Source organism: Pleurodeles waltl, chromosome 2_2 (assembly GCF_031143425.1).
Source record: "Pleurodeles waltl isolate 20211129_DDA chromosome 2_2, aPleWal1.hap1.20221129, whole genome shotgun sequence".
In the NCBI taxonomy this organism is placed as follows: domain Eukaryota; kingdom Metazoa; phylum Chordata; class Amphibia; order Caudata; family Salamandridae; genus Pleurodeles; species Pleurodeles waltl.
Genome location: NC_090439.1, coordinates 646740392 through 646812480, shown reverse-complemented (window position 1 = coordinate 646812480; position 72089 = coordinate 646740392). Strand labels below are relative to the sequence as shown.

Genomic DNA, 72089 nt, shown 5'->3' with positions numbered 1-72089 from the left:
AGAGGGCGGCTGCCATCTTGACACCCCGAACAACGCTCCCATTAGTACAATTTTAACGCCTGCATACAGCAATCATCAACTGAAAGGTGACTAGTTATGCTTTCCAAGGTGTTTGCCACTATATGGATTCACGAGTGGTGGGTTTTAGTAACTTTTGATCCACTGAAGCCTGAAACAGCAGACTGTTTTTGTCAGTGGATTCCACCAACAATGGAATAGGAGTTGTAATATTGCAACTTTTTTGTGTGATTGGTTCTGCCGGGGTTCAACGTGATTATCAGGTGATTTTAATACAAAGACGTGCACCAGTATTAACTTTGTGTCCTTTTCTAAACCAGAGAAATGGTCCATCACGTTCAAAAAGCAGACTGTAGAGGGGTTACATTATATAACAATTCATTAAACTTTGGATTGTGTAATTATGTGGAAATTGTGGGGGACATTTCCAGCCAAATTGCAACCTTTATTGGATGGGGCCAAAGGATCAATCATTGACTGTATTTTTATCCCTAGGGATTTCAGCATCTTGGTTCAAATAGGGAGCACAACTACCAACAGTGAAAACAATCATAACCCTAATAAGCTCACACCTGGGCTGCCAATTGGTATTAATAGTGTACCAAAAAAGAAGTATGCATCATAGCCCTAGCCCGCCATGGCATACCATAGGCAGAGGAGTAAGATGGCGGGCTGCCATATCCCATCCCCGAAAGCTTCCAACACTTGAGCTAATTTTGATCAGATTACAGGAACCTGTTAATGTTTCATTAACTAACAGCTTTGACCGTTGATGCTTCTGCCAGGCTTAACCACTGTATTAGAATTATCCTACTATGGGAGCCGGAAAGCAAAAGGAACCCGCAACCTAGCTGGTTTAATAAAGATTGCAGGAAGGCGGACCACTGTCTGTGCTCCGCTCTTAACCGTTTACCTAGAGAGTAGCCAGAATGAGAACAGTGTACACGTTGACAAATAAGAGGAAGGCAGTCATCAAGGAGGAAACCTGGGACAGCTTGGAAAGAGCCTGTAAAGGCAATGACACTGGCAGCTTTTGGAAAATAGTAAATTCCAATAAACACAGCTCCAAATACTCCAATGGGCTGAGAAAGAAAATATACACGTTAACTGAGTAAAACATTTCAAAATTATGTATTCAGTTGGTTCTGATTGCGAGGCTTTTCCATTAAGCATAAGATTTGAGCTCCAGTAGGTTATTTCTGCTAGATCCACCCATAAGGACCCTGCCCTAGATAGGGTTCCCATTTTTGAATAAGGAAGCATTGATCTGTGGGCCCTAATAATGAAGTGTTGACTGCTGCAGCTACTTTTCAGGATACTAACCCCATGGCTGACAGCATTGATCATACCTGTATACAAAAGGGAAACAGGCAAGACCTCCGCTGCTACAAGTCTAGATCACTGCTAGACTTCGTAGTTGAAGGAGTGGGCTGTATGATCCTGCATAGGATAGAGAACTGGTTTAGAGCGGAGCTTGGCACACAAAAGCAATGTCTGAACCTACATTTATTGATTAATAAATATACGACTGCTAAGAAACGGGCAATATATCTTTCAGTTTTGGGCCTCAGCATTACCTTTCATCAGGTTTACTGACCAAAGCTATGGCATATCCCCCTTCAGACAGGCCTTCTGAAGGCCTTAATAGATTGTTTGTGGGCACTGCACTGTGCGGTTACAGCGTCAGTTAAGTATGGGACTGAGGAACAATGTACTGAGCCTTTTGGTCTAGCCTGTGGGGTTCATCAAGGCTGTGTCCTGGCCCTGATTCTGTTTATTTTATATAGTCACAATTTGAATAAATGTTTAATCTCAAATGGTAAAGACCTGCTTAAGATTGGAGCACTCCAGTTCAAGTCTTTCTCTGAGCATATAATGCATTTTTGTTCTCACAAATGGCCTTAGATGGTTAATTGATAATTTTGTCATTTTCTTGGATAACCTGGATTTGACCAATATCTCGAAAACCCATTATATATTTCTTCCTATTCTTAAGGCACATGAGTTTTAGAAGTATAAACCGGCACTGCATTGCTTGAGAAAGCTGTGTAATCCAATGGTTTGCTATGCGGTTGGGCACTTTTTAAACAACACTGTACAACAACTCAACTCATTAAGGCCCATATTTATACTTTTTGACGCACAACTGCGCCAACGCAGTTGTGCGTCAAACATTTTACCACCGGCTAACGCCATTCCAACGCACCATGCGGGCGCCTTATTAATGGAATGACGTTAGCCAGCGCTGCCGACTGGTGTGCGTAAAAAAAAATGACTTACACCAGGCAGCACCGGCGTATGGGAAAATGGGGGTTGTGCTTCAAAAAACGGTGCAAGTCAGGTCTGAGGCAAAATTCAGGCCTCAAACCGGATTTGCGCAATTATTTTTGACGCCCAACCTCCATTGACATGACTCCTGTCATAGCAAAGACAGGAGTCATGCCCCCTTGCCCAATGGCCATGCCCAGGGGACTTTTGTCCCCTGGGCATGGCCATTGGGCATAGTGGCATGTAGGGGGGCCCAAATCTGGCCCCCCCTATGACACTTAAAAAAAACGAAAAAAAAAGACTTACCCCAACTTACCTCAACTTCCCTGGGATGGGTCCCTCCATCCTTGGGTGTCCTCCTGGGGTGGGCAAGGGTGGCAGGGGGTGTCCCTGGGGGCAGGGGAGGGCACCTCTGGGCTCCTTCCGAGCCCACAGGTCCCTTAACGCCTGCCCTGACCCAGGCGTTAAAAAACGGCGCCCATCAGGCTGTGCGCCATTTTTTAAGGCCTGCCCCCTCCTGTGCGTCAAAATGACGTCAGAGTATAAATAAGGGGCACAGGCCTTAAAGTCATTTTTTGGAAGGGAACGCCTACCTTGCATATAATTAACACAAGGCTGGTTCCCCCTTCCAAAAAATTACACACATGGTGGAATTTTGACGCCCGCGGGGTCGGACGTCAAGGTATAAATATGGGGCAGGGTTTGCGCCAATTGTGCGTCCAAAATTTGGACGCACATTCGGCACAAACAGAGTATAAATATGCCCCTAAGTTTTTATATTTTCCATTTATCACTACACGTTAAACTAGAATAGATGTATTTTTTGTATTCTTTACTTCTATGTTTTAACTGTTTTTGCATGCGATTTTATGATTATTTGCTAATAATCAAATAGTGTTTTGATTGATTGTTGTCCCCAGTACAGCAAATACATACATAATTAGTAATTTTGCATTGGCTGTTAGTGTATTAGCATACCAATAACAAGCAAACTTTACCAGAACCAAGTGGGCTGGCTTTAAATAAAGCAGTTTTTTGTTTAAATGCGTCCCATTTTCCTTAAAAGGAAAACAAGATGCATTTCAAAAACAAAAATGAAAAGTTTTCTTTTCAAATTTTCAGAGCCGGCAGTGTCCGTGGGACCACTGCCTGCTTTGAAAAAGTATTTTTGCTTCCATTCCATGGTACGTACATGTGCCCCCTATTTCCAGGATGTTATTGGAAGTCTTTTTCTTCACAGCACTGCAGAATTTGGTCTGTGTTTATCTGAAAAGTAACTAGAAAAGAAGGAAGTATTTCTTTTAAGCTTGAAAAGGAAGTCTGAGATCATCAGTATACCGTGCTGTATTCCATCTTTTGTTGACTGAAACCACTTTTATTGTGGTAACTTGTTATTTTAATCTATAAGAAGTGGAGTACTGGATATAGCTGTAGTTGACAGAAGTGAGTATTTTTATTATATTCACTTCTTTTCTTTCTTTTCAGACTAAGTGAGAAAAAGTAGATATATTGTTTGTTTATGATAACTGTGATTCCCGATTCCCATCGGATCAGTAATGGCTTCACCAGTGTTCTTGCACACTGTTGTGGTAAGATTGGAAAGAAGCCTTTGAAACCATCTGGAAGCTACTGTGGGGAGATCTGTATGTTCAAAAAGAAAATTAGCCTTGTTGAAACTCAATGTAGGTTTGAATGATAAAAAGGGTTTAAATAATTTACCTACATCATGTAGGGTTGAGGATGATGATGTGGACTGAGAACACATTGATAATTATGAAAGGGCATTGAAAACTTTGCAAGAAAAAACTATGGGACCAAATTAAGGGGGTGATTCTGACCCCGGCGGTCACGGACCGCCGGGGCCAGGGTCGGCAGGAGCACCGCCAACATGCTGGCGGTGCCCCGCAGGGCATTCTGACCGCGGCGGTTTGGCCGCGGTCAGATGCGGAAAACCAGCGGTCTCCCGCCGGTTTTCCGCTGCCCTTAAGAATCCTCCATGGCGGCGCAGCTCGCTGCGCCGCCATGGGGATTCTGACAGCCCATACCGCCATCCTGTTCCTGGCGGTTCTCCCGCCAGGAACAGGATGGCGGTATGGGTTGTCGTGGGGCCCCTGGGGGCCCCTGCAGTGCCCATGCCAATGGCATGGGCACTGCAGGGGCCCCCGTAAGAGGGCCCCACTTTGTATTTCAGTGTCTGCATTGCAGACACTGAAATACGCGACGGGTGCCACTGCACCCGTCGCACCTTCCCACTCCGCCGGCTCAATTCTGAGCCAGCGTCCTCGTGGGAAGGGTCTTTTGCACTGGGCTGGCGGGCGGCCTTTCGACCGCGGAGCGGTATTTTGGAGGGGGGAAGTCTGACGGGCGGCCTCCGCCGCCCGCCAGACTCAGAATGACCCCCTAAATGTTGTGCTGGAAAGACATACTTTTTATTCTAGAACCCAACGACTTGGCGAGAGTGTTGAGCAATATGTGGGCTGTTTGCGGATTCTAACTGCCACTTGCAGATTTAAAGATTTACTGGATGAGATTGCGAGAGACAAATTGAATAATCACACCACTAAAACGAGGATCCAAGAGAAACTTTTTAGCATGGTGGAACCAACTTAAGAAGAAGCAGCATCCCTTGAGAAAAGGAATTAAAGTATTTCTTCCTTTTTAAAGTTGTCTCATCCCAAGTCGTGTGAGGTGAAGCATGATGTGAATGCCTGTGTGGAGTTTCCTAACTATGTGAATATAGTGGGACAGGGTGTGAATGTTTGTATTATTACGCTTTCCTTTGGTCGGTATGTAGTTCCCTGTTGTAACTAGAAGAACCACAGAGACTTGACTGGTGGAGTTTGAATGTTTTTTTGCCACTAGATATTCTCCTATATTTATAATGTGACAGGTATCTTTCTCTTCCTGTGGCGTCCTCTGGTTATTTGATCATTCTTTCTTGTGTCCTTCTTTCTGTGTTGTAGGTGGAGTGTTTCTTCAGGGACAGGTCTCCAGTTCGCCTCAGAAGAAAGAAGGCAAAACAGCAGCTAAGTGATATGAACCAGCCTCATACCATTAGAGGGGTGTGGGAAAAGAAGGGAAGGAAGAAAGGGAGGGTTGAAGGGGCACGGTGTAGGGAGGGCCTCAACCGTGCCTCTGTGCACTCACTTCCAGTAATGTGGCGCCCGACAATGTAAACTCCCCAGTGTCTGTGGTAACTCGTGGCCTCGTGGTTGATTCATACCAATTACCCCCTGAGCTTCTAGCACCATGCGGTCCCCTCCCCTTCCTTATCCTTGTCTCTCCTCCATCTCAAAAAACACCCTCTGTGATTCCTATATATGGCTTGATAGCTTGTACAGCAACGCCCCTCCTGAGAGCTGGCAGGAGGGTGTGCTCTTCTCAGTCCCTTCCACTTATCTGTAGTGTGTCTCCTGGTCGGTCCTGGGAACCGCTTCCACTGCTTTTCCTGTGCCACTCTTCTCCTTGTTTCCTCCTGTTCATGCCTTTGCCGTCTGTCTATCTCTGTCACTCTCCTCCTCAATTTGCACCTTTCGGGCTTGCTGCCCCGCTTCTTTAGTCCCTCCTGTCTTCATCCCCGGCTCCAGCCAATCAGCACTGAAGACATTGCGTTTTGGAATGACTAGACTTCTAACCTCTTGTCCTGTCGTACCCCATGGATCTCTTCCCTTGTTTACACTGCACCCCTCTCCGGGCGATGATTTGGACCTCCCAGTTGAGCCTGTAACAGTGGCCCATCCCTGGTATGGCTGTTCAGGCCATAAGGTCGAGGGTGACTGGGAGAGGAAATCCGCAGCGACTTGCTAAGGACCAGACAGGTGCCGCGTCTGGAAGGAAAAAGGTTGGAGAGATAGGAACCATCTGAGGATTCTATGGTTGGTGTCTTTATTACGTGCTAGCCATGTGAGAGGGTACAGGTCTGTCAGGAAGGTAAATGTACGACCCAGCAAATAATATTGTAGGGCTTCCACTGCTCACTTGGTGGCTAAGCATTCCTTTTTTAGTATTAGGTAATGTCTCTCCCTGGGTAATAACTTAGGGCTGATAAATACCACAGGATGGAGGTGACCCTCATCATCTGGCTAAGAAAGCACTGCTCCTACTCCCTGTGTAGAAGCGTCAGTTTGTAATGTGTGTCTTATGAAAATCTGGGCATCGTAACACTGGGGCAGAGCAAAGGAAGTTTCTCAATGAGTCAAAACTGTCCTTTTGGGCCTGATACAGGCTTTAGAATTTCTTCTTGTACACTTTGGTGAGAAGGTCAGTCATTGGGGCTGCCCAGGTCACGAAATGTGGAATGAACCTCCTATAATAGCCTACCAACCCTAAGAAGGCCCTCACCTCCCGTTTGGTTTGAGGATACAGGAGTCCCTGGATGGCTTCGACTTTATCCACATGTGGTCATATGGTACCATTCTCAATGACATACCCAGATATCATATCGTGGATCTGGCCAATTGACATTTCATGGGATTTGCAGTAACTCTGGTCTCGCGTAGAGTGTATAGTCCTACCTCCAAATGTTTCAAGTGCTGTTCGCATGTCGAGCTGTAAATGACTAGGGTGGTCGTCACAACCCTGGCGGACGGTGTTAAAGCGGCGGTAAGACCGCCAACAGGCCGGCGGTAAAAAAATTGGAATTACGACCGTGGCGGAAACCGCCAACAAAGACAGACACTTTAACACTCCGACCGCCACGGCGGTACAAACACACAGCTTAGCGGTCACCGCCAACAGACAGGCGGAGGACAAAGTACCGCCCACAGTATCACAACCTACCAATCCGCCACCTTTTCCGGGGCGGATTCACCGCAAACAAAAACACGGCGGAAACAGGACCTCGAAGGGAAAACGCTCACCTCTACATACCCAACGAGGAACCAGGACGCCATGGAGCCAGAGCTGCAGATCCTGCCAGCCCTTATCTTCTTGCTCCTCTACCAGGAGCACGAATGCCGTCGGCGAAGACCACAGTGAGTACTGCATCTACGACACAGGGGAGGGGGGAGGGAAAAACAGGGACACACACACGCAACACGCAAAGACCAAAGAAAATGAGTGTAACCATTGTAATATATTAAAATCAAGTACGCAAAAATATATATATATATACACTATAAACAAAATATACACCAAGAATAGTAGTCCAGGTAGTGCTCCATTGAAGTCCGTGGAACACTGGGCCCACAGGGTATGGGCGAGGCCCACACAAGATCCCCGACCGTGACGGAGAGAACACTGCAGGGGCATCAGATAGCAATAAAACAGGCACCTCAGGGGGATCGAAAGGGGGGGCACCTCAGCCGGTTGAGTGCACAACACCAAATCCACGAGGGGCACACATGCCCACTGTTCAATCCTGGGGAGTGCAAAGCCACAGTCTCTCAAGTCTCAACAGTGGGTGATTTGCCCACTGTTCAATCCTGGGGAGTGCAAAGCCACAGTCTCTCAAGTCTCTACAGTGGGTGGGTTGCCCACTGTTCAATCCTGGGGAGTGCAAAGCCACAGTCTCTCAAGTCTCTACAGCGGGTGGTTTGCCCACTGTTCAATCCTGGGGACTGCAAGGCCAGAGTCTCACAAGTCTCTACAGTGGGTGGTTTGCCCACTGTTCAATCCTGGGGAGTGCAAAGCCACAGTCTCAAAAGTCTCTACAGTGGGTGTTTGCCCACTGTTTGTTCAATCCTGGGTAGTGCAAAGCCACAGTCTCTCAAGTCTCTACAGTGGGTGGGTTGCCCACTGCTGCATCCTGGGGAGTGCAAAGCCACAGTCTCTCAAGTGGATGACAGTCTCCACTGGTTCTGGAGGGGGCCTTGTGCCCAGAGTGCTTCATCCTGCCAAGGACTGGGCTAGTGGATAGATCTCTCCACTGGTTCTGGAGGGGGCTTGGTGCCCAGAGTACTTTATCCTGCCAAGGACCGAGGTAGTGGATGGATCTCTCCACTGGTTCTGGAGGGGGCTTGGTGACCAGAGTGCGTCATCCTGCCAAGGACTGAGGTAGTGGATGCCTTTCTCCACTGGTTCTGGAGGGGGCTTGGTGCCCAGAGTGCGTCATCCTGCCAAGGACTGAGATAGTGGATGGATCTCTCCACTGGTTCTGGAGGGGGCTTGGTGCCCAGAGTGCCTCATCCTGCTCGTGACGGACTCAGTAGCGTCAGTGCCCTTGGCGCTCGTGGGCCAGCGGTGCTTGTGGCGGCGGTGCCCTGTTCAGCGGTGCTTGTGGCGGCGGTATCCTTTGCAGTGGCTCAGCTGCTGGCGGTCCTTCATGGCCCAGTGGGGCTGGTGCTGGCGGTCCTCTCTGGCCCAGCGGGGCTGGTGCTGGCGGTCCTGTCTGGCCCAGCCGGGCTGGTGGTCCTGTCTGGCCCAGCGGGGCTGGTGCTGGCGGTCCTCTCTGGCCCAGCGGGGCTGGTGCTGGCGGTCCTCTCTGGCCCAGCGGGGCTGGTGCTGGCGGTCCTTCTGGCCCAGTGCTGGGGGTCCTCTCTGGCCCAGCGGGGCTGGTGCTGGCGGTCCTGTCTGGCCCAGCGGGGCTGGTGCTGGCGGTCCTCTCTGGCCCAGCGGGGCTGGTGCTGGCGGTCCTGTCTGGCCCAGTGGGGCTGGTGTTGGCGGTCCTGTCTGGCCCAGCGGGGCTGGTGCTGGTGGTGGCCTCTTGGGCAGCAGGGCAGGTGCTGCCGGTGGCCTCTTGGGTAGCGGGGATGATGGCGGTGGGCTCCTGGGCAGCGGGTTTGGTGGCAGTCTTCTCCGCCGTGCTGCTCTTCCCAGACCTGCTGACTTTCTTATGGCCCTTCCCCACCTTGGAGGGTGTCGCAGCTGACTCCACACTCCCACGTGTACCCCTGGGAGCGGCTTTGGTGGCTGGAGTCTTCCCCCCTCTCCCACCAGGCACTGGCCAACTTTTGATGCTTCACAGGTGAGGGACTGTCCCTGCTGTGGCTCCGTGCCACACTGGCTGCCCTGGTGGCCGGTGCACTCCAGATTCCGGTGACTACAGGCACCACTGGTCCCAGAGATGTTGTGGCTGAGGTGCTAGGTTGGGACCTGGAGAGTCGGGCCCTAGGAGACGGACGGGGTGGGGGAGGTGTGGGAAAGAGGTCAAGGTTGGACAGGAAATGTTTTTGGGAAACACTGGGACGGGTAGCTGTAGGGGGTTTGGGAGTGGAGGAAGAGGTTGTGGTTGTAGGAGGTGTTCGTTTGGTGACTTTGGGTGAAGGTGCATGCGCTGGAGGCTGTCGTGAGGTGGATGGCTGTTGGGTGGGTGTGTGCCTGCGTTTGTGTATTTGGGAGGTGGCGTCACAGGCACACTGGGAGAGGACGTGTGAATGGCAGTGGGGGTGGTGACAGCACGTGAGCGGGGTGTGGTGGTGTGTGTGCTGGTGATGGCACTAGTGGCTGTAGATGTAGTGCATGCAGGTGTGAGTGGAGACAAGACTGGGAGGGAGGAGGGAGACGAGGAGGAGGGGAACACAGTGGAAGCAGTGGATGTTGGTGTGTCTGCATGTGTGTGATGCTTGCGTGAGTGCCTGTGGGATGTGTGGTGCTTATGTTTGCCTGAGCTTCCCTTGTGTGTTGACGTGTGTGCATGCTGGTCTGAAGGTGTGCTTGGGATAGGCTGAGGTAGAGGTGATTGGGTCTGGGTGGAGGAAGTTGGAGGGGGGAGGCTAGAGACAGGGACAATGGCTGCCATCGGGACAATGGCTGCCATCAGTGCTGAGGCCAGAGTCTGAAAAGCTTACTGAAGGGCTGCCTGACTAGAATGAATGCCCTCCAGGAATGCATTTGTTTGTTGCAACTGCCTTTCTACACCCTGGATGGCATTCAAAATGGCAGACTGCCCAACAGGTCAATGGCCTCCTCACTGAGGGCAGCAGGTGTGACTGGGGCAGGGCCTGAGGTGCCTGGGGCAAAGGTGGTGCCCACCCTCCTGGGTGAGCGGGCACGGGGCAAAGGCTGAGGGGCTGCTGGGAGGGCGGTGCTGGTAGGGGGGGGTGGCGGCTGTACCTGTAGATGCGGGGGCACAGATGTTGCCGCAACCACAAGGGAGCTCCCATCAGAGGACGAGTCCGTGTCACTGGTGTCGGCTCCTGTCCCCGCTGTGGAGCTCCCCTTGCACTCCATCCCACTGGTGAACTCCGAGTCCGTTGTCTCGCCCTCCAGGGCCATGTAGGATGCTGCTCCCTCCTGCTCCATTGCCACTGCTCCTCCGCCTGATGATGCTAATGCACACAAGAACAGGGAGACCACAAAAAGGGGGGACGGACGACAGAAGAAAGACATGTTGAGTGCATGCATTACCACTACCGTTGGTGGACACGACAGACACAGAAGCCCCCTGCACTACACCGCGCACTTGGCCTCCACTGTTCAATCCCTGGGACATGGCTTACAAGGCTATGGACGACATCTGCGCACATGGATAACACAGGAGCCTGACTAGGTGTACTTGGCACTGTACACAGGTGGGGTGCGGCACCACAGGCTCTGCCAGAACAAGGGGACCTTGCCTCCTAAACTCGCCCTGGCCTAGGGAAACCCACAGCCCACCTCCCCCACCCAGACACCTCCACTGCGCACAAAATCAGCAGAATGAGAGTGTACTCAGCCCCTTGTGGCTGCTGTGATGCCCCCAAGCGCCCATCCAACTCCGGGTACGCCACCACCAGGATCCTGAACATCAGGGGGGTCATGGTGCAACAGGCACCCCTCACATGTTGGGAGGCCATCCCCAGCTGGGCATTCCACCGTCTTCTTGCTCCAACGGCGAATGTCCTCCCATCTTTTCCGGCAGTGGGTGCTCTGTCTGTGGTAGACCCCCAGGGTCCGGACGTCCTTGGCAATGGCATGCCAAATATCTTTTTTCTGGTGGGTGCTGACCTACATGAATTGTACAGGGGGAAAAGAAAAGTTATTACCAAATGCACCGTCACAGTCATTGGCCCCATCCCTACCCTTGCCATGATGCACATGTACTCACCGTCGTTTCATGCATGCCTCATTCTCCCCCCCCCCATCTTTCATCCACTCCACTCCACACAGGCATAGCCCATACAGCATGCTATCAGTGTATTTACCTGTTTGTCTGGAGGACCGTAGAGTAGCGTGTACTGGGGGAGGACCCCATCCACGAGTTTCTCCAACTCCTCCGATGTGAAGGCAAGGGTCCTGTCCCCAGTCGCACGAGCCATTGTCTCTTGCAGACCGAGGTCACAGCAGCACTTGCAGTGTAGGTCCTCTCCTGTCGAAGATCAGGTATCGAGTGATTGAACAGATAGAAAATGGCGGTCACGTCTGCGGCGGTGCGTACCGTCACCGCCGGCGTACATCGTCATTGGCTTCTGGGACCCATAGGGTCCAATGTTAACCAATGCAGCATTGTGCCGTGGTCTTCAACCGCCTACTGCGACGGTGTACAACGCCAGCGCAGTTGCCTCTCATCCCATTGTCCCACTTTACAGGTCAGGCAGCCGCCATTTCAGGGGCCCACATGGCTTAATTTTTAACTGCGTCACACATACCTCGGCCTAGCGTCAACACACATACAGGCCAATTTTCGGATTATGATTTGTGTTCTGTGTAAGCTGTGGGTACGTACCTCTGAGTTGTTTGACTATATGCTCGCTGTTGTCCTTCATAGGCACCGTCCGCTGGGACATGTGAGGAGATGGTGGCATCCTCCGGTGTACAGACCGCTGGTGGACCTGTCGACAATGGAGGAAAGACATGTGATCATCACCTACAGGCTTCACCGTGACACAATCCAGGAACTGTGTGCCCAGCTGGAGCCAGACCTGATGTCAGCTATCTGCCATCCCACAGGAATCCCCCCTCAAGTGCAGAGGCAACGTGTTGTCCTGAGTGTTGTCTGCCCTGCTGAAACACATGCAGAGCTACATCGTTTTCCCTCAGGTTGAGGATTTGCCTACAGTGAAAGGTGACTTCTATGCCCTGGGACATATCCCCAACATCATTGGTGCCATTGATGGGACACATGTGGCCTTGGTCCCCCCCGCAGGAGTGAACAGGTGTACAGAAACCGGAAGAGTTACCATTTGATGAATGTGAAGGTGGTGTGTTTGGCCGACCAGTACATCTCCCATGTGAATGCCAAGTTCCCTGGCTCAGTGCATGACGCCTACATCCTACAGAATAGCAGCATCCCTTATGTGATGGGTCAACTCCAGAAGCACTGTGTGTAGCTAGTAGGTGAGCACCTGGAAGCAAGTCAGTGGGAATGGTTGTCTGGGTCTGGGGATATCCCTCCAGGTTAGTTTGTGTCTAAATGTTGTCCCTCGCCATTTGCAGGTGACTCTGGTTACCCCAACCTGTCATGGCTACTGACCCCAGTGAGGAATCCCAGGACAAGGGCCGAGGAACGCTACAATGAGGCCCATGGGTGAACTCTGCGGATAATAAAGCGGACCATCGGCCTCCTGAAGGCCAGGTTCAGGGGCCTCCATATGACAGGTGGATCCCTATTCTACTCACCAAAGAAGGTGTGCCAGATCATTGTGGCGTGCTGTATGCTTCACAACTTAGCTTTGCGACAACAGGTGCCTTTTCTGCAGGAGAATGGTCCAGATGACGGTGTTGTTGCAGCTGTGGAGCCTGTGGACAGTGAAGACGAGGAAGCAGAAGAAGGGGACATGGACAACAGGAACTCAGTGATCCTGCAATATTTCCAGTGAGACACAGGTAAGAATACAAACCTGCCAACTACATGTACTTTAACACTACTACCTCTCTACTGTCTGTCGTTTTCACCCAGTGTATGGTCACTGAGTTGTCACTTTTCCTTACGATTTCACAGATGTGTGTCCCACAGTGTGACATCTGCTTTGTTTCCTCATGGACTAGAGCTGTGTGGCATAGGTATGTTGACATTACAATTGAAAGAGCATTTTGCCACAGTAATTGCTAATACACTATTCCAAAATCACATACTGACTCCAGATTGTTGTGTGCTTCAAGGGTGTTTATTTAAGTGCTCAATATTGGAGGGGGTTGTAAAATGGTGAGGGGTGATGGTGGAGGAATGTCCATGGCAGAGTCCAGTCTATTAGTCTCACAGGTGCATTGCCCATATGGGCATAGGAAGTGGAGCTGGGGCAGTTTGAGGATGGACAGGGTGACAAAGTGGGACAGAAGGATGACATTCAGGGTGGTCTCATTTCTTGGCGGGGGTCTTGGCATCGTTCTCTGTCTTTGTCCGGGATCTCAGGGACCATTTGCGGGGTGGTTCTCCCTCTGCAGGGAGTGGGATGCTGGTGTGGTGGTACTGTGGCGCTGCCTCCTGTCCACTAGCGCCGGCGGAGGTGGTGGGCAGTTCATCGTCCATGCTAGTGTCAGGGGCCCCTTGTTGTGCCACAGTGTCCCTCCTGGTGTTGAGTACTTCCTTCAGCACCCCTACGATGGTGCCCAAGGTGGAATTGATGGCTCTGAGTTCCTCCCTGAAGCCCAAATACTGTTCCTCCTGCAGGCGCTGGGTTTCCTGAAACTTGGCCAGTACTGTTGCCATCGTCTCCTGGGAGTGGTGGTAGGCTCCCATGATGGAGGAGAGGGCCTCGTGGAGAGTGGGTTCCCTTGGCCTGTCCTCCCCCTGTCGCACAGCAGCCCTCCCAGTTCCCCTGTGTTCCTGGGTCTCCGTCCCCTGGACCGTGTGCCCACTACCACTGGCTCCAGGTCCCTGTTGTTGTTGGGGTGGTGGGTTAGCCTGGGTTCCCTGTAGTGGTGGACACACTGCTGATTGACGTGTCCTGGGGACAGAGGTATGGGCCCGCTGGGCGGGTGCTGTGCTGGTGTTTCCAGAGGGGGGGAAGGTCTGTAGTGGCCTGTGACTGTGTGAGGGGAACCGACTGTCCCGAGGTCCCCGATGGGCCGGGCTGGTCATCTAGATCCAGTTGGACAGAGCTGCTGTCATCATTGTGGGCCTCTTCTGTTGGTGGTGTGGACATGTGTGGACCCTCCTGTCCGGTGACGTTGGGTTTGGGTCCTGCAGGGGTATAAAAGGATGTTTATTACATCTGTGTGTGCCATGGTGTGCAATGGGTGGGTGTCCGTGTACCCCAGTGCTTGCATTCCTGTGTAGGACCTTGTGTGATGATGGTTTAGAGGGGTGTATGGGTATGTGCAGTGGGCATGCTATGGTGATGGGTGTCCATGCTTTGTTGTTGCATGCAGGGCTTGGTGTTGGGATGGGCGGGTTGTGATAGTGGGACATTTGTGAGGAGTAGGAGTGATGGGGGTGAGGGTGGGGGTATGTGATGGCATGCAGGTAGGGTGGGGGATGTAATAGTTAAGGTTTGACTTACCAGAGTCCATTCCTCCATCTACTCCTGCGAGGCCCTCAGGATGCAGAATCACCAAGACCTGCTCCTCCCATGTTGATAGTTGTGGGGGAGGAGGTCGGGGTCAGCCGCCAGTCCGCTGAACCGCAAGGTGGTGTCTTGAGACCAAGGAACGCACCTTCCCCGTAGGTTGTTCCACCTCTTCCTGATGTCATCCATATTTCTTGGGTGCTGTACCAATGCGTTGACCCTGTCCACTACTCTGCGCCATAGCTCCATCTTCCTAACTATGGAGGTGTGCTGCACCTGTGATCCGAATAGCTGTGGCTCTACCCGGACGATTTCCTCCACCATGACCCTGAGCTCCTCCTCAGAGAACCTGGGGTGTCTTTGCTGTGCCATGGGGTAGTGTGGGTGATGTGTGGGGTGGTGTGTGTAGTGATAAGTGAGGTGATATTTAGTGGTGTGTTGTGTGAGGTGCGTGGAAGTTCTGTGGGTGATGGTATTGTGTGCCTGTGGATGCTTGGTAGTTGTTTGTGGTGTCTCTATGTGGCCTTCCTTCAGGATTTTGGTCGTAGGGGTTTGTGGGTGATGTGGGGGTGTGTTTCATATTGTATTGGGTGTGTGGGTGTGGTGTGTGTATGTGTATCAGGTGTGTGTGTTTCGAATTGTCCAATGTGGCTGTGTTTTGTAAATGTGTGTGTATTTTGAGCGTGGCGATGTGTACCGCCAATGGAATACCGCAGTTGAAAGACCGCCGCGTGGATTAGTGTGTCGTGATAGTGTGGGCGTATTTCTGTTGGCGTGACGGTGGAGGTTTTGTTTTCGCCAGTTTATCACTGACCTTTGGTGTGGCCGACTTGTGTGGGTGTCTGAATTTTGGCGGATTCCGTGCTGTGGGTCATAATAGCTGTGGCGGAATTCCGCAGCCGTGGCGGTGTGTTGGTGGTCTTCTGCACGGCGGTAAGCGGCTTTTATTGACAAAGTTGTAATGAGGGCCTATGTCATCTGAGTATGCCGGCCCGTATGCCTGATGGGATCTTAACATTATGTCCATCAACCTTTGGAAAGTGGCAGGTGCCCTATGAAGACCAAACGGTAACACTTTGTACTGATGTATCTCAGAGGGGTGGAAAAATATGTTTTCTCATGGGCTCATGGAGAGAGGGGAATCTGAAAATACCTCTTTCTTAAATCCAGGGAGAAAGATATCAGGCTTGGCCTAATTTTCAATTAGTTCATCCACCTGTGGCATCAGATAAGTGTCAGAGTGGGAGATGGCGTTTAGTTGGCGAAAGTAAATGAAGAACCTGACAGCGCCATTCAGCTTTGTTACTAATACTACAGACGAGCACCAGGGGCTATTCGATGGCTCAATGATTTGCACTCCAACATTAGTTTGACTTCCTGTTCTGCTATTTGTCTCTGGACCTCTGGTATGCAGTAAGGCCTGAGGCGGATGACCTTTCATTTTTCTGTATATATATCATGTACCACTAAATTCATTTTCCCAGGATTGGCAGAGAAGACATCTTGATTGTTTTTGATCAGGGCCTTAATCTGAGTCTGTTGGATTTGTATCAAGGTGTCCCCTATTTCCAGTTCTACCGGGTTTTGTTCTAAATTGATGGGTGGTAGATCAATGTTGATTTGCTAGTTGTAATAAGTAAGGCGGAATGAGAGGGGCAGGTATGGTCCTCCCCCTCTTCCTAGGCTTTCAAGAAATATATATGATAAATCTGTCCAGGATATGAGGGATATCTAAATGATAAGTAACAGGGTTTACTTGTTCCACTATCGTCTAGGGCCCTTGCCATTTTGCCAAGAGTTTATTCTCTGTAGTGGGTAGGAGAATCAACACCTTGTTCTCCACTGCCAAGGTCCGTATTTTACCATTCTTATTATATCCCTCTGCCTGTTTTCTCTTTACCTGGTCCATGTTTTCCCTGACCTCTTCCCACAAGGTATGTATGTGCTCCTTTAGGTGACGGGAGTTTTCTATGTCTCTCCCCTCATTTTCTTCTTACTCCCACTGCTCGGCAGCCATATCTAATAAAGATCAGGGCTGGCATTCAAATACCAATTCAAAAGGGCTGTACCATGTTGACGACTGAGAATGGGTCCTAATCACATAAAAAACAAGGGGTAACTTTTTATCCCAGTCCCTCCCAGATTCAGAAATTGTTTTCTTCAATACAGATTTGAGGGTTCAGTTGTAGCGTTCTACAAGCCTGTCAGTCTGGGGATAATAGACCAAAGTACCTGATTCCAAGGATCTGACATATCTGAGACATAAGTTTAGATATGAAGGGGGTTCCTTGGTCATTGAGAAGCTCTCGGGGAAAACCTAAGCGGGAGAATAATTCTATCATCGCCTGAGCCACCGTTTTGGTTGTCATGCTGGTCAGGGGAATGACTTCCAGATATCGGGTCGCATAATCGACCAGAACAAGTATATACTGGTAACCTCGGGAAGAGGGCGTAAGGGGCCCCACAAGATCCATCTCTACTCTTTAAAATAGCATATCAATAATTGGTAGAGGTCGTAGGGGTGCTTTCGGTAATTGAGGGGTACTCACTAACTGGCAGTGTGGGCAGGTAGAACAGAACCGTCTCAGTTCAGAAAAAACCCTGGGCCAATAAAACCGTCTCAACAGGTATTCCTCTGTCTTTTCCCTCCCATTTTGCACCCCCCATTTGACTATGGGCCAGATGGAGTACTTGAGGACGGTAGGGAGTAGGAACTAGTAGTTGTTTGATCAGGTCCTCCCTTTTTTTTTACTTTCTCTATATAGTAACCCTTTCTGTACCAAAAAAATATATTCCTACCTGTTCTGTTTCCTCCTTTACAACTGTAGGCCAAGCATGTTGTAGGGAGGGATGATCTTTGACATGCCCAGAAATTTCCTAGAATGGAAAACACAGGGGCTGCTATGGAGAGAAGAACAGTATTATCATAAAGGGGAGAACCGTATCTCTTTTTATTCTCTTGTTTTTCCCTTCTGGTTAAGGGTTTCTTCTCCTCAGCCCCTTCTATTCATTCCTCTTAAAAAGAGGCCTCTTTCAGCCAACTACAGTCCTTGTTGTTGCTGTGGACACTATCTAATAAGGCTGGAAAATGAATACAGTTGTTTCCAATAATCAAACCCTCCATTAAGTGGGGTATGCCACCCACCTTTAATGTCTCTTCATAGCCTTGCCAGTTGATTCAGATTTCTGCCACTGCATACAACTTGCAATCCTCACGGATGCACGTAATAAGGACTGTCTCCTATTCGTTTCATAGCTGTGGCTGACTCATAGTAGCCCTAATCACTGATTGTTACCACCCGGAGTCCACTAAAGCTTGGGCATGGTTATAGTTCACATCTATGCATTTTTTGAATCTATGTTACTTTCCCTTTGTACATAGAACTCTGCCTTTGGCAAACATGAGCTCCATGGGCCCAGGACAGGGTTTTTTGTGGGGAATTTCTAGCTATATGCCCCTATACTCTGCAGTGATAACATTAGGATCTCTGACCAAAGTCTTTCTAAGTAGTTTGAATGATAGGATGTGACTCTTAACCAGGTTTAACAAACTATGTTTGGCTAGGACTCATTTTCCAGTTTGATGGCGGGTTAACGATGGTCTTTATATGAGGGACTTTTATATCAGAGGTAAGGTGAAATGCACAGGCCAGATCAATGGCTTCATATGTTGTGACATCTGGATGTTGCCTTATCCAATTAGAGGCCGGAAGGGCTTCCAGATATTGTTCTAGCATGATATTGTCAAAAATGTCCTCTTTGGTGGAGGTGGCAGGTTTCAGCCATCATAGTGCCATGTCCTGTACCCTATTAAAAATGGGCCATAGGATTCTCTTTAGCTTCCTGAATTTCAAACAGTAATGTTCATTATCATGTCCCAAGCTCACCAAGGTTGCCTTTCTCACCTTACCTCCACGTATGGTGTTGTTACTGCAGGATTTACGGCCTGATAGGCCCCCTTCTCACATGGTGAGAAGGGGAGCCACGTATGGTCCCCAGCGTTCTTAGGGCCACATTACCGAAGTAGCAACACATTCAAAGTTTGCAAAAAAATCGCTCCGGGTCCTCTCCCATTTGATATTTCTGTAATACCGTACTCAATACATTAGGATGGACTTTGTTGTGGGCTATGGTTTCTGTGAGGCGCTGTATTGCTGTCTCATGGACAAGCTGATTATTCGCCATTACGGTTGACTGACACTTCAAGGCGCTCTGCAGTGTCTCTCGATCCTGCTGAGCTTCTTTAGCCTGGTTTACCACTACCAGCTGCAAGTGTTGTTGTCCTTCTGCATGTTGGGTTATCATATCCTCTAAAGTAAGTTTTGGTTCCATTGCCCCTGCTGTTTCCTCACTCATCCCACTTCTGACACCACTGTAGCGGGGACAGGGTGTGAATGTTTGTATTATTACGCTTTCTTTTGGTCAGTATGTAATTCCCTGTTCTAACTAGAAGAACTACGGAGACTTGACTGGTGGAGTTTGAATGTTTTATTGTCACTAGATATTCTCCTATATTTATAAGGTGATAGTTATCTGTCTCTTCCTGTGGCATCCTCTGGTTAGTTAATATCACTTTCTCTTGTCCTTCATTTTGTGTTGTAGGTGGAGCGTTTCTTTGGGGACTGGTCTCCAGTTCACCTCAGAAGAAAGAAGGCAAAACAGCCAGTAAGTGATATGGGACCAGCCTCATACCATTAAAGCTGTGTGGGAAAAGAGGAGAAGGAAGAAAGGGAGGGATGAAGGGTTATGGTGTAGGGAGGGCCTCACCCGTGCCTCTGTGCATTCACTTCCAGTAATGTGCCACCCAACACTGTAAACTCACCAGCATCTGTGCCCATGGTCACTCATGGTTGATTCATACCCATTACCCCATGAGCCTATAGCACCCTGTGGTCCCTCCCCTTTCCTACCTTATCCTTGGCTTACCATCATCCCAAAAAAAACCTTCTGTGATCCTGTATACGGTTCTGTACCTTGTATAGCCACCTCTGTTCTGCGACATGGCAGGAGGGTGCCCTCTTCCCAGCCTCTTCCACTTGTCTGTAGTTCGTCTCCTGGTCGGTCCCGGGGCCCGCTTTCACTGCTTTTCCTGTGCTACTCTTCTCCTCACTTCCTCCTGTTCATGCCTTCACCATCTGTCCGCCTCCGTTGCTCTCCTCATCCTCAACTCGTGTCTTTCGGGCTTGACACCCCACCTCTTTAGTCCCTCCTGCCTTCATCCCCAGCTCCAGCCAATCAGGACTGAAAACATCGCATTTTGGAATGACTGGATTGCTAATCTCTAGTCCTGTAGTACCACAGGGGTCTCTTCCATTGTGTACACTGGACCCCTCTCCGGGCGAAGATTCGTGCCTCTCCATCAAGCCTGTTACAGTGAATTTAAAAGAAAATCATCCAAAGGTTTGGTACTTCAGGTGACAATAATGCACAGAATTAAGTGCAGAAATAAAGCATGTACCATCAATAAGCAGTTTTCCAGCACTGAGTGTTAGACGTTACTGATGTAAGAGAGTAGGGCATATTTCACATGTATGCAAAAATCCTGAGTCTGATGGTAATGCGAACAAGAGTGTGTGTTTAGTGGGAAATAATACTGGGATGCCATGAAAATGGTTCCAACTTGTGGTTGTTTGGATGAATGCATTGCTAGTGTGCAACACTCTACACCTCCTAATTGCAAAGTTTCGATCATAGGTATGGAAATAAAGTTACTTACCTTCGGTAACGCCTTTTCTGGTGGATACACTAGCTACCTGTGGATTCCTCACTTAATGAATTCTCCCAATGTGCCAGCATTCAACAGAAATTTTCTTCCCAGCTCTGCATGTCGACGAGGAGGTCACAATTGCCCGACTCCCACACAACGCCGTCTGATGTCATCGAGGCAATAAGAGGCCCTCGCCGGCATGCTGACATCAGTTTTCACCAATTTTTACATGCCTTCAAGGCGAACAGGTGACTACCCACAATACATACTTGACATGAATACATCAATCAAATATAAAACATAACATTTAATGAAATATAAATATATATATATATATATATATATATATATAATCACATATATGTACATGTATATATATATACATATACCATCTAACATATATACACATCCTTATATACATATACACCCTAGGATATCTTGGTAAGACCAACCAGGCAACGGGAAGGCGGGTGGGACCGTGAGGAATCCGCAGGTAGCTAGTGTTTCCACCAGAAAAGGTGTTACTGAAGGTAAGTAACTGAGGGTAAGTAACTTGTTCTTCTGATGGATACAACTACACCTGTGGATTCCTCACCTGAATAGAGTCCCAAAGCAGTACCGCACTCGGTGGCGAGTGCCTGAATGGTCACACCAAGAAATCCTGCAGGACGGACCGTGCAAAATGGCCATCCCTCCTAACCTCTGAGTCCAAGCAATAATGCTTTGCAAAAGTGTGGAGGGAAGCCCAAGTTGCGGCCTTACAATCGTCAGCCACAGGAACACCTCTAGCCAAAGCCGAAGAGGTCAACTTAGCTCTGGTGGAATGAGCTCTTATTCCAACAGGAGGAACCTTCTTTGCCAAGGCATAACATACTTTTATGCAAAGAATGACCCACCTGGATAGTGTCCTTTTGTGGACAGCCTGGCCTTTCCTCTTCCCCACGTAGCCGATGAAGAGCTGATTTTCCACTCTGAACTCTCTCGTTCTCTCAATGTAGATGCTTAAAGCTCTTTTTGGGTCAAGCTGATGCAGTCTCTCCTCCTCTTTTGATGGATGGGGAGGAGGGTAGAAGGATGAGAGCGTTATAGATGGCCCTAAATGGAAGGGTGTAACAACCTTCGGTAGGAAAGCCACCCTGGTCCTCAGCACCACCTTGTCCGCATGAAAAGAAGTGAAAGGGGGCTTAACGCTAAGCGCTTGAAGTTCACTCACTCGCCTAGCTGATGTGATGGCTATGAGAGAAACAGTTTTTAACACCAAAAACCTTAATGGACATGAATGTAAAGGTTCAAACGGCGAACCCATCAGGAATGTGAGAACTAAATTCAAATCACATTGAGGCATAATAAAAGGAGAGGGAGGACACCTATTAGTAAGACCCTTATAACTATAGGGGAGTTAAGCAAAGAGGGTTGATCAGGAAGGCACAGAAAGGCCGACAGTGCCGACAAATAGCCCTTAACAGTTGCAACTGCACAACCCCTCCACACCAAGAATAACGCAAACAATAAAATGTCCAACAAATGGGCATGTAAGGGATCAATTTGGTTCTCTCCACACCAAGCCACAAATTTTGCCCATCTGCCAGCATAGAATGATTTGGTGGAGTGTCGCCTGGCTGCTAAAATAACGTCCACCACTTCTGGTGGGAGAGAAAAGGAACTCAGATTGCCCCGTTCAATCTCCAGGCATGAAGGTGCAGGCTCTGGAGGTGGGGGTGCAGAACCTGCCCCTGCGAATGCGAGAGGTCTGCCCTGTGAAAGAGACAGAGCGGAGGACACAGTGAGAGTTGGAGAAGGTCTGAATACCACACCCTTCTTGGCCAATCCGGAGCTATTAAGATGACTTGGGCCCGGTCTTGGTGAATCTTCCTCAGAACCCGAGGAATCAAAGGTATGGGAGGAAACGTGTAAAGCAACTGGCCGTACCAGGACATCTGAAACACATCCCCCAACGTTCCTTGCACCGGATACTGGAGGCTGCAGAACGATGGACAATGCGAGTTCTCCCAAGTGGCAAAGAGGTATACCTGAGGAAATCCCCACATCCGGAAGATGTAAAGGATCAGGTCTGGATGGAGACGCCACTCGTGATCGGCTGAGACTGTCCGCACGTACGTTTAGAACCCTGGCCAGATGGTTTGCTACTAAGCAAACCCGATGGTCCCGTGCCCAGGACCAGAGCCGCAGAGCCTCTCTGCAGAGAAGGTACGACCCTACTCCTCCCTGCTTGTTGATGTACCACATCGCGGTAGTGTTGTCCATCAGAACTTGGACCGACTGACCGCAAAGGGAGGGAAGGAAGGCCTTGAGAGCCAAACGTATCGCCCGCAATTCCAACAGATTGATATGAAACATCTGTTCCACTGGAGACCAACGACCTTTGTTGAAACCACTGCCTGCGGAGGCACCACTGAAGAGCCCTCATGTTCCAGTGTGTATGAGTGACCAACAGAATGCATGAAGCGAACAGACCGAGCAGACGAAGGACCTTGAGGTCTGGAACGACTGCTTCACTTTGAAACATTGGAATAAACACCTGAATGTCCTGAATCCGCTGAGGTGGAGGAAAGGCCCTATTCAATGTTGTGTCCAGTACTGCCCCTATGAACAGGAGGTGTTGAGAGGGCTCCAGGTGAGATTTGGGCACGTTTACCGAAAAGCCCAGGTCGAACAACAACTGGATTGTCATCTGCCGGTGAGGCAGCACGAGCTCTGGAGACTTGGCTTTGATCAACCAATCGTCCAGGTAAGGGAATACCGCTATCCCCTTCCTCCTGAGATTTGCTGCAACCACCGCCATCACCTTCCTGAAGACTCGAGATGCGGAAGTAAGACCAAAAGGCAGGACCGCAAACTGATAGTGTTGCGACCCCACCACAAACCAGAGATACCTCCTGTGTGATTTGAGAATAGGGATATGGAAGTAAGCATCCTGCAAGTCGAAAGACACCATCCAATCTTCTTCGTACAACGCCAAAAGCACCTGCGCTAGGGTCAGCATTTTGAACTTCTCCTGCTTGAGGAACCAGTTCAAACCACTAAAGTCCAGGATAGGCCTCAACCGACCATCCTTCTTGGGGATTAGGAAATATCTTGAATAACAACCCTGAGCCCTTTCCTGCTCTGGAACCAACTCCACTGCACCTTTCGACAAAAGGACTAGAACTTCCTGTTGCAACAACAGGAGATGGTCTTCCATGCAAAAGGAGGGACGGGGAGGGATGGGACAGGGAAATTCCCGAAAGAGAAGGGCATAACCTTTCTCCACAATATTGATGACCCAGGTATCTGATGTGATCAACTTCCACATGCGGAGAAAATGAAACAACCTTCACCCTACAGGAGAAGCATGGGATGCAATGGATGGAGGAGTAAGGCTGTTTTCCCTGTTGCACCTCCCGGAGGAAGAGGAAGAGGCAGGGTGCTGCTGGGTGGCTCCTCTGGTTCTAACTCTACCCCGCCCTCTATAGGACCTATAGGGAAGAGTAGAAGGTTGTTGGCCTGCTGGCTGGGGTCTCCCCCAAAAGGAAGAGCCTCGTCCAAACCCCCTGAATCTTCTAAATGATCTGAACGGGGTGGTGGTAGAAGCCTGCAAGCCTAGGGACTTGGCGATAGCCCTGCTCTCCTTGAAGCGCTCTAAGGCAGAGTCATCTTTAGAACCAAACAGCTTGTCCCCATCAAACGGTAAGTCTAAAAGGGTTGTTTGCACATCCGATGAAAATCCAGACGATCTCAACCAACCATGTCTCCTGGTTGCAATGGTCGTGCCCATTGCCCTGGCCACCGAATCCGATGTATCCAGCCCAGACTGAATGACTTGAGTTGCTGCCGCTTGCGCATCAGTCAGAAGACCCCACATGTCCTGTGGCAAGTCATGCAGCACAGCCTTGGCCGCGTCCATCAGGGCATGGATATACCTGCCCAAGACACAAGTGGCGTTAGCAGATTTCAGGGCCATACTGCATGAAGAAAAAGTCTTCTTGGCAGATTGCTCCATCCTTTTTGATTCCCTGTCCAACGGGGCCCCCTGGGAAGGATCCAGGAGCTGAGCGTGAGGAGCAGGAGGCCTGAACCACCAGACTCTCCGGAGTCGGATGCCTAGAGAGGAAACCTGGGTCCCCAGGAGCCACTCTGTATCTCCCCGCCACTGATCTGCTAACAGCAGTCAAAGACACCGGTTTTCTCCAAACCTCCAGGATCGGTTCTGTGAGAGTCTTGTTAAAAGAAAGGAGTGTCTCTGCAGCAGCCGAAGCAGGATGTAACACTTCTGTGAGGATGTTCGTTTTCACCTCAGCTGCAGTTAGCGGGAGATCTAGGAAGTCCACTGCCTTCCTCACCACTGAGTGGAACGAGGCAGCCTCTTCAGTAAACTCCCCAAGAGAAGCCAAATCCCACTCTGGGGAAGTATCAAGACTACTTGCAGAGTCCAAACCCTGAAAGTTCCCCAGGGGATCTGCCATTTCTCCTTCCTCCAGGAGCTGCCTTCGATACTCTTGCTCCTCCAATAGCCTCAGAGCCTTCCTTCTCAAGCGCAACCTGGCCTCTATCGTCGGCGTCGATAAGGAATTGGCCGATGTTGATGACCTCGGCTGACGCGGATCTTCGGATTAGCCCAACACCGGATCCATTGGTGCCATGGAAAGGCGAGCGCTCTTTGCCGGCGTCGACTGGAGTAGTGGATAAGTCAACTGTGCCACCGGATCAGCAGAAGCTACCGGCGTCGAAGGTCTCCTCAGCGACGCCAAAGGCACCGGCGCCGGACCAGCAATCTCTACTGGACAGAAGGGCATGAATGGCGTCAGCTTGTATGGAGCTGGAACGCCCAAACCAAAAGCCAAGGGACCTGAGGGACCAGCCGGTGCACCACCAGGGGCCATGGAGCTGAAGATGTTGTACATAGTATTCAAGAATGCGGCCAGATCTGCACCTGGAGCCAGGAATGCAGGATACTCGTGCGGCATCGGCACCGGATACCCCTGCGGCATCGGCGCTGGATCAGGCACCTCTGACTGCGCAGGCGAGAAGCAAGGGCTCTGGCGAGGCCCGACCACTCCAAAGACCGATGGCGCCGGAAAAGCCTGAGGGCTTTGTGGCTAAGGCGTCACTGTCGGGCTGACCTCCCACGTCGTACGACGCAGAGTAGATGGAGATCTTGAACGGGATCTGTCTTTCTCTGAACGATGTCGGGAATCATGCTGATGCCAGGAGTCATGACGACGCTGCCTCCTATGGCATCTTGAAGATTTTGAACACAACCTCTGATACCGATGTTTCTCCTTCTTTTTTGATTTGGCCAAGAACAGCTTGGCCTCACGCTCCTTGAGCACCTTTGGGTTCATCTGTTGGCACGAACCACACTCCTCCACGTCATGCTCGGAGCTCAAGCAACACATGCAGTCATTATGCAGGTCCGTCACTGACATACAGCCCCCGCACTCCCTACAAGGCTTGAACCCAGACTCCCGAGGTGGAGACATTTTTCTACAAAGTATCACCTCCGAGAAACGATAGCTCCCCAAGAGCCAGGAGAAAAAAACATTACTCCAAAGGCATGGAAAAAAGAAATCTGACGTCAGCACGCCGGTGAGGACCTCTTATTGCCTCGATGACATCAGACGGCGTCGCGTGGAAGTCGGGCAATTGTGACGTCCTCGTCGACGTGCAGAGCTGAAAATAATTTTTTTGTCGAATGCTGGCGCATTTTGAGAATTTATTAGGTGAGGAATCCACAGGTAGTTGTATCCATCAGAACATGTGGGCAGCTTCTTCCTCTCTGTATACGGTATTAGACTTGCACAAATGGCAGGAGTTGGGAAGCATGCCTCTTGAAGACTTAGTGGCCAGTCCTGTTAGATATGGCAGAGTCATGCTACCTCTTAGTGTTTTTGAGACAGAATTGTGATGTAAAGGTGAAACATATATGGGTACAATAACATGTTATCAAGAGAGGATGGGTATTTTTTAGGATAGACACATCAGAAGATTTTAGTAATCACATTACATCCCAATCACCTTGGTCAAGTGGTAGTCTTGAACATATCAGAGGTGAAAAAATGAAAGTCAGGATTCCCCCAGGTTGTTCAACAGAGTTTGGGTAAGTTAATATATCATATTGAAGCAGGGCTCCTTACCCATGGTACATAGAGTCACGTCACTGCTGTTGGAGCTAAGAGAAACATTGAAAAGACATTTGAACAAACTATGTGATGAGGAAGTGATTGAACCAATAGAATAATCAAATGATTGTTTTAGCTTGAAGAAACAACAGTAAAGTTAAAATGTGCATTGATTTATGCGATTTACTTGCATTTGGGTTGACACCATATGTTGAAAAACATCAAATAGATTATGAATATGCTTGAGCATGGGAGACTGCTTTTAACAACAGACTTTTCTAATTCAAATATTTAGGCCATGTAGTTAGTGGTCAGGGTATCAGACCTATAAAGAAACTCTTGGAAGCAATTGCAAAGGCACCAAGCCCTGCAAATAAAGCTCAATTGAGATCATTTTTGGGGTTTGCTGAGTGCTATGCCAAATTTATTAGTCATTTTGCAGAGAGGACCAAACTTAAGAGACCATTGCTGAAAAAAGCGACAAAGTATGAATGGTCCCACTAATGTAGAGAATAATTGTATTGTGTGCGCTCCCATTTTGAAGCTATCCAATCCCAAATATAAATCATGGTTGTTAGATTTTACCCTTTCTGCAGGGTCACCCACAAACTGTTTGCCTTCACCCCTATTTTTGCTGAATTTGGTTTTGTTAGCCTTAGGACTCTGTGCATTTTACCACTGTTAACCAGTGCTAAAATGCTTGTGCTCACTCCTGAAAACATAGTAAAACCTTTCTTACACCTAAATGGCATATTTAATTTATGTTTAAGTCCCTAGTTATGTTGTATACCATATACCCAGGGCCTGCAAATTAAATGCTACTAGTGGGTCTGTAGCACTTATTGTGCCACTCACCAAAGTAGCCTCTTATAATATGCCCCAGGTCTGCCATTGTCTTGGCAAAATAACCTCCTTTCCAAGCTTTAAACTCCCATTTTATTACCTATAGGTCACCCCTAAGATAGGCCCTAGGTAGCCCATAGGGCAGGGTGCATTCTAATTAAGAGGTTGGAAATGTACTTTTACGTTTTACATGTACTGGTAGTGAACATCTCACAAATTTGTTTTTCACTACTGTCTGGCCTACCTCTCCCAGGGGGTTAACATAGAGATCCTTTATTACATTTCATAAGTGCTAAATTTTGATTGGGGGCAGATCAAGATTTCATGTTTGGTGTCTGAGAAATTGTAATTTAAAATTCTCTTTAATGGTAACATCGGATTTTGAGTTACAATTTTGAAGATGCCACTTTTAGAAAGTTTGCATTTTCCTGCCCTCTTTGGTGCCTGCAGCCAGTTCCTTGGTCACATGACTGGGTGTAGTTGGCAGTTAGACCTCGCTTATTCCTCCCAGACAGCGACACAATAGAGGAATTAGGTGTGCCTGGATGGGCCATCCTCACAGAATGGGGGCAGAGCTGGGCAAAGCCCACTTGCATCTTAAGAGGCTGTACCCTGCCTTCACTCAAAGGGATTGTCACCATTGCATTATTCATGCATCCAGCCTGGACCCAGGCCATGGGAGACAGGAAACTTCAAGCACTTCATAGGGAATTTACAAGAAACGTCTCCTTCTTCAAAGGAGGCACCAGGTATAAAAATAGGATCCTCAGACCCACTCTTCACTTTACTATCTGGCCCTGCAGAAGGAGTGCCTGCTGCTGTGTATTTCAGAAGACTGCTTTGCTGCATCTAGAAGGACTGCTTTGCTACCTGAAGCCTGCCTTGAACCCTCAGAGGCCTGCCCTGCTGCTTGGGCCCTGTTCCACTTCTTGGACTTAGTACTACAAGAGTGGCTCCAAAGGCTAGTTGGCTGGCGTATTGCTCAGAGCCCCAGGGGCAGAAAAGACTCCAACCATCTTGAAACTGCACCTGGACCCAGCCAGAGTAAGTCCTAACCCCCCAGTGGTGCTCTTCCAGTCCTAAACCCTTGGTGTTGGTTTTAAAGGTGCCCAGATAGCCAAAATCAAAAACTTGGGACTTGGAAAATCTTAGGCTAAAAACAGCTGGTACCAACCTGCTTATCTATCCACCCAAGGTGCATCGCCGATCAGCCAGACTTTGTGGCAGCTCCCGCTACGTTCTTCTCCGCAGCAGCAAATCCTGTTCAGCGGCCTTGCACAGAAGAGGTTTCTGGCCCTGTGGAACCCTCATCGGCTACAGCCTCCAGCTTCATTCCACTGGAGATTTTTGACTTCCAAAACAGAGAGTACATCTGAATATGAAAATCTTCACTGCAGCTTCATCCAGTGGCTCCTCGACAACAATACCTCAACCTCGGACACTGCCTGCAGCTATGCCCTAGAGAGTTTAAAGGCAAGTGCTGACCAGGCCCAATCCACAATTTTTATCCGGCTCGCACGCCAATGTGGTCACCCTTATTTTTCAACTTTGACCCGGTCTCGTGCGACTAGATGTCCATGGTTGGCACTTTGATCATTTACCATAAACTTAAAAAAAATATTAGTCTTGTTCTACTGATTGGATTTTTGTTGTTTTGGTATCAAATAATGTATTATCATTTACTCTATTTTTCTAAACTGGTGTGGAATTTTTCTTGTGTTGTGTTTTCACTTTTTTACTGTTTGTGTGCTGCATAAATACGTTACACAGGTTCATTTAGTGACTTTTGTGGTTCACCCAGACAGGGACTGTGGCTGTTTTTTTATCAGGATTGCCACCTCACTCAACCAACGACCAAATTTCTCACAGTGGTTTTTACTGATGCAAGAGTCTATGGTTTGGGAACTGTTTTGATACAGCTATATCAATGGCAATAAAGGATGGTTGCATTTGCATCAAAACTTTGAGGGGTGCTGAGGAGAATTACTTAGTAATTGGAAAAAAGCCTTGGCCTGTTGATGAGGAATCGAACATTTTCATATGGGATTCGAGATTTGGACCAAGAATTGACTGCAAACCTTTGTTGGACATCTTTACCACAAAGGCTGTAGAAAAAGGTACACCTCCCAGGGTCAAGTCGCTTTTCAGATTGCAAGAACTTTCATGTGTAATGTGCATGAGTGTGAAATGTAAACGCAGATTGTTTATCTTGATTATCATTGTCAAACCAATTATGGAAAGATAGGCTGCCTGGAAAGTTGCTGATGCCCAATTGGCTGGGCCATCAGTGAAAATGAATGGAGGAATTATGTTGATTAGGACAATGAATTGATGTCTGTAAAGTTAGAAATCTCTGAGGGATGGAAAAAGGAGAGGGTAAAGGCTCTTTTGTTATGTAAATTCAAGTTTGTTTGGCCAGAGTTGAGAATGGTTAATGATATTGCCTTACGAGGTGAAAATTAATTGGTACCAATTTGTTTGCATCATAAAGTGTTGTCTTTGCTTCACAGGGCATGGTACTTTGACAACTATGAAAGGGAACACAAGAATAACATTTTGGTCGCTGGGGGTGGATCGTGATCTAGAGAGCTGTGTGAGAGACTGGACTGCCTGCATGCCGAGTAGCCAATCTAGGTCGATCAGAGAATCACCCATTGTACCAATGAAGTATCGAGATATCAATGACAAAATGTTGGACTGGATATATGTAGACCGTTTAGACATTGGAGTGTGAATGGAACATTAGGGACAGTGGTGATGGATTACTACTTGACATGGCCCAATGTAAGGGTGTTAGAGGTGAAGGCAGAGAACATCCTTGTTTTTTTCATTGATGTGTTCATGAGGAAGGGAATTCCAGGAGGAAATACTTAGGGACAGTGGTGTGAAGTACATTTCCGAGTGATTGAAGTAGTTTTTATTGGCATGTGGCATAACACATCATGTGACTTATTTATACCACCCAAGGGAAAACACTTTGTGAAAAGTGAAAAGATTTACTTGTGTTTTGAGTGGGTCCTTTCAGATGGCTTTGAGGAATGGTTTGAAATGGCGGGAAGAATTAAGGAAGTCACTTTGGAATTACAGTACCACCTCACATTCATCAAATGGTCAGCCACTGTTTATGTTGTTGCAAGGAAGAAAACCCAACACAGTGGTTCAGCCTGGGCAGAGGAGGAAGTGTGTGACTGAGCAGAAGTAGCAAGAAGGGTGGAGTCCAAGCCGAGACAGTACTAGAATGACAATCACCCTACAGTTTCAGAAGTAGTAATTGGGTGTGTATGCAAGTGGGTGGCACTGTGTCGGAGGATGATTCTAAATTTTCCAAGCCCAGGAAGATTTGACAAATTTTGTGTAGCACTGTTGTTTTTGAGAATGAAAAAATAGAACATCAGGAGGCTCGCTCATTACAGTGGGAAAGGTTTCACTACTTCAAGAAAATGTGAGTGTGTTGTGAAAGATTTGGCCAGGATGGGGTGGGAATTAAGAATAAAGGCTCACCCAAAATGTCTCAACAAGTGCGCTCCATAAACTCTTAAAATGTATCCATTTTTGTGGGTTAACTACTTCAAATTTGTGAGTTTTGTTATTCTGTTACTCTCTACCTAGGTTTTATTGGGGATATGCTGCTGGTTAGTTCTATTATCGAGCACACAAAAGCATGAGGTCATGCTGAGAAAAATGCATACTGCCCTCAGTCACTGATGATGTTCTGTGACAGTTATGTTTCCGTCAAAGTGTGCTCAGGGAAGTACAAAACTCCCATCAGTCCATCAAGATCCTCAATGATGAACTTTTTGGAAGAATACATCTGCTGAGCACATGCCAGTACTCAGATTGCAGCCCAACTTGAGTGCAAACATGTAGGGGCTTTCTTTATTCATTGACAACTGGTAGCAACCACCTTGCTCTATTCAGGTATGCCAGTAATTCTTCCATGGTGGGTGTGAGGTGCCCTTACATCTTGATTAATCTGTTAAATTGTCACAAGTCTATGAACATTCAAATTGCACCTTACTGCTTGGACTTTAAAGTGATGACTGTTGAAGATACTCAGGAGTATCCTTTCAACTTTTGTATGGCTGAACGCTTAAAGCTTTTCTAGCTTGTCCTCTCGTGATCTGATGTGGAAGGGCATCTGGCGGTGCTATAATGCTATAGGATATACGTGTGAGGTTAATGTGGAGATACACTAGCTGGTCCAGTTGACAGTCTAAATACAGAAATAAATGCAGAATTGTGTTGAGCAGGTCTTACGTTTTGCATGTGCGGACAGAGTACAGACTTTATCAATACCAATTATTCTGATGTGTTGGAGCTGATAAGTGTTCGAGTGTCGATGACATAGAACTTGGATCTTACTGCTCATTGTCCATGCTGGATGTTGGTTATGTTTGTTCCCAGCTTTCTTTGTAAATTTGTGTGGAGGCTTGAGTTGCATCAATTGTTCACAGTAAATCACATTCACTGGTGCCCCTCTCTTAATAAGGGCTGCGAACTCCAATCCCAGCACCATCACACGATTAGGGATGCCTTGGTTTTGTTGTCCGTTTACAAAGGATATTAGCAATATTGCTTCATCCTTGTTTTGGAAAATTGGCGGAAGTGTCGGTTACTAGTTTGCCTCTTTGTTGTCATAGCACAAATTATTTTAGAAGGAGCAGGGTGACAATAGCTTGCTTGTGCAGAGTACACTTTTTGACACACCTTTGCTAAAAGGTTCTATTTTCCACAGGCACTTTGGCTACTTGGCTGGGTGAGCATCTGGGAGATTGGCTTAATTATTGCATTATCTGTGCTCACTTTCATCGGTCATGTGTTGCTTTCTTTGTAGTTATCCTGTGGTTTCCATCGGTCAATGCTCTCAGCATGGGTGATGGAATAGTCTGGGGGCTCTGGTTAGACAGTAACTTGGCATTAGGGTTCAGTGCCACAGGCCCTCAAAAGACTCATTCAAGTCCTGGGGTTCAGCTGGTAATAAGGTCATTAGTTCATCTAGGCAATGGCACTGGGTGGCTTCTCTTTCCAGCTTGCCCTTCTTTCTACCCTGATGCCTCCCAGGTCTAGGGTCTTCTCAACTGTCTCTCCCATGTGCAAGGGTTTCTAAGGAGGGGTGTAAATATCTAGCTAGCTGCCATCTCTACCCAATCCTAGGATGCCACAACATCCCTACATCCCTGTCCCACACGCCTAGGACAATCTATCTTGGCAACTTCAATTTTTCTCTGAAAACAGCTCCTCTTAGGTTCTCAGCTAGCTGACATCACTGCTGGATCCCTTCCCAACAAAACCTCAAAAGCGAGCCATTCTTGTGTTGGCTACACAGGACTAGGCTTCCATTGGTTCAGTGGGCCTGGGCTGTCCCAGCCCTGGTGCAGTGTGACAAGCTAATTATTTCTTCAGGTGCACAATATGCATTCTCCAAATATTACAACACTTACATGGTCACAGCCAGGTTCGCTCACTGAATAGTTTGGATCGTATAGTTATGGGTGTCTGCTGCCATCAAGGAGTATTCCAATCTTGCCACAGGGCTCGAGGTAACTGAATGAAGTAAATCTGCCAAATCATTTCAGCTTGTTCTCCCCTCTGAAGCAAACCAGTACTGCATTTCTCAATTGGTGAGTCCTGGATCTGAACACATTAGTCACATCCATGTTTTGCAGTGTTTGCCATCAGATGCATGATAGGCATTTCCCTTTTTGCGCCCACTCATATGTGCCCTTCCTTCCTAAATGCCCACTTTTCTTGTGAGCCCAGTTTGAAATCCTCTGCAACACCAGCTTTACTGGTTCCTTTGCTGTTGTGGCAGCACATGCCTCAATTCAGGCCATTAAATCTATGTCATCATTTCTGGGGGTATTACTATGCACATTCACATGCCCCACAAAGTTTTCCTTTTGATTCTCTTTCATATTTTTGTCATGTCTTCTCTCCTTCCACGATTGGGCTGCGGTGAATTTGCTGTTGTCCTCGCCTCCAAGTGGGCAACCAAGCTAACCATGTCTTGTAGCAAGCACAACTGTCTGGGTCTGTGTATCTTATATATAGGATTTAAGCAGCCTACATCTTGGATAACATATACTGCAATATGCTCAGCCAACTGAGCTGAGCTCCCAGTTCCTTGTTCTAAGATCTCCACCTCAGTAGCAGATTTATGTGCTGGCGCTTTCCATTTTCAACCATCATAGGTTTTGGTTTCTCACCCATCAGTGAACCAGGCATGATCTTGCTGCTTGCTAATGAGATCTTCATACCATGGTGCTTCTTGTACCGCAACAGATCCTGTACAACAAGATATGTGCTGTCTTCGATGTCCGCTTCAAAGTCTACAGTATAATTCCTGCCATTTTTGTGTCATTTCTTGAGTATCTCCTACATTAACACCACTGTGCTCCTGCAGGTACCATTTCCATTTCATCAGTGTCTTACGCTGGGCTCCTGCAGTCCGAGGTGGTACCACTCATCTCTTACCCACCTAGCAATAAGTCGATTAGTCTTACCTGGTATTTAACTTGTCAAGGTCTGTCCTTCTGTATGCTGGAGTGCCGTCACTTCTGCCAGCAGTGTCTGTTCTAGCATGGTATAACACTGCTGTGCTCTTATGAACTGCCTGGACTAGAATCCAACAGGTATCTCCCGTCCTCCCCGTTTGGGGTTACATTGATTCAGACCCTAAGACACAGCACTCTTATTAACTGCCGCTATCTGAAACAAAAGGCTGTGAGGCCACTGGTCATAATTCCTAATGCTGCAGCATCACTTGTTTTGACACATGGAATGCTCTATGTTGCCTTAGCCCTCATTGAACATCATTCTTCTTCTTAGTGACATGATGCCTTGGACATAGAATCGTTCCAAGGTGGGTTATGAAGGCTCTCCAAAACCCCACTGCCCCGACAAAAGACATAGCTTCTATCACTGTCATGGGTTCAGGGATATGTCGGATGCTGAGCACCACCTGTTGATGGATTTTGTTTTGAGGCCCGCTCCATAACCCAAGAATTGTACATGTGGTGTGGACCCCTGTAGCTTTCTCGGGTTCACAGAACATACTTTATCTGTGAAATGATTAATCAGCCGAGGCAACTCTGTGATAATGATTACTGGAAGCAGAAATTACGTTTTGTCATTGATGTAGCAAAACTTGGTTACTGGAGTCTCAAACTGGGCAGGATCCCTTGCCACCAGAGAACAGCAGATAGCCAGAGTGCAAATACTCTTTAAATGTGTACTGCCTTCCTTCCCATATAAATGCACATTGGTTGTGGGATTCCAGGCAATGGCTATTGAGAAGAAAACATTGGCCTGATCAATCACAGCATGCCACTCTCCTGCCCTTTTTCCCTACAATCAGGTACAACTGCTGCCAGTGGAGCGGACCTTTTATTTAATGCCCAATAATCCACAGCCATCCCCCAGCTCCTATCTAGTTTCTCTATTTGTCACACAGGGGGACCTGAACGGATTCACATCTGGTTAAATCACCCCAGCTTCCAATACGGCCCCACTTTCTCCTATTTCTTTGTGCCCCATGGTAAGAAATATTGCTTCAGTAACACTGGCTGTGGCGGACTTGGTATGTTCATTGGTGTTGAGTTTGCCAGCCAGAGACTACTGGCTTCACTGCTCTTAGATAATACCATTCATGAAGAAATCTGAATGTGAACACTCCCCATGCAGTCTGAATACTCTGTCCACACAGTACATCAATCCCTAAAATGTTTTCTGGGCGTGGGGACGCCACCACAGAACAGTTAAAGACTGGTTCTTTGTTTGAGGATAGTTGCATAGAGGCTTTGACCACTTCAGTAACTGCCACTCCAAATCCCTCAATTTGCATAATCTGGGTCTGTGGGTGTTCTTCTACAAGCTGTTAAATACCAAATCTGTCTCTGTGCCAGCCAATGACGTAGTCTGCTGCCCTCTCTCCCCTTTCTAGCAACAAAAGGGCGAATGGCACATAAGAGCACCAGTCCCATGCTAATAATGTGCACACTTTTAACACTACAGAGGACCCTCCTTCACGTCACAACAGAGAGGGGAGCTCTTACCCAATTCTTCCTTTCAGAGGGTTAAATGTGGATATAACATTATTTTCCAAGACATCTATTGCTTGATGTTCCTCACTCAAATCCTTTTCCTAGCCGTCTTCTTTTTTCTACCTTAATCATCACTTCTCTCCATCTACTCAGCAATGTCCCAGTGTATTGTGCATTTATGTTCTTCTTATCCACCTCACCTTTAGTAAGTCTATCAACATCTTTCTTTGAGTAATCCTCATTTCATCCTCCCCACCTCGGGGTCCCGTAAAGGAAATTTGCGCCACTCAGCTTTTTGTATATATATCCCTGACTTCAGCCATGAATTCTGTTCCCTCATGCACTTTGTTAAATGTATTCATGTTTGCCAAGAGGGACAGTAACAGTCTTTTTTATATATAACAGGTCCTGATGATATTTGTTTAGATCCCATAATAGGTCTAAAGGTAGTAATTTCTAGCCTGTCTCTCAGCCTTTGTTCTGCTGCCAAGGTTCTCAACCTTGCTGTATGGTTAGAAACTGGGTCTTTTTGCTGGTAGAGGTATGCACCCTGTCCAAGGAGGGACCACAATCCTAGTCAGGATAAGTCACAACACAACCTAAATTATCCTATGCCCACCCTCTGGTAGTTTGGCACACAGCAGGCAGGCTGAACTTGGAAGGCAATTTGTAATGTATTTGTGCACTAACTCATACAGTGACACAGTCAAAACACCGCAAAAAGACTCCACACCAGGTTACAAAAATAGATTACAATTTTATAAATAACACCAGAACGACAAAAATTCAACGTGTCGAAGTGGAAATATGAATTTTTAAAGAATAAATGCAAAATAGCACTTTGAAGTAAAAGGCGCTTTTAGAGGTTACTTTAGGTTACGCTTGAGGGGGGCAAAGTCAAAGTTCGGGCTGACCGCGATGGACCACAGGCCGGCTACAGGGCCCACGCAGGGCCCAGTGAACAAAGTACCTTTCCTGGTCACAACAGCGAGATGTGCGGTGAGATCCGTTGATCTGGTTCACGCAATGATGGCAATGTATCGATCTGTCCCACGCACTAATAATGATTCATCAGTTACGAAGACAAGCACTGGAGCAGAGATGCATTGATTCCAAAGTGCGATGCACCGAGTTTTTCCATGCAGCCGAGGAATGCATTGATCTCCGTAGACTGCAGCAACAGCAAAGCACAGTTCTGGTGTGTCAGGCTCTCAAGGCAATGCGTTGGTTCCGAGAGCGATGTGCCAATTCTGCTACCGCAACAGGGTCGATGCGCCACTTTTGCTGCACTTTGTCAGGAGATTCGTCAATTTCCATGATGGAAGTATCTGGATACACTTCCAGTGATCCAAGCACAGAAGCAAGGTTATAGACTTTTGAAATTACGGACTGTCAAGCAACAGGAGGCAAGCCAACAAGCCCTTGGAGATCATTTGAGGTGCAAGGCAGTGTCCAGCTCTCCCTCAGCAGGGTCAGAGAGCAGCAGGAAGCAGAGCAGTACAGCAGAAAGCAGTACTCCCAGGTCAGCAGTCCAGCAGAGAAGCAGGCCTTGTTGCAGCACAGCAGTTCTTCTGAAAAAGACCTGTTGTAGTTCCAGAAGTGTCTGATTTGAGACTCTGTATGTATACCCAGTTGTGACTCTGAAGTGGGGAAGACTCCAGAAAAGGGTCTCTGAAGTGCAAAGAGGCCCTTTCTTCCCATCGCTGGGGGTAATCAGCCCTTTGTGTGGGGACAGGCACTGCCTATTCAGGTGTGTCATCCCCTCCTGCCCAGGAGCAATCATCAGACTGCAGATGAGTACTCAGACACATCCAGTCTTCCTGTGTTTGTGGGTGTCTAGAGGAAATGCACAAAGTGTAGCTGTCACCCACCCAGACATGTATTGTTGATAGGCTACAGGAACATAGAGCTGTAAGAGCATAAAAATGTCCACTTTCTAAATGTGGCATTACTAAAATAGTAATGTTAAATCCGACATTACCAGTATATAGGATTTATCATTACCATTCCGAAGATATGAAACATGAAAAAGCTGCTCCTTCTCAATCAGGCCTATGAGAGGGGTAGGCCTCGCAATACTGAAAAACAACTTTAGGGGGTTTTCACCCCCAGGACATGCAAAACTTAAAAGTACATATCCTACCTTTTACTTACACAGCACCCTGCCCTAAGGGCTACCTATGGCCCACCTTAGGGGTGACATGTAATAAAAGTGTAATTAAAGGCTTGGTAAAGGGTTTTAAATGCCAAGTCAAAGTGGCAGTAAAACTGCACACCCAGGCTCTGCAATGGCAGACCTGAGAAATGGTTAGAGGGCTACTTATGCGGATGGCACAATCAGTCCTACAGGCCCACTAGTAGCATTTAATTTACAGGCCCTGGGCACATGTAGTGCACTTTACTAGAACTTATAAGTAAATTAAATATGCCAATTGGGTATGAGCTAATCTTACCATGTTTAGGGGAAGAGCACAAGCATTGTAGCACTGGTCAGTTGTGGCAAATTGCACAGAGTTCTAAAGCCACCAAAAACGGGGTCAGAAAAATAGAGAGAGGCAGGCAAAAGGTTAGGCGAAGACCACCCTAAGGTTATAAGATCTAACATATACCATCAGTAGTGTCCTTCTACCTCAAAGTGGGGAGCAAGTTAGCAAAGTGTGGGTATGTACCATATCCATCATGGAAAACGTTGTTACTCTTAATCCCGTACTTTCCACACACCAAGGGGGTCATTCTGACCCTGGCGGCCGGTGACCGCCAGGGTCACCGACCACGGGAGCACCGCCAACAGGCTGGCGGTGCTCCCGAGGGCATTCTGACCGCGGCGGTTCAGCCGCGGTCAGAAAGGGTAAACCGGCGGTCTCCCGCCGGTTTACCGCTGCATTCAGACACCCCCTACCGCCATCCTGTTCATGGCGGGAAACCCGCCATGTACAGGATGGCGGTAGGGGGTGCCGCGGGGGCCCTGTGGGCCCCTGCAGTGCCCATGCCAATGGCATGGGCACTGCAGGGGCCCCCGTAAGAGGGCCTCGCAAAGTATTTCAGTGTCTGCTTTGCAGACACTGAAATACGCGACGGGTGCAACTGCACCCGTCGCACCCCTGCAACTACGCCGGCTCAATTCTGAGCCGGCGTCCTCGTTGCAGGGGCATTTCTGCTGGGCCGGCGGGCGCTCTTTTGGAGAGCGCCCGCCGGCCCAGCGGAAATGTCTGAATGGCCGCTGCGGTCTTTTGACCGCGGTGCGGTCATTCGGCGGCGGAACCTTGGCGGACGGCCTCCGCCGTCCGCCGTCCGCCAAGGTCTGAATCACCCCCCAAGTCGGTTTGGAGTCACTGCTCAAACCACCTAATACTACTGCCTCATGAGGTGTGACAAAGGCACTATCAGACCCTTTATCCCAAAACAGCACTATCTATGCTATAATATTATATCCTACTTTTTGTTTATATGTTGTTTGTAAAGCAGTTAACTCTGAGTATCATCTCATGTTTCCTTATGATGTCACTCCAGTACGGTCATATTATGAAGCCCTCCGGGTATTGCAAAAACCTCAGAGGTTTCCTTGAAACTATTTAAAACCATGGGTTGAGGGTGCAACACTGTCTCCAGCTGTACATCAATTTCTTCTTCCCAATCGCTATCTGAGACTTCCCCTACTATACCTACAATCAGTATCTGCTCCATACTTTGTTTTCTCTCCCTGTGGCAGTTATATGCCAGGAATCTAGGGACCTAGATCTTCTCTCAGCTTGCCTATCTTTTTGAAGACATAGAGGTTCTTTAAGCAATCACTTTATAACCAAATGTATTTTTATAAGGCTTTTTGGCTTCTCTGGATGTCGTAAACCTGTCAATTTTTCATGGTGATTTAATCTCTTTATCCTGGGCATACAGCACCTACAACATTATCCAGCCTGTCTCTGCAGCTACCCTTTGTGCTCCCTTATCATACATATTATTTTCATATATTGCTTATTCTATTGCTACATATTGCCATCAACCCTTAGCTTACTCTTGCAATGGGTATTTGGGTGCGTTCACCTCCAAAACATTCTCATTTTTCTCAATCAAGAATCAGACGGGAAATCCTACTTCTACAATCAAAATATGGTGTTAAATTACAATTCATTTCATCCCATCCCATGATTAAGAAAATATCTGCATAACCCCATGAATGTTCAACAAAGATGTTTTACTTAGCTTTGATTTGCAGGTGGCTAGCTCACACCACCAACGATCGCAAGAAGATCATCGTCTCGTATCTGGCTGGAGAACTCTTTGTCTGAACGGCTCCGCCCAGGAGGGTTTCTCTGATCAAGTCATGAGCTCTTCCCACCTCCAGCAACTGCCTTTTATATTCCAGCAACCACTTTGTCCCAAAGCATTTTCCCTGTCTTCTTCGTTAAAGTTTAACATGTCCTTGTCCATCCACAGTTGTATTTGTGCACTGTCACCTGACCTGCTAATAATTTACTTTGGTTAGAGTTTAAGCAACATTTCAACATGCCCATGTCACATACACAATCCGTCGCTACTTGCAAACCATCCTCCTACTTGTCCAAATCCACTATTCAGAAGAGTTTATTTATTCAGCTTCAGCCCATAACCTTGGTCGTTCATAAATGTAATTCTTTCACTATACAAGGTCTTTGGCATATTTTGATAAAAACGTCAAAAGTTTGGTCTGGCACTAAAGTTCTTTGAAACTCAGATATTAACTTATTCCTAATCACCTTGTCCATGGGTGATCAGATTAGTTCATGGATATATTACTCCAGCCTGCAGATAGAGGATGAAAGAGAAGAAAAGGTTAAAATAATGTGTTGCCTAATGTATCCACAATTTCTTTTGGGGAACAAGAAAATTTCTCCTTAGACAATGTTGTCAATCTTTAAATTCTGTTCTTGTTTGGTCCAAACCAAGTTAAATCTGAATCTTTTTGATGCCCATAGTTTGTTTCATGGGGAAAAGATACCACATCAGAGTTATCTTCAGATTAGCCAACATCATGGAAATGTTTGCTGAATGTAAAGTCTACCTTAAGTTTGGAGGGTCACTCAGATGAAAAACCGTGATTATCAAAGGAGGAATTGTCACCTTCAATCAAATTACTGACAAAATCAGTGGTCAAATGAGCATAACCAGCCAACTCTGAAGACTAAGTAATATCAGAAATATTTTCAGATTTTGTTTTACATTTTAAATGTTTGAAGGAAAATAACATTTTTTCAGGGTTTATAGTCTTTGGGACATATTTTGGTCTGCTACTACAAGCAGGTAAGGTCTGAGCTGAGAAAATAATTTGTTTATACATTTTTCCAATATTCTGGACAAAAGATTCCATTGATACATAGACCGCAGATTTTACAGTGGAATCAATTAAATGTATCACAGTTTTTCTGAAGAGCTCCTGAGTGTCCTTCATTCCCTCAAATTCTGACAGATCACTCATTTTAGGATTCTGTATGAGCTGATACACAAAAAATATATACATATAGATATAGACTGATTTAGACATATCAGCAAAAAAACTGAAGAATGAGACAGTTATTTTAAGGTAAGTCGAGCCTATTGCATAGAAGTTTGCGGACATGAAATAAGTGAAAGGCCTCAAGCTGGCCTGGCATGTCTACTGGTCCTAACTGAAGTTCTGAAGAGGCACAGATATTTGTGAGCCCTGTTTTCTGGGTGGAGATAACAGGCTCTAAAATAAAGTGACAGAGGCTCTGCGCACCCAGGTCTGAAGGCAACAGCACTGTGAAGAAGGGTCCATGGACCCAATGCCTGATGTCGCAGCAAAGCAATGAAGACTGGCTTAGACAAGGCGCCAACACCAAACAGAGGTATGAGCTTGAGCACGAAAAGTTTGATGTGCTGATGTGACCCCTGTGATTCATGCGCGAGAGAAGCATCTCACAATGACCTGGGGAATAAGCTGGCTTAACCCAACAAATACATGCCAACATTTTGAAATAAGAAAGTCTATGAAATACATAATCAGTCAAAATTAAACATAATCACAAATAGAGTATTCAACGAAGAGAAAGTAATATTTATCTGGCCAGCAACAAGAACAAGCCGTGACAATCCCAACAGGTCTGGCTAGAAACGAATGTTGTATGTAATGTGAAGCATTACAAGTAAATAGAATCAGAATAGATATATATTTTTGTGGAAACAAAGAACTATAGCATAATATTGGTGTAAGTTAAAGGGTCAGGTGACAGTTGCAATGTCAAGCCAAACCTAAAACCCTATGTCGGTTAATGATTGCCCTCCTCCCATCTGTGAGAGAAAAACAATATGAATTATCTAGATATTTAAGACCCTTTAATAGCATGTGTGTGTCCATAAAAGTTCAAGCTAAGGCAGCTGGATAGATAAAAAAAAAATTGGCAAAAAGCCAATAGGTCTTTCCTATGCAAGCACTATCGGCTTTGCCAGTGTATTTCAGCCATGTTGTACACTAGTACGACTGCTGTTTAGCATGGCTAAAAGTTAGTGGCATAAAGGAGAGTGTCAAAGAGTGGAGCAGAGTGACAACGAGTGGTGTTGTGGAGTGTTCCGTAATCGAGTGGAGTGTTGTGAAGTAGTGTTGTGGATTAGAGGAGACTAAAGTGTTTTAGAGTACAGTGTTATAGAGTGAAGTGCCGTAGAGTGGAGTACAGTCGTAGAATAGAGTGTCGCAGAGTGGAGTGGTGTGGCCTAGAATGAAGTGGGCGGAGTGGCGTATAGAGAGTGGAGTGAAGCAGACTGGCATTATGTGGAGTACCATTGAGTGTTGTAGAGCTGAGTGGCATATGGTGGAGTAGAGTGTCAAAGTGGAAGAGCGTAGAAAGGAGTAAAGTGTTGTAGAATGGACTGTACTAGAGTGGAGTAAAGTGTCAGGTTGGAGTGGCGTAGAGTGGATTAAAGTGGCATGAAGTGTTGTAGAGTGGAGTTGGGTAGACTGGCCTTGTGTGAAGTGGAATAGAGTGGCGTGGAGTGTGAGGAAGTAGAGTGTCGTAGAATGTTGTGGCTTAGAATGGAGAGACATAGATCAGACTTGAGTATTGTGGAGTGGAGTAGTGCAGTGTGGAGCAGGTTTGGTGTGGTAGCACACTGCCATTACAGACAACACATTTTCAATTGAAATGACAATTACATTTTTACTGATAAAACTATGCAGCACACAAACTATAATGTGTAGAACTAGTGTCACAAAATGTACTAAATGTTTTGATCGTATTAAAATATTTCATTCCACCACACTTCCGAAATATAAAAAAGTGCTTATTTTGTGCTTTTCTAATTCTGATATATTCTGAAATATTTGCACAGTTCATTTAGACATTAAAATGTTGTAGTGTGCTAGAAAAAAAAACATTTTCCTTCCCAATACCAAACAAGATTGCCACACAAAAACTCTCCCTTTGAAGTCAGAGATAGTTAAGTAAACATCAAGCTCCTTTGGAACACAGAGCCTGACATTTCACCGTTGCCTTTAAACACACAGCAAATGCGACAAGATAATAACAAAAATGTGAAGGCCTGGTTACAGAAAGCAAGGAGTAGTGGAAGAATACAAAGAGCAATGGTGTAAAAGTTTTGCTCCACAGGAGCAATGAAGACATGATGGACAGCCTAAAACAAATAAAGCCAGAAAACGTGAGCTACAAACCTCAAAGTCAACGGTACGCCATGGGCAGAAAACATACCCAGTGCAGCTTTCAGAATGCCCACAAGAAGTCTTTTTTGCAACCAGACTTTGAACTAACAAACCTATCCCAGCTGCAGTGAAAGGAAAGCACTTTTTCTGTGGAAGCACAAAACTCATACTAAATTAAACAAGCATTTTCAATGCAACGGGTTTCGCATTTGCGCAAGTTAGAGCTATTAGCGTTGTAAGCTCCAACCGGACTTTTCTTGCCACACAAATTAAAAGAAAAAAAACGCAGCGCGATCGCACTATGTAAAATGCAGCGCGATCGTGATGAAATTGAAAACGGAAAAATTGCACTAAGTAAACCCAAGCGCGATCGCGCTGGGTGGAAAATAAGCAGATATAGTAGTCCGGAAACCATGCTTAAAACATCGAGCCTCGTATGTTTTTAGTAGTTTACCGGTGCTGTGTAGGTGGGCTAAACACCGGAAAAGGCATGACGTGTGCAATCCTTTCACAAGTGAAAGCAAGCGGATTTTAAAAGGCAAGCCCACCAACCGATGAAAGTGCCTGACGTGACATGGGCGTGGTTGGAAGCCCAAAGAGAGACTGCAGAATGGGACAGAGCGCTTTCCGCTCGCCCATAAAAAGGCCATGCATGCCACAAGGGTACTGTTTATACCAGACGAAGTGGGACATCTGTGTGTTATACCTTGGTAGCCACAGTACCAGGGTGTGCTGGGAACTGTAGTTTTTGTTTCATTTATTCACTCTTTGCTTATGTGGCATATATTCAAAAAACTGCAAGAAAGAATGCGTAATATAAGCTTCTATTTCTTGACATAAAATTCAGAACTGGCTTTTCAGCTGATTATTTTGCCAGGCTAAAAGGCCATAAGAATAACCTTTTTTTCCCGGACGGAGACCACTGTCGGCCATTTTGGAATGTCATGCATTCTCTTTATGGCGAGAAACCTATCGCGCATTGTTTTTTACGTTCCTCCGTTTTACTGTCTCGTTATTGCCGTAAACACTTCGATGTATCCCTTAAGGCCGGATCAGACGAGTCTTCGTTCAATAAATCTTAATTTATGCGATAGCCGAGGTATTAAAGAGATGTCATTGTAATTATAGCAACGGTTCTGTTGCACTTGTGCTTTCGGCCGTCATAAGAAAACATCGCAGCGTGCGGCGTTGTCTTGCAACAAACTAGATTAACGAAAGAAAATAAACGCCCGAGACGCAACTTTCTCTGGCACAGTCGTATGGTTGAAGCGCCAGCTTGACATGCAAGCTCCACCTCTGCTTACGTTTCAGTACTCGGCATAGGTTGCATCAAGTGGCCTGACAATGTCTTTCCGGGTTGGAGGGGGTGGGTTCTTAACCAATGGCATATTGCACTGTATAAATACATTGTCCCGGGCGTTTCACTTCCTTTCGAACTCAGACAGCGAGGTCTGCTGTTGTTCCTGGCTCACCGCTGTTCGTTCATTTCTTTATTTTTGGACGATTAAGTCGGTCAGGAAGCATATTAATTATGGTGAGGACAGTTGATGTAATGCACGTGGAACTTTTAACTCTTCCCGTGATATGGTTGGGTTCCTGATTGGCTCTATGTATGCGCGTTTAGTTTAGCGGTGAGCGTTTCGTGGAGAGTTCTGTCCTTCGTTCTCCACGGACGGCCCGCTTTTTTCCTGTATCGATACTATAGTTAATGATCTCGAGACCGGATAATGTCGAAGTTAAATCAGGAAGGGGCTATTATTATATATATATCATCTCGCAGTCCTTTGCCTAATCCCGGGGTTTAGTTGTGGATGCATGGAGTAGTTCACAAAGTATTACACGCGGGAACTTGTTTTAAGAGTTGCCGTGTCTTTAGGATGCACACTTCAAACTATAATTGACTATTAGCGTAGTTTGTGTGCGAATTACCTCGTGTGTTGTACGACACATTCTTACCGAATGCAAGTTGGATTGTTACACGTTTCAAGTGTAAACAGGCTGTTCGAATTTGTATCACGCTGTCGACCAATTTGTTGGCATCGAGGAGCGTTTTCTGTTGGGGTACTTATTCGCGCGCTCTGTCGGTGTGCCTATTCGCACACGTGGGAAGGCGACCAGCGGAGGATGGGGTGGTATTTCAGTTGTGGATAAGCTGCAGAATCACTCCGAGCCCACCCCCCTCCCAAAAAAAAAGTAAGCCATATTCTTCAGTTGGGTGCCCTGGTTGCGTACTGTGTACACTAACATCTTACTTTAAAATTGTTAGTATTGTTTTGTTCTTCAAGATTGTCAGTGTTTTATTAACATATTTATTTTTTTAAAGGCCTTTAAAGACGCCGGTAAAGCACCTGTGGAGCAGGAAGTAGCTATCCACCGCATCAGAATCACCCTGACTAGTCGCAATGTGAAGTCACTTGAAAAAGGTAACTCGCTTGTTAGGATAGAACTGTGGTGGAGCGTCCTCTAGTGTCGAGGCTCTTAAGTTATTTTTTTGACGTATTTAATGGTGTATATGTATTTGGTTGACTAGGTTAGTAGTCAGTATTTTTCTCAAGTCGTAAACTCACTGATGAGACTTATGTTAATATTGATCACCATCTAGTGGTGTGGCCAGTGGCATAGGTTATTTTTGGCCCGAAGGCGGGTCCCGATGACTTATTTGTTGGCAATGAGGATACAATGTAGAAATGAATTGCTGTGATTTATCTATACGCTATTCTGAGCCAACGATACTGTTAGGGCTTCTGTGTTTTTGATTTCAAGTGAAATCAAATGCTACTCTAGTAGCAGTCTGCAAACCACAGTCCGGTACTCCCTGCCAGAAGTACTACGTTTTTTTCCTGCCTTAAATTGTTGGTTTCCGTTATATAACATAATTGCATTTTTTCTGTGGTCCGTTTTACAAAATTATGGTCAATTTATCAGTTGCCCTTAACTGGATATAACTTAATCACAAACTTTTTACATTTTTCTAGTGTGTGCTGATCTGATTAGAGGCGCTAAAGAGAAAAACCTGAAAGTGAAGGGACCAGTTCGCATGCCCACCAAGGTGAGTAATGTTTCATGTGAGAATTAACTTTAGAGTACAAATTTGGATTTGCCGTTTTCTTCAAAGTTTGAGTGGTCTATAAAGACGGTGTGTTAAACATATGATCATTTTTGAAAGTGTCTGATTTTGACGTATTGCTGTAGTTAGTCTAGGGTTTGAGCCATCTGAACTGTAACAAATGTATGGGGTCACTCAAGTTCTTTGTCTCAAAGATCCAGTTTGGTCTTAAGTTATCTAGCTTCCTACTTGATCCATACACTACACAGTATAATCCGTATGCCCCAAAAGAGCTATACATCGATGTAAGTATTAACAAATTAGTGGCTATACTGCGCCCTAAATGTTTACTAATCAACAATAACCTTGGTAACTATTACAAAAAATAAAGGAACGCTTAACTGGCTGCACAACAGCAAAGAAAACACCTACAGATGGTGGTTTGAAGTTAATATTGGGCTAGCTGCATTAGAAGTGGCGATTTGACTGAGTTGATATGTTCATGGGAAATATTTTTTTCCCTCGTTTTTGTCTGCTGTCGAAAGTAAGCAGTAGGTAGAGGAGCATAATTGGGGCTTTCGGACCTGACATAAAATCAAAAGGTTTTATTCTTAGAAATATGCATACCCTTATTGTCAAACCCTTCCGGTCGCTGCGTACTTCATGCATTGAGGGTAGACGTAGTGCCTTGCCGCTGCGTTCCTAACATATTAGCCATGCAAATGCAATAAAGGGTTTTAAACCTGCCTTTCTATGACGGCCAGGTTCTCACTGGTCTGTGCACAATTAGTGTAAAACTCCTTGGTAAACTTTGCGAAGAAAAACCTGAAATTGCATGTTTGCTTCTTGTCTTGTAACTGCGTGCCTGATTTTGTATAACTTCAACAATTTCTCTACTTCTATTTTACGTTGATGTGCGTTTTTGTACCTTTTTCAATCTCTTTGCTGGAGAGGACTGGGGGATTGGAAGAAAGGGTGCGTTAAATTTGACTAACGGTGCCACAAATGCTAACCTTTAGTTTATCATGACACCCCTGTCACGAGTAGAACCAGAAGTAGGGGATGCAAGATATAATCTGGTTCCCTCAAAACAGTATCTGATGTGTGTGCCTCACACCTAATCTACAGAACCCTAAAGCCTGGTCAGCATTTCTTGATCAAAAAGTCTAAAAAATATAGTGGTGTTTCTTGAAGACCTAAAAAAAAAAAAATTAATCACTAAGAAATCAATAGTACTCATTGTTAAATAGAAAGATACCACATACCTTACTATAGTGCTGCAACATGAGCATGGACCATTCCAGATTCAGGCAGTCTATCCCTTAAGGGATAACGGGTGTGCTGATTATCAGTTACTTAAAAAAAAAAGGGGGGGATGGGAGGATTTATGGTCCAGTGTATATCCTCCAAAGAACCTAATAATAGAATATGATACTGTTCCAAAAGAATAGGGAGAGGGAGTAAAGGAGTCCTGATCATCAGGAGCAAGTCCTCACACACCGTACTTGGTGTCATGCTTCATCATCGGACAGCTCCTCGTCAGACCGGCGCTGCAATGTCTGACGGGCTCCCCCCTAAAAAGGGGGGGGCTCTTTGCCGGAGATCTTTTTGTCGATGGTGCCGCGGAGCCAAGTATGGGTCCGTGGGGAAGGAGAATACAAGAGTAAAGGATAAGATTGGCTCAGGACCCTCACTAAGTGATTTATTCTTTGATGTTGGGAAATGGCCAAGATTAAAAAAATGGCAAGGGAGTGAAAATTGAGGTAATGCTCAGACACTCACACAAGACAATTCAATGAAGGAAGTCGGTAATTATCCGAAATTCCTTAATATGTGGTCGACATGTTTCGCGAAACATGTCGACCACATATTTAAGGAATTTCGGATAATTACCGACTTCCTTCATTGAATTGTCTTGTGTGAGTGTCTGAGCATTACCTCAATTTTCACTCCCTTGCCATTTTTTTAATCTTGGCCATTTCCCAACATCAAAGAATAAATCACTTAGTGAGGGTCCTGAGCCAATCTTATCCTTTACTCTTGTATTCTCCTTCCCCACGGACCCATACTTGGCTCCGCGGCACCATCGGCAAAAACAAAAAGATCTCCGGCAAAGAGCCCCCCCCCTTTTTAGGGGGGAGCCCGTCAGACATTGCAGCGCCGGTCTGACGAGGAACCGTGCTGATTATCAGTACACCATTAGTTTGGAGGAACGCCAGTCAATTTCACCTCCCCTATCTCCATGCTCCCTTTAAGAGGGTCCATGCTCATTTTAAGACTGAGCGAGAAACATGTTGAGCAGGTTTTAGGGTGTAGTAGTGAAAAGTACCCACACACGATCCCTTTATGCAGGCACCAATAGTTGAGGTGTGAGGCACACATCAGATACTGTTGTGAGGGAACCAGATAATTACATTGCTTGCCCTATTTCTGTTTTTAATATTGATAAGGGTGTCTGGTTAGAAAGGTCAGCCTTTGGGGCACCCTTAGACAACTTTAACACTAACTTACACCAAATCAATCATTCTTGCATTAATCTCTGGCAAAGTTATCAAAGATCTGTGGTAAAGAGCCCTTTTGAAGGGCCCGTCAGGCATTGGATCGCTGGTCTGAGTATGGCCCAATGACGAAGCATGTCACCAGGTGGTGCATGGGGGGCCCTTGTTCCTGGTGTGCATATATGCTTGAGGTACATGCATCTACAGACTATTACCTTTCACAAGAGAGCATTCTTTGTTTATAAGAATCAATCCCCCACACTAGTGGAGACTACAAGCTGATCTTCAAAGGAGCTATACATCTTAAATGGAATATCCATGACTTTAACATATCATACCATTTCTATAGTGCTTTCCTCCATCTTGCTGAGGCCTTGAAGGGCTTTCGGATTGGCTGAGTCTGATTAACAGTTCATGGGCTTGGGTGGAGAAGTGCTGGCATGTGTTAATGTTATGCTGCCATGCATATACCACGAATGTGCTCCACCTAAACATCTAGGTCCATGCAATAGTGGCTTGGGTGTTAAGCAAAATGGCAAGGTTGTGAGTAAAAGATTCACAACACTATACAGCAAGTGCTGTTCCAGTGTGTGCCAAGGCTTGTTTGTAAGTAGAGGGAATGGTACATATGTTTTGAGTTCACGGTGGTGTAGTCACAAATGGGTAGCAGAAGTTCTAATCAAACTATTGAAGTGCTCTTACACCAGCAGCAGGATGCCAAGTGGCTCATGTGTTCATGCCGTATTCAGTCCTGAACCCCCATGGACCATAAACCCATAAACTAAAATGTGCAAGCCCCATGAGCCCACCTTAAAGGCAAAAACACTACACAAGGAGTACTGTGCCTAATGTATATTAATTGGGCACAGATGATAACGTTTTCTGTAGGCTGCTGTCCTGATAGAGACTAGGTGGTATGCTTACAGTGAGTGGATGTGGCATAAAGTACTCACTCAAACCCTCACTGGCTGCTCATTGTATTGTATGTGGAACTTGGCATGGAAAACAGTATGTACATTTTTATAGGTGGTGCCACTCATGGATAAATTAGTTGAAACAAGTGTCTTGTGTACTATTTTAATCCTGCGTTTTTTTTTTTTTTTTTTTTTTTTTTTTCTTCCCTAGACTCTGCGTATTACCACTCGAAAAACACCTTGTGGAGAAGGTTCAAAGACTTGGGATCGTTTCCAGATGCGTATTCACAAGCGCTTGATTGACCTTCATAGTCCTTCTGAGATTGTGAAGCAGATCACATCCATCAGTATAGAGCCTGGGGTAGAAGTGGAAGTTACCATTGCTGATGCATAATTAAATCTTATGATAAAAGATGGGTTATTGCTGTTGGTGTGTCATTGTGTTGGTCAATGTGGTTCTGGGAGAGCTGTGGATATTAATGTTTGAACTTGCCAGTAGGTAACTTGCTTGTACGAGTCCCCCACTCGCCTTGATAAGAGAAGGGTGGGTTTGGCCAGTTGGAAGCTGCCCAGGAAAGTATTATGGACTGCAGTGTGTCCAAAGGCATTTGAGGAACTGAAGAAAGGCACTATGCACTGCCCCAGTACTGAAAGCACCAGGCTCCAGTCAGCTTTTCACTGTGCAGATGGATGCCTCTGACATTTGAATTGAGGTGTTCAGGGGGGGGGGGGGCGAGAAGAGGGGAGAGAAGCTGTCATTTATTGGGAAGAAAGAGCTCTGCACAGCAGAAGATGTGTAATCCTGCCTTGAGTGCCCAACTGAACTGTTGTCTGGATCCTTAATGCTAATTTTGTTGCCCCCAGACAAACGGGAATCATGTCTCTGTGCCATGACATTGGACTCTTTCACAGATTGGGTGCCCTTAACAGCCCAGCAAGACCACAAAGTGTTACCCTCATACGGGTGTAGAGCTACTGCCTTCACCCAGGGTTAAGCAGCACAAGTGCAGTGGTTGCGGCATACTATAAAGTGAACAAGTTCTTTTTACACTGTCACTGGGGTGAAGCCCACAGGTTCACTAAATACTTATGTGCTTAATTCACATTTGGCCTACATCAGGTAGAAGTGGAGTGCTGTACAGTGAAGTAATAGCTGGATGTATGTGCCTTGTAAGAGTTCAGTACAGGGATACAGCACTGCAGTGTAGTATGTATGGGATTAGTGCATGTGCGGAGTCTGTATATGCCTGTGAGGAATACATGGCATGGAAGAAGTAGTGCTTGTGCAATTTAAGCATATGCTTGCTGGGTGTTCGCTTACATGAAGTACAGTGCGTTAAGAGTGAAGTGTTCTGGCAGTGGGTGTGTTTGCTAATAGCACACCTTGGTATAGGATAGAAATGTTTCTGTGCTGACCAGTGTGCCCAGATTGTGTGTACACTGAGTAAGTGTGCCTGCGTGGGTACTCTGAAGTAGAGCACCATGGGTGGCATTTTAGAAGCCCGGGCTGGCCTAGTGAAGATATGAGGAGGAGGGAACTTCACCCAGTCATATTTATGTATTGCTGCATTCCTGGCAACTGAGTGGGTCACATTGGGAAAGGGGGAAGGCCCTGCCCCACCCCCTTTATATTTCAAAAAGTTGCTCTTTGATTCAGTGATTAGCTAGGAGCCTGCGATTAGCCTTTTGATGCACATTTTACTGAGGCTGGCATCCAGGTGTGAACTCCGATCATTCCCATGAATTGTATTGTGGGTCAATCATCTTTGTTTGAGTCATACCTGCTTTGACTAACATCTTTTCAAGAGGCTCGAAGAAAAGGAGAATTGTACGCCGCAAAATAACAAAAAAAATTTCAAAGACTGAGCTTAAATCACATTTTAGTATGTGGCCTATAAGAACAGGAGGTGGACACCCCAAGCTTTGCCTTCTGCCAAACAGGCTGTGCACGGAGGGGAAGCTAGGCTCCAATTGCTTATAAACTGAGAAAGCCTGCGAGGTGCTGCCTTGTGAACTCTGCGTGGGGTGTCTGCCGAACAGGCTCTGGACTCACGAGCACCCACAGAGATTGCAGTCACTGCACCGCTGAACACTTCTGTGTCACCTGGGTGGGTAAGACCAGTAGTGAGCCTGTGGGGGCCTCAGGGGACCTGGTAATGGTACTGTAGGACCACTGAAACTTGACTAATAACCAAAAAGTCACGCTTGAGTATGACATGCTAGTATGCTTTCCCTGGAAGCTGCCACCAGTGAATGGGGAATAACTCCAGACACGTTACTAGGTAGAGTGTGTCGGGAATTTGCCCAACATCTAATAAAAAATAGTACCCCACTTGTGTGGCTGGGCATAGAACCTGCGACACAGGTGTCCTAAAAACACTCCAAAATGCGCCAAAGGGGCATCATATTTTACCCAGAAGCCCCTGCAAACTTTGACTAAAAATATATTTTCCTTGTTTTGCTGCTATGGAAACAAGAATCTGAGGAACCACACATTTCCTATCACAGTGTTCCCCAAATCTCCGGATAAAAATGGTATGTTACTTGTGTGGGTGGGCCTCGACCCTGCAACAGGCAATGGCCCATACTGCAACATGGAAAACATCCCTCCTTTTTTGCTATTATGTTAGCTGTGAATTTTAAGCCCTAGCTCAGCCAGTACCTAGGGAAACCTACCAATCCTGCACATTTCTGAAAAACAGAAATCTGAAAGTCTAGGGTAGAGTGACTTGGGTGGCTCTCACCAGGTTATAATTCCCGAAAGCCGTTGCAAATTTCAAACTTTCGTTAAAACTCACACTTTCCGCTCACTTATGTGATGGAAAGGTCTGGAATCTGAGGGTTGCTACAAATACCCCCACCCCGTGTTCCCTCCAAGTCTCTCAAAAATTATACCTCACTTTGTGTGGCTTGGCCTAACCCCCAAGACAGGAAAGGGCTCAAAATGTGACATGGACACATTAACCTTACCCACTTTAAGCAACCCTTTTTCGTAATTTTTTTAGCTGTGTATTTTGGGCCCTCGCTCAACCGGCATCTGGGGAAACCTCCCAAACCTGCACATTTCTGAAAACTAAACACCCAGGAGACCCTAGGGTGGTATGGCCTAGGTGGCTCCCACATGTTCATTTTAACCAGCAGCCCCTGCAACCTCAATCGTTAGCTAAAAGTTCTGGAATCTGCAGGGAGCCACATATTTTCTACCACCCAGGATTCCCTCAAGTCTCCCAATAAAAATTGTACCTCATGTGTTTAAAGGCCAAGCCCCCAAAACGACCTGAAATGCAACATGGACTCATCAATGTTTTCAACTAAAAAACAAAACATTTTCTGCGATATGGTTAGCTGTGGATTTTGGGGCCCCAGCTCAGCTGGCACCTGGGGAAACCTACCAAACCTGCACATTTCTGAAAACTATACACCTGGCAGAGTCCAGGGCTGTTTGTCTGCGAAGACCCCCGCTTAACCTTGGTTTGATCTGTTCCTGTCACAAGCACTTGGCCCAGCCACACTTGTGGGGCAGCATTTTTTTCAGGATATGTGGTGTTCTTGCACTTTTAGGCACATATGTATACTTTTTTAGCACTGCATTTGCACCAACATTTTGAAGCAAAAACGGTGCACATGTACAAAATACGCAAACGCAGCGCTATAAAAAGTATAGGTATGGGCCATAGGGTTATGTTGGAGTATGAACAATAAATCTAATCCCTTTAGTGTCCACCACCTTACCCAAAATGATTTAGGGTGGGAGCGGGAATAATAATTTGACCCCTATAGTTTCCAACATCTTCCCCAAAGTGGGTGTAGATTGGAGGCAAGTAGGAATTGTTGGCAGTTGTTAAGCACCTTCCACAAAATGGATTGTAGTTTGCACTTTTGTATAGTGTTTTTTTTTTTTTTTTTTTACAATATTAACCAATATTTATTGAGGTTTGTACATACCGTTTATGTATTTTATTTGCACATTTTGAACACATCATACTTTTTAAAGTGAATACCAAAATGGTACATAATTATCTTTACAAAACTATTTTTTATACAAGGTACTTTGTACGTTTACATTTTTAGAATGCATTTTTTTGTTAGTACTATATAATAGTTTTATTTTTATACTACTATTTAATTTACAATTGAATTTGTTCTATACATTGTTGTAGAAAGTAGAATATTATGTGGTGTGAGGGTTAGTCCTCACCATTTAATACTACTCTAACAATACCCCAGAGAAGGTCCTTGAATTTACAATAATACATCCTTAGCTCAGTCCTGGTACTGTGGCAAAGAGCAGTCAGGCTTCACATAGAGAAACGTGTTAAGCATTTCACAACACAAAAGGGACGATAAGTAATTGACATGACTCAAAAGAAATCAGCCACCGATTTATAAAAATAGAGCTTATTTGTATATAAATTTAGAAACCAAAACAAACAGTGTAGGTTTGGGAGAACCGGAGTTGTCAATTTTAGAAGCAATAGAAAAATCACTGCAGAAATGGCATTTAAATGTTGCATTGAAGTCAATGGGAAAATATCATATGTTGCAAAAATGCACTTAAAATGCGAGCTGCACGGAACCCCTGGGGGATTAAGCTAGTGCAATCCCGGGTACCAGATCACAACAGTCAGAGCAGTTTTACCTGGCCCATTGCGTCCAGATGGAGATTAATCCTGGCTGTCCATGGTGCTGAACAGGACTCACGTTGAAGTCAAGGTGACCAATGCCCACTTTGAGATAGTTGCAGGGAAACCTCGCAGGGGTAAGGCTGTGCAGGCCCTGGGACTAGGCCCCAGCAGTCAGTTTGCTCATACCAGGTCTGTGCAGTTGGGTGCACAGTTGTCCTGTCTGTCCATGGTGCTCAATGGGGTTTGCACTGGTGCTGATCTTACCACTGGCACGGCGTTGCTGACAAGGAGATGCAAAATATCAGCTCGGTCAGGCTACCTGCAGATGTCGGATGCAGGTTGAACGCTGTGCCCTGCAACTCCAGCATCGAGTGAGTGAAGGGGTTAGTTACTGAGCTGGCAACAGTAAAGGTGCAAGAGTACTTTGGGAATTTTCCAGGGTCCGAGGGAGTGAGGTAGTGGCCTGAAACTTCGAGGCAGGCTGGACTACGACTCCCACAAGACACTGGATGACCTGTTTTTTTTTTTTGCTGATCCTTGGTTTGCAGGGGACTGGTGCCACGAGTCCAAGGGAGACTGGAGGTGCTTCTGGCTTCCCCAGGCATCCCTCTGGTTGGGAGTGATGAGTTTCAGCCAAGGACTAAGGTCGTTCATGCAGTTCCCAGTCTTGCCTCAGGGACAGTTTCCCTGTTATGCTTTGAAGCAGTGGGCAGAGTCCAGTTATCACTGATGCAGAGCTTCTGGTCCTTCTGTGCAGTTGGTCAATCAAACCAGAGGCTCTGGTGTCAGGGGTGTCCCTTAAATTCTGAACTTAGGGAAGTTAGAGGTGTGGAGTCCAGTGCCCAATGAGCAGCTAACTCCTACAGCTAATCCGTCCCTGAGATGACCACATGCGGTGGGATATCAGCTTTAGCTACCGCAAAACCCTCTATTCTTCCACACCTAAGATGGCAAATATCAAAATTTAGTGCACAGACCGGGATGCTCAACCTAGCGGTATGTTCTGCCTGCTGGGGGTGTGTACAGTCCTGCATACCTACTTTCTCGCCTGTCCATGAGCAAATGTTCCTGAGAGCAGGGGGTGGGCTGTTACCTCGCTTGAGGACAGTGCTGATGACTATCAGGCAGTGAAGTCTCGGACGCTCACAGTCCTGATGGATCTATTCACTAGCCCAGCTGAGGGGCAGGAGGTGTGACCTTCCTGCCTCAGCCCTTTGTTCTAACCTCTGGGAGTGCCCAAGCTGCCTGGCTGGAGGTCAGAACTCTGTCTTAGTGGCAGCGAGGACGGCCAGATCACAAAGGAAAGTGGCAAATAGGTGGGCAACCTCTAGTGTGCCAGCACAAGAGTCATGTTGGGGGAGAGAAGGCAAGTTGTTTGCCACCAAACCCGACATATCTAGGCAGTACCATAATGGAGCAAGCAGGCCTGGTAAACTGGGGCTTAAGTCCTATGTTATCCCATGGACCGGCTTACCTTTATATTATACCATAATGGAAAGGATGCAATAGAGGGATAGAAGCTTGTGCTTATATGTCTGCACCTTAAATGTAATGCACCCTGCCTCCTGGGTTGCAGAGCCCTACCTTAAGGATGTCTAAAATACATATAAGGCAGTGCATGGGACTGTGCCACTATTGGTGAGGGTACAGTCAAACTCCAGCAATTTGCACTAGTCTGGCAGTCTGCAAAGGCAGACCTGCCAACAATAGTTTGGGAGGGTCACTCAGGGTGGCACACACTCGTTCTTCAGCCATGGGCACCCCTTTACAGCTAAGCCCTGCGTACCCTGGGAACCATCCATTAGGGCCTTATAAGGGGGTAAAGTCTTGGCACTCAGGGAATCACCATGTTGACTTAACAATTTAGGGAGAGAGCATAGGCATTGGAACCTGGATAGCAGGTTTCCAGTGCACTAACAAGAGTCATACACATCACCATTGGGGGCAAAAAGTGAGGGATGACCATACATAATGGGGCACTTTCCTACAATTGTTCAATACTTTTAAAACATTTTAATACATTTTTACATACAGTTTAAACACCCTTTACCAAGATTTCTATTTACTGATATAGGAATATAGGCCCTCATTACAACATTGGCGGTAAATGCCACTTACCGCCGTGCAGAAGACCGCCAACACACTGCCACAACTATTATGACCTACAGCTCAGAAACCGCCAAAATCTAGACACCCACAAAAGTCCGCCACACCAAAGGTCAATGATAAATTGGCGAAAACAAAACCTCCACTGTCACGCCAACAGGAATACACCCACACTATCACAACCCACTAATCCACGCGGCAGTCTTTCAACTGCGGTATTCCATTGGCAGTACACACTGCCGCGCTCAAAATACACACACATTTACAAAACACAGCCACATTGGACAAATCGAAATACACACACCTGATACACATACACACACCACTCCCACACACCCAATACAATATAAAACACACACCCACGTTACCCACAAACCCTTACTACCAAAAATTTTGAAGAAGGTCCGAGAGACAGCAAAGCACAGACAACACCAGCATACAGAGGCACACAACACCATCACACATACACATTCACGTACAAAACACAACACACCCCAAAACATCACAACACACACCACCTCACACATCACCCACACCACACCACCCCATGGCACCGCAAAGACACCCCAGGTTTTCTGAGGAGGAGCTCAGGGTCATGGTGGAGGAAATCATCCGGGTAGAGCCACAGCTATTCGGATCACAGGTGCAGCACACCACCATAGCTAGGAAGATGGAGCTATGGCGCAGAATCGTGGACAGGGTCAACGCAGTGGCACAGCACCCAAAAACACAGGCTCACAGGAAGAGGTGGAACGACCTACAGGGGAAGGTGCGTTCTGTGGTCTCAAGACACCACATTGCGGTTCAGAGAACTGGCGGCGGACCCTCACCTCCCCCTTCACAACTAACAACATGGGAGGAGCAGGTCTTGGCTATACTGCATCCTGAGGGCTTTGCAGGAGTAGCTGGAGGAATGGACTCTGGTAAGTTAAATCTTTCACTACTTCATCCCCCACCCTACCTGCATGCTATCACATACCCCCACCTTCACCCTCACCCCCATCACTCCAACTCCTCACATATGTCCCACTATCACAAACCACACATCCCAACACCAAGCCCTGCATGCAACAACAAAGCATGGACACCCATCACCAATGCATATCTGTAGGAAGTTGGCTCTGTATGTGCTACTTCAAAGTAAGGAATAGCATGCACAGAGTCCAAGGGTTCCCCTTAGAGGTAAGATAGTGGCAAAAAGAGATAATACTAATGCTCTATTTTGTGGTAGTGTGGTCGAGCAGTAGGCTTATCAAAGGAGTAGTGTAAAGCATTTGTTGTACATACACACAGACAATAAATGAGGAACACACACTCAGAGACAAATCCAGCCAATAGGTTTTGTTATAGAAAAATATATTTTCTTAGTTTATTTTAAGAACCACAGGTTCAAATTTTACATGTAATATCTCATTTGAAAGGTATTGCAGGTAAGTACTTTAGGAACTTTGAATCATTTCATTAGCATGTATACTTTTCACATAAAACACAATAAACTGTTTTAAAAGTGGACACTGTGCAATTTTCACAGTTCCTGGGGGAGGTAAGTTATTGTTAGTTTTAACAGGTAAGCAAGTCACTTACAGGTTTCAGTTTTTGGTCCAAAGTAGCCCACCGTTGGGGGTTCAGAGCAACCCCAAAGTTATCACACCAGCAGCTCAGGGCCGGTCAGGTGCAAAGGTCAAAGAGGTGCCCAAAACACATAGGCTTCAATGGAGAGAAGGGGGTGCCCCGGTTCCAGTCTGCCAGCAGGTAAGTACCCGTGTCTTCGGAGGGCAGACCAGGGTGGTTTTGTAGGGCACCGGGGGGGGACACAAGTCAGCACAAAAAGTACACCCTCAGCAGCGCGGGGCGGCCAGGTGCAGTGTGCAAACACGCGTCGGATTTGTAATGGTTTTCAATGAGAGATCAAGGGATCTCTTCAGCGTCGCAGGCAGGCAAGGGGGGGGGGGCTCCTCGGGGTAGCCACCACCTGGGCAAGGGAGAGGGCCTCCTGGGGGTCACTCCTGCACAGAAGTTCCGGTCCTTCAGGTGCTGGGGGCTGCGGGTGCAGGGTCTTTTCCAGCCGTCGGGAAATGGAGTTCAGACAGTCGCGGTCAGGGGGAGCCTGGGGATTCCCTCTGCAGGCGTCGCTGTGGGGACTCAGGGGGGACAACTTTGGTTACTCACAGTCGTAGAGTTGCCGGAGGGTCCTCCCTGAAGCGTTGTTTCTCCACCAGTCGAGTCGGGGTCGACGGGTGCAGTGTTGCAAGTCTTACGCTTCTTGCGGGGAGTTGCAGGGGTCTTTAAATCTGCTACTTGAAACAAAGTTGCAGTTCTTTTGGAGCAGGGCCGCTGTCCTCGGGAGTTTCTAGTCTTTCTTGAAGCAGGGCAGTCCTCAGAGGATTCAGAGGTCGCTGGTCCCTTGGAAAGCGTCGCTGGAGCAGGTTTCTTTGGAAGGCAGGAGGCAGGCCGGTAAGTCTGGGGCCAAGGCAGTTGGTGTCTTCTGTTCTTCCTCTGCAGGGGTTCTTCAGCTCAGCAGTCCTTCTTCTTCAGGTAAGTTGCAGGAATCTGTTTTTCTAGGTTCAGGGGAGCCCTTAAATACTAAATTTAAGGGCGTGTTTAGGTCTGGGGGGTTAGTAGCCAATGGCTACTAGCCCTGAGGGTGAGTACACCCTCTTTGTGCCTCCTCCCAAGGGGAGGGGGTCACATCCCTAATCCTATTGGGGTAATCCTCCATCTGCAAGATGGAGGATTTCTAAAAGTTAGTCACTTCAGCTCAGGACACCTTAGGGGCTGTCCTGACTGGCCAGTGACTCCTCCTTGTTGTTCTCTTTGTTTCCTCGAGCCTTGCCGCCAAAAGTGGGGGCGGGCAACTCCACTAAGCTGGAGTGTCCTGCGGTGCTGTGACAAAGGGGTGAGCCTTTGAGGCTCACCGCCAGGTGTTACAGCTCCTGCCTGGGGGAGGTGTTAGCATCTCCACCCAGTGCAGGCTTTGTTACTGGCCTCAGAGTGACAAAGGCACTCTCCCCATGGGGCCAGCAACATGTCTCTAGTGTGGCAGGCTGCTGGAACCAGTCAGCCTACACAGATAGTCGGTTAGGTTTCAGGGGGCACCTCTAAGGTGCCCTCTGGGGTGTATTTTACAATAAAATGTACACTGGCATCAGTGTGCATTTATTGTGCTGAGAAGTTTGATACCAAACTTCCCAGTTTTCAGTGTAGCCATTATGGTGCTGTGGAGTTCGTGTTTGACAGACTCCCAGACCATATACTCTGATGGCTACCCTGCACTTACAATGTCTAAGGTTTGTCTTAGACACTGTAGGGGCACAGTGCTCATGCACTGGTGCCCTCACCTATGGTATAGTGCACCCTGCCTTAGGGCTGTAAGGCCTGCTAGAGGGGTGTCTTACCTATACTGAATAGGCAGTGAGAGGCTGGCATGGCACCCTGAGGGGAGTGCCATGTCGACTTACTCATTTTGTTCTCACTAGCACACACAAGCTGGTAAGCCGTGTGTCTGTGCTGAGTGAGGGGTCTCTAGGGTGGCATAAGGCATGCTGCAGCCCTTACAGACCTTCCCTGGCATCAGGGCCCTTGGTACCAGAGGTACCAGTTACAAGGGACTTATCTGGATGCCAGGGTGTGCCAATTGTGGAATCAAAAGTACAGGTTAGGGAAAGAACACTGGTGCTGGGGCCTGGTTAGCAGGCCTCAGCACACTTTCAATTCAAAACATAGCATCAGCAAAGGCAAAAAGTCAGGGGGTAACCATGCCAAGGAGGCATTTCCTTACAATATCCAATACACAAACCCACACAGAACCCTAAACAATTATCACACAAGGTCCTACACAGGAATGGAAGCACTGGAGTACAGGGTCACACACCCATTGCACACCATGGCACACTCCGATGCAATAATCATACCTTTACACCCCTGCTGGACTCCTACCGAACGTCACTGGACAGGAGGTCCCAGACATGTCCACTCCACCCACAGAAGAGGCCCACAGTGATGACAGCAGCTCTGTCCAACTGGATCTAGATGACCAGCCCGGCCCATCGGGGACCTTGGGACAGTCGGTTCCCCTCACACAGTCACAGGCCACCACAGAGCCTCCCCTCTCAGGAAACACCAGCACAGCACCCACCCAGCGGGCCCATACCGCTGTCCCCAGGACACGTCAAGCAGCAGTGTGTCCACCGCTACAGGGAACCCAGGCTAACCCAGCACCCCAAGAACAGGTCGGACGGTTATAGTTTTTCCTTTTCCCCTGTACTATTCCTGTAGGTCAGAGCTCACCAGAAGAAGAATATTTGGCGTGCCATTGGCAAGGACGTCCAGGCCCTGGGGGTCCACCACAGATGGAGCACCCACTGCCGTAAAAGATGGGAGGACATTCGCCGCTGGAGCAAGAAGATGGCGGAGGCCCAGCTGGGGGATGGCCTCCCAACGTGGGAGAGGTGCCCGTCGCACCATGACCCCCCCCCCCCCCCCCCCGATGTTCCGGATCCTGTCGGTGGCGTATCTGGAGTTGGATGGGCGCTTCTGGGCATCACAGCAGCCACAAGGGGGGTGAGTACACTCGCATCCATCTGATTCAGCGTGCATTGGAGGTCTCTGGGTGGGGGAGGTGGGCTGTGTGCTCAGTGGCACCCCATCCCCACCAGTGGTAAGAGCCATCTACACCTAGTCAGGCTCCTGTGACTTGCATGTGTGCAGCAATCGGGCATAGGCCTTGTACCCCATGTCCCTGTGATCAATTAGGAAACTCAAAGTGCATGGCATAGTGCAGAGGGCTGCTGTATCTGTAGTGTCCGCCAACGGTAGCGGTATTGCATGCACTAAACATGTCTTTCCCCCCCCCTCTTTGTGGTCTCCCTGTTCTTGTGTGCATTAGTATCATCAGGCGGAGGAGCTGTGCCACCGGAGCAAGAGGGAGCTGCATCCCACATGGCCCTGGGCGGCGAGACTACGGACTCCGAATTCACCAGTGGGACAGAGGGGAGCTCCACGGCGGGGACAGGAGCTGAGACCAGTGACACCGACTCCTCCTCTGATTGGAGCTCCCCTGCAGTGGCGGGCCCCTCTGTGCCCACCGCATCTACAGGTACAGCCGCCACCCCCCTACCAGCACCGCCCTCCCAGCAGCCTCTCAGCGTGTGCCCTGTGGCCTTCACCCAGGAGGGTGGGCATCTCCTTTGCCCCAGGCACCTCAGCCCCTGCCCCAGTCAGCCCTGCTGCCCTCAGTGAGGAGGCCATTGACCTCTTCAGATCCCTCACTGTTGGGCAGTCTACCATTCTGAATGCCATCCAGGGTGTAGAGAGGCAGTTGCAACAGACAAATGCATAACTGGAGGGCATTCATTCTGGCCAGGCAGCCCAACAGCGAGCATTTCAGACTCTGGCCTCAGTACTGATGGCAACCATTGTCCCTTTGTCCAACCTCCCCCCCTCCAACTTCCTCCACCCAGACCCAATCCCCAGTACCTCAGCCTATCCCAAGCACACCATCAGACAAGCATGCACACACCTCCGCACACAAGGGTAGCTCTGGCAAACATAAGCACCACACATCCTACAGGCACTCACAAAGCATCATACCCATGCCAACATCCACTGCCTCCACTGTGTCCCTCTCCTCCACGTCGCCCTCCTCCCTCCCTGTCACGTCTCCACTCACACCTGCATGCACTACATCTTCAACCACTACCTCCATCACCACACCCCGCTCACGCGCACTCACCACCCCTACTACCATTCACACATCCCCTGTGTCCTCTCCCAGTGTGTCTTTGAGCCCTCCCCTCAAAGTACACAACCGCAGTCACACACCCACCCAACAGCCATCCACCTCACAACAGCCTCCAGCCCATGCATCTTCACCCAAAGTCAGCAAACGAACACCTCCTACAACCACTACCTCTTCCTCCACTCCCAAACCCCCTCCATCTACCCGTCCCAGTGTGTGTAAAAAACTTTTCCTGTCAAACCTTGACCACTTCCCTTCACCTCCCCCACCCCTTCTGTCCCCTAGGGCCCGCCTTTCCAGGTCCCAACCCAGCACCTCAGCCACCACATCACCGGGAACAGTGGTGCCAGCAGTAACCGGCTTCTGGAGTGCGCCAAGCAGCAGGGCAGCCAGTGTCCCAAGGAGCGAGGCCAGGACATTCCCCCACCTCCAAAACAAAAGAAGTTGCCCACAGCCCGGAGGGAGAAGGCCAAAACACCTGCCACCAAGGGCTCAGCCAGGACAACAGTTGGGAGTGGCAAAACAGCTGCGCCACCATCCAAGGTGGGGAAGGGCTAGAGAAAGAAAGGGAAGTCGCCACCAACCTGCACGGCGGACAAGACCGGCACCGCCATATGCACCGCCGCCACGGGCACTGCCGCTCAGGACACCGCCGCTAGCAGCACGCTCAGTGAGCCCCCCACCAGCACCGTCGCTCAGGACACCGCCGCCTTTCTATGACTCCTAGCCAGTCAATGCAGTCCAGGATTCATTTGTCCTGAGAAACAGCAGTTTGGCACACATGATGGGACAACTACAGGGGGACAGAGCTTGGCTCATAGGTGAGTGTGTATGACAGTGGATCAGGTACATAGATGGCAGGCAGGCTGTATGCAAGTAAACTGTGTGTGTTCAAGTCCTCTTTTACCCACTTTGACAGGTTATTCTGGCTACCCCAACATGCAATGGCTCCTGACACCTGTGAGGAGTCCCAGGACAGATGCAGAGAGGAATTATAATGAGGCCCCTGGTCGTACTAGGAGAGTGATAGAGTGCAATATAGGACTCATGAAAGCAAATTTTCATTGCCCCCATCTGTCTGGAGGATCCCTATGCTATGTCCCTGACAAGGTGTGTAAGATAATGGTGGCATGCTGCACAACGTAGCTGTGAGGAAAGCTATCCCACTTCTGGAAGAGGAGGTTTCTGTCGAACCAGCCCTGCAACCTCACAGGAGGGATGAGAGTGATAGTGAGGAAGAAGAGGGAGAAGATATCAACTCCAGGACCCAGCTAATCTGGCTATACATCCAGTGACTAGCACAGAGGTATCGTCCATGGGGCCATTGGAAGATGGTGAGATGTCAGTGGCACGTCAATGAGGTAGCTCAGTGGCACACAAGGGAGAGAGTTCAGGGCAGAGTCACTTCCTGGCACTGGGCTTGGTCTTGGCTGGTGTTTCAATGGAATATCTGGGACTGAGGGCACATTTGCGAAGGTGCAGCTGGGATGCACGGGTAGGGGTGCTGATGTCCTGTGAGTCCTCTGGCAGTGCCACCAGTCCAGTGGATGCTGCAGATATAGATGGCAGGGCAGTGTCATGGCTAGTGGTAGGGGCCTGCAGGTAGGTGGATGACTCAGGCTGGCTGTAGTACTGGCACTGCAGCACCCCTGCAATGGAGGCCATGGTGGCATTGAGCTGTTTCAATTGCTCCATGGCCTCCTGGTGGTGTGCTATCTGCAACCTCTGATTCTGGTCCAAGGTGGCCAGGATCCGGCTCATCCTGTCTAGGAAATTATGGTGTGCTCCCAGGACCTCAGATATCACCACCTGGGCTGCTGCATCCATCCTTTGGCCATCCCGGGGTCACTGATGCCCTCCCACTGGCTCTAGCCCCCTGTGTCCCCTGCAAAGGTCTGGCAGTCCCACTTGTAGCTGGCCCTTCATCATCCTGCCTGTTGGTGGGTGGCCTCTTTACATGTGGGCAGCCAGTCCGTGGCCTACTGACACTGGTGTGGGGTCGTTTGGCCAGAGCTGATTTTGGTGGCTGAATGGTAGGGGTGTCAGTGGTGTCTTGGGTGGGGCTTCTGGAGGGGGACTGTCCTGGTGTGTGGGGTGAGCTAGGGATTTCATCTGTGTCCAGACACCCCTCTGCACTTTCCTGAGTGAGGCCTCCGTCCTCAGGTGGAGGACTGGCACTCCTTGACATGTCCATCCGGGTGGCATGGGTGGTGGTGCCTGTGTGTGAGAGAATAGAGATGTGGGTGTCCTGTACTTTTTTGTCAATTGCAGCACTGGTCAGCACTAATTGATGGTTAAATGTAGTGGCATGCAAGGTACCTTCATGTACATTTATTTTTAGGGGGGTGGAGGTGCATTGTGGGTGCTGTGATGCCACTGGGATTCCATGCAGGGGTTGGGGGGGATTGTGGGCATGCAGGGGACCTGGATGTGGGTGTTTTGGACTGGGTAGGGGATAGGGTCCTCGTGGTAGTGAGGGGATGGGGATATACATGCATTACAGGTGTGGTGACTGTTAAGGTATTGTAGTTGACTTTTCCGAGTCCAGTCCTCCAGTCCTCCAGTGAGTCCGGTGAGGTCCTCCATGTGCAGGATTGCCAGGACCTTCTCCTCCCAGTCAGTGTATTTGGAGGGGGAGGTGGGGGACCACCACCACTCTTCTGTACAGTGATGTTGTGCTTGGATGCCATGGACCGAACCTTCCTATGCAGGTCGTTCCATCTCTTCCTGATATCCTCCCTTTTGCGTGGATGGTTTCCCACTGCGTTGACTTTGTTGACAATTGTCTGCCATAGCTCCATCTTCCTGCCCACAGGTGTCTGCTGCATCTGTGCCCCGAATAGATGTGGCTCGACCCTGAGTATTTCGTCCACCATGGTCCTTAGCTCCCTGCCGGTGCTTAGGGGGTGCCATTGTATGTGTTATAGGTGTATTGGTGAAGGTGCTGTTGTGTGGTTAGGTGTGTGGCTTGTGATGGTGGTTAAGCAGTGTATGTGTTTTGGTGGTATATTTGTGTGTGTATCAGGGAAAACAGATCCTCTGGGTCTGCGCACGTTCCCAACATGGCCACCACTAGACAGCTCCAAGACTCTGATAGATAAAATCACAGAGCCTGAGAGAGTCCAAGCTGGGGAAAAGGGGATTAGGATGGGAACAGCTGGGAAGGAGACCTGTAGGAAGCAAAAGGTTAAACCACACAATATCAAGATTATATCACATTGATTTTTACTAGACTAAGATTCTAAACATTGTCATACTGTAACCATGGATAACTTAAGAAAGGACTAATAACTAGGCCTCAAGACGTCTGGGTACCTGGGAAGGAATCAAGAATGATTAATACAACTTCTCAATGAAACGTTTCATGAAATGTTGCACATTGTCTAGGAATATAAGAACCTTCTAGAATTATGTTTTCAGAACAAACATGGTCTTTTTACATGAGGACAAAAAGTAATCTGAACATTTCCTGGAACACAATAGGAATTGTATTAAGGACTTAATATGCACACATAATGTAACATCTTGAATTTTAACACCTAGTTTTAAATGCGGAAATGAATCACGCACACTGCCGATTTCAACAGGGATATGCAAATGCCATGAAATGATCGCGCACTCTGCAAGCGATCTGAAACATCAGGATTTAAATGCGGGAATGAATCACGCGACTTGCCAATTCGAATACCACAATGTAAATGCCAAGAAATGATTGTGTACAATGATTATCAAGGTATTAATGCAAGGAATGAATCGCGCGTCTTGCCGATCCGAATGCCACCATGTAAATGCCAAGAAAGGTCTCGCACAATGATTATCAAAGTTTTAATGCAAGGAATGAATCTCGTGTCTTTCTGATTCGAATGCCACCATGTAAATGCCAAGAGAGGGCCGCGCACAATGATTAGCAAAGTTTAAATGCAAGGAATGTATTGCGCGTCTTGCCGATTCAAATGCCACCATGTAAATGCCAAGGAATGGTAGCGCACAATAAGTATTGAGTTAAATGCACGGAATGAATCGCACGTCTTGACGATTCGAATGCCACCATGTAAATGCCAAGAAATGGTAGCGCACAATGAGTATCAAGAGTTAAAGGCAAGGAATGCATCGCGCGTCTTGACGATTCGAATGCCACCATGTAAATGCCAAGAAATGGTAGTGCACCATGAGTATCAAGAGTTAAATGCAAGGAATGAATCGCGTGTCTTGCCGATTCGAATGTCAATATGCAAATGTCTAGAAATGGTCGCGCACACTGTTGTCGACCCGAATCTCAAAAGTCAAACGCCAAGAATGAATCGCGCGTCTTGCCGATTCGAATATCAACATGGAAATGCCATAAACCACGAGCACATTCACACGCACAAGGAAAAATCTTCCAACATGAAAACTAGGCCCAAAAACTCGAATGTCTTCGAAAACGGGATCGGGGGCCCAGTCCGATCTCCGTCTTACCGCCCCGATCAAGGATCACCAATACAATGAAGGGCAAAGGCCTGGAAGATCTAGGTAGGCCTCCGGAACAGGAGCTCAGGAAATTGCTGCTGCTCTGCACCAGGACCTCTGAATAGTGAGCATGTGGAGCTGGGCTGGCTCCCTTATATAGAGTCTGGCCCAGCCCACAAACCACACCCAGTCATGCTGCAGAGAAAGCTTCTAGAATGCCCTGGAAAGGGACCACAGCCTTACACTCTCTGAAAGCCTGCAGCAATACATTGCAAATGAACAGTATTTACAAGCACCTTGAATATAAGTCTTCAGGATTAAACTCTGCAATGCAAAAGGTTAAACAACAGCATATCAACGTAATGCATGAATTACGTTATCTCATAAGTGCTGGGTTTTTGCATTCCAGTCGCCCGTAGAGTGCGCACTGCCCTGATGTTGACAGTGTGTGACTAGTGTAATGGTTAGTTCAGTGCATGCGTGTTGTGTTGTCAATATCTGTTGTGCTATTTGCATTGCAAAGGATTGTGGGATATGTATGTGTGTGTTTTATAGTGTTGTGGATGTGTGTCAGGTGGGTGGTTTTCAAACTTGCCAATATGTGCTTTTGGCGGGTCCTATTGGTGGCCGTGGCAGTCCATACCGCCAATGGTCGTTCAACATTCACTGTCCGCCAAGCGGATTTGTGCATAATTATTTGGTGGGTGGGGGATTTGTCTGCATGGCAGTGCAGGGGTGAGGTGTACTGCGTTTGTGTTGTTGTTGGCCCTGGCAGTGGGTGGAGGTGGCATGATTTTTGGAGGTTTGTCTTTCTGGCATCATTATACGGCAGTGTGCAGTTCACTGCCACTGGCGGTCTTTTGTTCGGCGACAGCACAGCGGTCGGCGGTGATTGCTGCCAAGTTCATAATGAGGGCCAAATATCGTAGCGCTGTACAGCCTCAGTCAGAACAAGTTATTGTAGAGGTCCAGTGGCTTGGTGTTCAGTCTTACCCGCTCTTGCTGGATTTGCATTGTGGTAGGCCTGGGCAAATGTCAGTGGCCAGTTGCACAGCAGAAGTCTGGATGCTGTTGGTGAGGTCGCAGGTCCCACGGTGGTCCTCTGGGCATGTGGTCAAGTCTTCCTGAGTTTGGCTGCAACACTTGAGTACTTCTGGATTCGGGTTATTAAGTCAATGCTTTGCTCTTAGGGCTGCAACCTGCTACACTTCACTGTTGCACACTGTCCAGGCCAACGTCCTCTCTTTTCACACCGGCCCCACCTGGCATATTGGGGTCATGAACAGCGGCGCGCAGGACGATGGCCCCTTCAGGTCAGAACACTGTACAGAGTGATGGCCTTCCTCAGTCACAGCGATGCACAAGGGTGACGGCTCTTACCTTTCACTGTGGCTTCAGTCTGGGACACAGGAGTTGCAAACAAGGACACATAATCGCTACCTGTATTTGTATGCTTTGCAATCAGGTAAAAGTTGAAACTCCACTGATAACAGTGGCTAACCATTTCTAAAAAAAAAAAAAACACCCTCACTTCTCACTGTGCCATGGCGGGGGGTTCATCCTCAGAATTGCAGAGATGCGTTCTGTAGACACCACCTTCATTCCTTTCTTGATTTGATGTCCCAAATTAATGATTTCTTTTTGAAAGTATTGCATTTTAGTGAAGAAACTGTCATGCCTATTTACAGCCATACGATTTAACAAAGCAATTGTGTCCAATTTACAGCCATCTTTTGTTTTTGTTGCCATCATCAAATCATAAATGTACTACTGCATCATTCCTGAATCAGAAGCCAATTTTGATTATTATAAATCTTCTTTGCACAGGTTCTGTTCTCCATTTTCCATTCAATTTGCGTGTGCTTGTTTACAAAGACTTCCCAAGGACTTCTCTTAAAATGCCTCATTCAATCATCTTTTCAGTGACAGGTGCAACACCTTCCTCTACTTCACAAGTAAGTGTATATTGAGGGGTACGGGATACATTGTATTTCACTGGTTCTGCACTTTTAAGTAACCCAATTTATTTTCCTAGAAAATCCCAATCCTCTCTTTTTGCAGTGTGCCTTAAATCTGGAGGTAAATCCTCAATTTTGAGAACCAGATACATGCCAGCATTTGTTTCTTGAAATTTTCAGTTAAAGTCAACATCATCTTTTGTGCTAATGCAAACACCACCCAGAGTGAAATAAGTTATGCAATTTAACTTGCATAGAGGATCACAACCAAACAGATTGACTGGACTTGCTTCACTATTTATACATTTTTAATTGATACATTTTTACAGGAATATTTGCTGACAACTTACTAGTCATTTGCTTATTTGAAAATACTTCTTTTCCTGGGATGGGTAGGTCTGGAACTTCACTGGTCTGATTGTGGATCAGGTAGCACCTGTATCAATCAAAAAGGATACAGGGTGGCAATTAGCCTCACGTCCGCATATTGACTATCCTGGCCTACCTATAGGACTGCAGCAACTATGCAGTCCTTTCCTCCCTCAGGCACCATCATTGTGACTGACACAGTGAAGAATGAACTCTAAGTGTAGCTTCAAACTGTGGAAAATTGTCATTAATTACTGAATGCTTCTGCTGAAATTTTAAATTTAGTTGAAATCTTGATGTATTAAACTGAGTAGGTGCTGTAGGTATGGGGGCTGAAGGCATATTCCCATTAAACTGCTTTGTATTTCTCATGTGATGCACAGATGCTGGTAGGGATTGGGACCCCTGACTGCATCATCCCATTCTTTGCTACTGGACTCGGATTCCAGTTCCTATTCTGCTCCACTGGATTAATTTGAGGGTCCATTTGCGTCTCATTTTAAATCTATTCTCAATAAAATTACAATTTATTTTCTAGTGCCCCTCTGTTCAGCAAACGAGACATGCTCCCAATTTCATTTGACCATTGTCAACATTGAAATAAAACATCTAACTCCACTTTGCACACCACATTTAAAAGTGAACTGACCACCTTTCTGAAAATACCTGAGCCTATTCTACCTTCAACCTTTTCTTTGTCTTTTTCTTTCTCACATCACAATAATCATTATGATACTTTGCATAGTCAAAAATCTCTTCTAAAGATTTTGCATGCCAGCACATCATAATTGGCTGAACATGTGTACTAATTTCTGGATGCAAACTTGTTAGACATGGGGTCTCTAGTTGGCAGAGGTATACACGCTTGACGAAGTAGGGACCACAATCCTAATCAAGGTAAAACACAACACAACACAAATTATCCTCCGCTCACCCTCTGGTAGCTGGGCACAGAGCAGGCAGACTTAACTTAAAAGGCAATTTGTAAAGTATTTGTGAAATACCTCATACAGTAACACAGTGAAGACACCACAAAAATACATCACACAGGTTTAGAAACATTGATAATATTTACCTGACCAGAATAAGGTCAAAACAACAAAGATACAATGTACACAAGCAAAGTTAAGCATTTTTAAAGATTAAGGCCCGTATTTATACTCCGTTTGCGCCGAATTAGCGTCGTTTTTTTCGACGCAAATTCGGCGTAAAACTAACGCCATATTTATACTTTGGCGTTAGACGCGTCTAGCGCCAAAGTATGGGCAAATAGCGTCATTTTTTTGCGTGAACGGCTTCCTTGCGTTAATGAGATGCAAGGAAGGCGTTCCCGTCTAAAAAAATGACGGCGACGCAAATGCGTCGTATTTATACTCCCGGGCAAAAATCACGCCCGGGAGTGGTCGGGTCAAAAACCCCGCATTTGCGCCACTTTTTAACGCCTGGGTCAGGGTAGGCGTTAAGGGGCCTGTGGGCTCAAAATGAGCCCACAGGTGCCCTCCCCTTCCCCCAGGGACCCCCCCCTGCCACCCCTGCCCACCCCAGGAGGACACCCAAGGATGGAGGGACCCACCCCAGGGACATTCAGGTAAGTTCAGGTAAGTATAATTTTTTATATTTTTTAATTTTTTTTGGTGGCATAGGGGGGCCTTATTTGTGCCCCCTAACATGCCACTCTGCCCAATGACCATGCCCAGGGGACATAAGTCCCCTGGGCATGGCCATTGGGCAAGGGGGCATGACTCCTGTCTTTACTAAGACAGGAGTCATTTAAATGGCGTCTGGGCGTCGAAAAAAATGGCGCATATCGGGTTGAGGCGATTTTTTTGCCTCAACCTGACTTGCCCCATTTTAAGACGCCCTAACGCCATTTTCCCCCTACGCCGGCGCTGCCTGGTCTACGTGGTTTTTTTCCACGCACACCAGGCAGCGCCGGTCTGCTAGCGCCGGCTAACGCCATTCCATAAATACGGCGCCCGCATGGCGCTTCAGAATGGCGTTAGACGGCGCTAAATTTTTTGACGCTAAACTGCGTTAGCGCAGTTTAGCGTCAAAAAGTATAAATATGGGCCTAAATCTCTCTAATGCGCTTAGAAACACAATAGCTCCAACTGGGACTATAACTGAGTCATTCCCACTAATCCAGAGTCCTTCCAGCAAAGTCAAAGGTTAGCAGGCAGCAGGGCAACAAGCAGGGCAGCAGTCCTTCTCAGCAAAGCAGTCCAGATGAGTCATTTGGGCAGCCAGACAGTTTCTCTGACAGAGTTCAGGTGTAGACCCAGAAGTGTCTGTGTTGGTGGGGTCAGAGACCCAGTTTATATACAAAAAAATGCCTTTGAAGTGGGTGAAACTTCAAAGAGTGGTTTTGAAGTGCACAAGTTCCCCTTTTAGCCCAGTCCTATCTGTCAGGATCCCTGTGGGGGGGTTATCAGTCCTTTTTGTGAGAGCAGGCCACTGGCCTTTAAAGGGTGAGAGAGAGCCCCTCCACCCTTCCTGCCCAGGGAGACCCATTAAGTATGCAGATGAATGGAGATGTGACTGAGTGTCCTGTATTTATGGCTGTCTGGGTGGAATGCACAAGAGGAGCTGTCAACCACCACAGACCAGACATGGATTGGAGATGGGCTGAAAGGCACAGATGGCAGTAAGTGCAGAGAAATGCCCACTTTCTAAAAGTAGCATTTCTAAAAAAGTTATATTAAATTCAACTTCAGCAGTAAGCAGGATTTTCTATTACCATTCTGGCCACACTAAACATGACCGGGCTACTCCTTCCAGATCAGAATCTACCACTTAAAAGTATATGAGGGCAGTTCTAATGCTAGTCTATAAGAGGACCAGGCATTGCAGAAGTGGAAAACGAATATGTGAGTTTTTCACTACCAGGACATGTAAAACACATAAGTACATGTCCTGCTTTTTACTTACATAGCACCCTGCTCTATGGGCTACCTAGGGCCTTGTTTAGGTGTGACATATATGTAGAAAGTTTAAGGATTGGCAAGCGGTTTTAAATGCCAAGTTGATGTGGCAGTGAAACTGCATACACAGGCTTTACAATGGCAGGCCTGAGACATGGCTAAGGGGCTACTTATGTGGGTGGCACAATCAGTGTTGCCAGGCCCACCAGTAGCATTTGATTTACAGACCCTGGGCACATGTAGTGCAGTTTACTAGGGACTTATAGGTAAATTAAAAATGCCTATTAGGTAAGAACCAATGTTACCATGTTTAGGGGAGAGAGCACATGCACTTTAACACTTGTCAGCAGTGGTAAAGTGTGCAGAGTCCTAAAGCCAACAAATATGAGGCCAGAAAAAGAGGAGGAAGAAGGCAAAACGTTTGGGGTGACCTTCAGAGAGGGCCATTTTCCAACAAAACAAATAAACAAATCCAGAGCATGCCTTCCTCTGATGAGCCATCAACTCTACTGTAAA

General features: G+C 47.2%; 1 protein-coding gene and 1 non-coding gene across 2 annotated transcripts; both read left to right on the top strand.

Annotated features, from left to right (window-relative positions):
• The first annotated feature begins 44326 nt into the window (after positions 1-44326).
• On the top strand, positions 44327-49822 carry RPS20 (ribosomal protein S20). Its single transcript, XM_069220200.1, has 4 exons — positions 44327-44484; positions 45274-45373; positions 45926-45999; positions 49620-49822. The coding sequence occupies exons 1-4, from the start codon at positions 44482-44484 to the stop codon at positions 49800-49802; spliced, it is 360 nt and encodes a 119-aa protein (XP_069076301.1). The 5' UTR covers positions 44327-44481; the 3' UTR covers positions 49803-49822.
• On the top strand, positions 45614-45679 carry LOC138283125 (small nucleolar RNA U54). The gene has a single exon (XR_011201080.1). It is a non-coding gene; the product is annotated as a small nucleolar RNA U54 (small nucleolar RNA).
• Positions 49823-72089: the final 22267 nt, after the last annotated feature.

Coding starts and splice junctions, on each gene's coding strand:
- RPS20 (XM_069220200.1), top strand. Junction 45,374..45,925: donor TGTGAAGTCACTTGAAAAAG/GTAACTCGCTTG, acceptor ACATTTTTCTAG/TGTGTGCTGATCTGATTAGA. Junction 46,000..49,619: donor CAGTTCGCATGCCCACCAAG/GTGAGTAATGTT, acceptor TTTCTTCCCTAG/ACTCTGCGTATTACCACTCG.